Genomic DNA, 60,948 nt, shown 5'->3' with positions numbered 1-60,948 from the left:
CCAACAAAACAAGACTGTTAACCCATGAGATATTCGTTGTCTTCTCTCTCTAACACCACAGGATAGTTATTGTATGATTCCAACCATGTGTTCCATATAAAACACTTAACTTCTTAGAGACAGAAATAGAATGGCAGTTATCAGTGGTGGTAAGAAAGGGAGAGTTGAGAAGTTATTACTTAATGTTTAATTTCAGTTTGGGATGATGAAATGTTGTTGGAGATGGGTTCTGGCAATCTCATAATAACACAAATGTTCTTACTGACTTACACATATAACAATGGTCAAAATAGTATGTTACATACATTTTTACCACAATAAATGAGTATAAAACAATGCATTGTAATCAGTACAAACAAACACAGCCCAAGGTAAGAAAACTGGGTAGAACTAGTTTAGATAAGATCACAGGAAGCTTCTCCTAGACAAGAATCTTAGAATAGAAGAGAAAGAGCAGTAAAGAGAGAAGAGCACTAAAGAGTGAGGATATTCCAGGTAGATGACAATAGTTTGGAGTCTAGAAGTGTTCTTCATGTATTGACAGCAGCAAAAGACCCACTGTCCTTTATAGTGTATGCATGTACATGTGTCTATAGTGGGTGTGCACAGCGTGTATGTATGCTTGGGCGTGTGTATGTTTCTGTATTGGAAGCGAGGAAGTTGGTATGGCTAACCACTTGAACCTACTCATGGTAACTCAGTCATGAGAATTAGCAAAATGGATGTCAGTTGAAGAGGAGATAGTGCTGTATTAAGGTAAATAGCCATGGAGGCCTCCAGGGAAATCCTCCTAAAAAGCATCTAATATAGTCCTAAAGAGAGTTGCTTATTAATCTGGGGTTGCAGGTCAGCTTGGATTATACCCCCTTTTAAAAATCAGGTTTAGCTCCTCTCTTTCTTCGAGGCAACTGTCTGAGTTCCAGGTTGGGTGGAAGCTTCCAAAGCCCTGCAAGTCATTTCTGGTGAGTGCATTTGGGTTCCTATATTCATAGCCTAAGGGTCTGATTCATTTCGGAGGTCTGAGGTAAGAGGCAGGTCAGGCAGAAGTCACATAAGTGGTAGCACATCCTCTGCTTGCTGGGACATGAGTTTTCTCAATTATGTTTGCAAAGAAGACATTACAAAGAGGGTACTATGGCATCTAAGACCTATAGGACTGGGTGTTATGGTTTCCTAGTCTTGAAGGACAGATGTGATGCTGAGAGAGATTCTAGGCAGGTTTATCTAACTGTCAGCAGTTTGGACATGTGCAGTCTAGGAAGTAGAGGGGAAATCTAGTAGAGAGAGATTTACAGAGAAAATGTTTTCTCCAGCAACCCTGTCTTGCTCTATGGAAATGAACTACCAAGAAGTGCACCCAAGTGCATTCTAGGAAGGACTGGTAGACTTACTGTGGGATCAGGGTCTGGCCCTGTCTCTTTTAATTGTAAGCCTATAGTTTATTGTTGGAAACTAGGGAAAGGATAACTAACCGGTCTTGGAGGGACGTTCCAGTGTAAAAATAGGATTTGGGCTGCAGACGGCGTCCAAGGGTAGGTAGGTGTGAGTATGAGAGCCTTCAGAACATGGTGTCTCCATTCGTCCCCATCCGCTAAGGCATCAGGCATTAGTTTGCTGGCAATGTGAAGCTGTTCTGCTTCCACTGCCATGAGAAGCACATTCACAACCTGCCTGAGTGACACCAGAGACCTGGGCCCTGGTGACCTCCCTCAGACGGGCCTTCACATCATCTTACGATGTTATGCCTATTTTTGTTAAAATACTAACTGTGCAACATCGTAAAGGGTGCTTGCTTTTCCAAATACCCAATCTGGACACTAGCAGTGAGTAATCCATCTGTACAGTGTCTGTCCCCAAGTTACAGGGCAGATATCAGATTGGTATATACATGCCAAGGATGAGATAATTTTTCATGATTTTCCCCACACCAAGGTGAGGACCATGCTTCCGTTTCTGTCTTTCCTTCTCCTGGATGTGGTGACAGCATCTTATTACAGAGCCTGTAACTGAAGGTGCTCAAAGTACCTGCAGTTCTCCAGGCCTCAATGGTTTACCAGGTAAAGATGGACATGATGGTATAAAGGGAGAAAAGGGAGATCCAGGTATTCATTGAACTGCTTTCTTTGCTCTTAAAAAAATGAGCTTTAATTATGCATGGTGTGTGTGTGTGTGTGTGTGTGTGTGTGTGTGTGTGTGTGTGTGCGTGTGTGTGTGCATGGCCGTGCACTCATTTGAGGGCAGATTACCTTGGAGACTAAAGACATAGTATCTGCCTGGAGTTGGAGTGACAGGCAATTGTGAGCCATCCAGCATGATGGCTGGGAACTGAGCTCAGGTCCTCTGCAGTAGCAGCACATGCTTGTAACCACTGAGCCATCTCTCCAGCCTCTCTGTGTGACTACATTCCAGAAGAAGCCGACTACAGATACTAGGAGAGTAAAACTTATTATGCATATTGTATTTTCACCAGCAATATTCTATAAGTCAAAATACATCAAGTTCCAGTTCTCTAGCATTCTGGACTTCTACACACAAGTGTGTGATGTTTGTCTTGCCTGTCCTGGAACGTGGACGTCATGTCGGTCTGTCTCATGGATCACAGGGGACTTATCTCACCACAGGGGAGTAAGCATCAAGCCTTTGGAAAAAGAGCAAAAGCACAGATATCGACCCAAGTTTTGTTTATCTTCCAACAGGTCAAGGGCTCAGAGACTTGCAGGGCCCTCCTGGAAACGCAGGATCTGCAGGATCTGGGCCCAAAGGAGCAGAAGGTCCAAAAGGAGCAGAGGGGCCCAGAGGAGCTGTGGGGCCAAAAGGAGACCGTGGAGAGCGTGTAGGTAAGGACATCAGGTCAGAATGTCTGGGCTGATGACATTTGGCCTCTGGAATCTAGAATGCTGGTGGGATGTGCTGTTTCTTGATGCTGCAAGGGTAGATGTCCAGCTCTGCTTCCTGATCAAGTTCCCTTATCACTTAGAGCCCAAGGGGGTTTCCATCAATGACTAGGTATACATTTGCAGATCTTTCGGGAAATCCTATTTTCAGGCGCTCTGCAAGGTATGGCAGCCCAGAATCTTTTTTGACTTAAATAGTCTCCTTCAGCTGCATTTCTGCCCTCAAAGGAAAAATACTATATCTAAATGTGATCTTCTATGCCTGTTTCACTTAAAGTGTATTGGCAGGCATGTGAACCATATTTAACTTGAAAGAAGCCATTCCAAAAACACAGCAGGTTAAAAACACAGCCATTTATTTAAACATAACCTTGTGTGTTACCCACAAAAGGTCTGAATTCACTTGGCTTCACAGTTATGCCTGTGGATTTCTGACGGCCAGTGGTCTCGCTCCCGCTTCTGACTTCTCTTGGGTGTCTGCTCCTGTGATGGGGGCCAGTGAGCTATGGCGTTCTTAACAGGCCATAGGCTATCCAGAGCTTGGTCAGGTAGTAGTGATTATACAGTTCCTAAGGCAGAAGCCTCAAGGCTTTGTGAGGTTTGGAACACATCCATAGCCACTTTTGCCATGTTCCTAAAAGGCACAGCCCTGCTCAGAATCAAGGGGTGTGAGGAAAGATTGCGTTTCTTAATGAGAAAAGCTGGTGCCATATTTCAGCTACTTAGCCCACACAAAGTAGCACATGCCATTCCTATTCAAATAATGAGGAACTCCGAATATTTGTTGATTTCTTTCATGACAAATTTCAACAAAACCAAAACAGAACAGGAATTAGGGTGATGGCTTGGTTGGTGGAGTGCTTGTCACCAAGTGTGAGTACTTTGGTTTGATCTTTATGGTTCATATGAGAAAGATGAGTACAGCAGTGCTTGCCTATTAGCCTAACTCTGTGGAGGGAGAGGTGCCCACACAAACATTTGCCCACAGGTGTGCATGGGTGCACGCGCGCGCACGTGCGCGCGCACACACACACATCCCTAAAACAGCATCCACCCTCCACCAACAAAACAACTGAAGGGCAATAAAAATCTCCCTAGAGACAAAATCTCTAACAGTTTTAATCAATAATAACTTCTTCAGAGATTTGTTTTAGCCCCAGTAAAGCAGTTTGTTTGGAAGAATAATCAATTTCTCATTTGTGGATTGTTATCAAGCTATGTAATCAGTGGGTACATTAATGTGCTAGTGAAACATATGCGTACATGAAATATGTTTACATATAGGACTAGAAATTCATTTGATTAATTGATTAATTTATTTGTTCTTGAGATAGGGTTTCCCTCTGAACCCCTGGCTGGCCTCACTTACATAAACCAGGCAACCTTGAGGAGATTCACTTGCCTCTGCTTCAAAGGCATTTGTCATCACTCCTGATTCCAACTAGAGTTTTTAGGATGAAAATGAAACACATGAGTATTTTAGCGAGTAACAAATAAATGAGCCATTGATTCTCAGTCTGTCTTTATGTTTATATATAAGGGACAAATAGAATGGGGGGACAGCGAGGCTTCACAGTTAAGCAGTCCTGCTCACGGTGTGCTTTCCTTGATGACTGTCCCCAGTTCTGGTTCAGAGAGGCAGACTAAGAGGTCCTTCTTACATCATCACCCGATGCAGTCAGACCAGTCTGATTTCCACAAGGTGATCGTTTCTGCTCAACACTATTGTTTTGCTCCATGGGTAACTGCCTTATCTTGGGAGGTAGTCTGTCCTGTGAGAACTTGATCTTCCTGGAATCCGATGAGGACATCCTTGAGGAGGGTGAGATGGGTTAAAAAGGCAGTGTGTGACCGACCACCTCACCTGCTGAAGTGCAGAGGTGAGGAGATGGTCCAAAGTAAAGGAGAATGCACAATGGAAACAGGAGTGAGGGTGTTCTTTCTTTCTCTATATGTCTTGCAATTCTAAGCAAGGAGTCGTCTTTTTTTTTTTTTTTTTTTTTTTTTTGCAAAGGTAGCTACTAAGTGCTTATTTTAGATAAAGCACCAGGGAAAGATTGATGTTTTAGGTCAGGTAAAAAACAGTTTTTTTTTTCCCCACCTGAGGTATAGCAATGTTAAAAAACAAAACAAAACAAAACCAAAAAAACCTAAACATTGCTTCTTTTGCTTCTTGTCTGAAAAAGATACCATACTTTTTAGCATGCACAGTTTGCATCCTCATCCTATTAGTACTTTTCATTGTTTCATTTTCTAGAATGTGAGTTTAGAAAAATTAATGCAGAAATCGCAGGCCTGCAGTCAGAACTGAGAGGCTTTAAGAAGTGTTAAGTATCCTTCCCCTCTTGTTTGGGCAACTTAAAGTTTGGGAGTGCTAGAAGGCAGAGAACATTCACTGCACACACACGACTTTCTAGGACCTGAAAAGGTTTTTGCTAACCCAAAATGGGATGTGGGCCACTTCGTAATCCTGGATCTAGGTCAGGCAATGGACAATGGAGCAGATCATGTTTTTTTTTTTTTTTTTTTTTTTTTGATTGATTGCAACAGCATGGTAGAATTCAGGATTCCAGATTATGTGTGCTCTGCAATGTAGATCTAACACAAACAAAGGCTTTGTACTTCTTTATTCATATTAAGATTGCAAGGAAAAGAAGCAAGATAACAGTTTCAACTCGAATTTTAGGTAAAAGAAGTATGTTTTTGATTTGTGTAAGCAGTCCACAGGGGTCTCATGAACAGAGACTCATTGTGGAATACACCACTAGAAACAGCAGCCTACACTGCAGTTTACACGGTGAGTGGTCTAGAAGATAAGCTGGTGTCTCCTAACATTTTACATTTTAGGGGTGCTGTTCTCTACGAGTGAACAAGTTGGGAAGAAGTACTTTGTGAATACTGGTAAAACGTTGAGTTTTAATGCAGTCAAGTGCTCCCAATTCCATGCCTCTGTGGCCACTCCCCGGAATCCTGAGGAAAACAGGGCCCTTCAGAAGGTGGCTAAAGACATCGCCTACTTGGGCATAATAGATAACAAAACTCAAAATCGCTTTTTGGATTTGGCAGGAAACAGAGTGCAGTACACTAACTGGAATGCGGGTGAGCCCAACGACACTAACAATGAGGAGGGCTGTGTGGTGCTCTTATTAAATGGCAGGTGGAACGATGATGTTCATTGCCATGATTCCTTTTTGGCAGTCTGAATTCTCTGACTGAGAATGTTTGTGGCCTGAAGTCCACAATTTGTTCTGAAATATAAACTATGTAACAATGCAAACAATTAAACATTAGCTGCCCAATTAAAATCTGACACTCTTTTTGGGATAGTGTTTTCTTGTGAAGGTGTAAAAATAAAATGAATTTGGCCTTTTCATTAATGACAAACAGGGCTGAGTCCTTTTTTCTCTTTGGGTAGAAGGCTTCCAGCATAGGGACACCACCCTATCCAATTCCATATTTCCTCAGCCCTGTCTCAGGTATTAAAGGGTCTACTTAAAGCTTTATTTCAGAGAGTTATTTCCTTCCTAATGGGGCATTAAACTATAGTCTCAAGTGAACAGATAAATGAATTCTCTCTCTCTCTCATGCACACACATATCCATCCATCCATCCATCCATCCATCCATCCATCCATCCATCCATCTATCCCTTCCATCAATATCTATCTATATCTATCTATCTATCTATCTATCTATCTATCTATCTATCTATCTATCTATCTATCATCTACTTACCTAATAACATCCTGTAGGTATAGGCATGGACACTTCTTTGATCCTAGAAACCCCTTAATACTTCTCCTAGATATTGTTCCCAAAAGTAAGTATGATTTTGTTCTGTATCGTAGCAAATTAAATTTATGCTTATACAACTCATATAGACAGAATCATACTGTGTGTACTCTTATGTTTACTTTATTCATAATTAAGCATATGGTATTCCTTTGTGTTGTTACAGACAACAGCAGTTTGTTCCTCTCATTGCTGCAAAGAACTCCCTTGTATTAAAACATCATACTTTACCTTGTATTGTTAATAGACACAATTGAATGGTTTTTAATTTTTGGTCATTAAGAAAAAAGTCTCTTGGGGCTGGGGAGTTGCCTCCACTGTTAAGAGCAGGCATTGCTCTGGCAGAAGACCTAAGTTAAGTTCCCAGCACTGCTCTTAGACAGCTACAGCTATCAGAGCCTCCAGCTACAGAGGGTCTGACATCCTCATCCAAATGCTATGGGCATGTCACTCATGTGTACATACATATCCACACGTATACACATAGTTAAAAATAATAAAGAAAGAAGAAGCCCTCATGAACCTTCTTTTGGTAGATATGTGCACTAACTTGGTGGTTGGTTGTTGGCAGTAAGGGAAGGAGGCATCTAGACTCAATTGAAAGGAACCACACTTCCATCAACAATGTATGTCAGTTGTACACATTCTACATCTTAGGGAAGAGGTTGTATTTCAGTTCTTTTGATTTTGGCCATTTTCGTAGGTGTACGTGGATGTTTGTTGTGTTTTTATTCTATTTCCCCAGTGATGGAAACATTCCTCATGGTAATTGCAAGCGCACACTTTTTTTGGTGATCTGTTCAAAGCTTTTGTATTTGTTATAATCAATCTGCACTTCTCATATTGAATTATAGGTTTTTTTTTTTACAATCAGAATATAAATCTCTTCTGTTTATGTATATCATAGGCACTTTTGCAGGGTTTTACTTTTTCCGTTATTGGCTTTTGATGAATATAAAAGCTTATAATATAATTTTTATGTTTGTGTCTGGGTGTTTTGGCTGCATATATATTTTATGTACACCTCATGACTACCACGTGATAGTTGAGGCCAGAAGAAGTTAAAGGGTCCCCTGGAACTGGAGTTACTGATGCTCCTGAGCTGCCATGGACTCTGGCCCCCTGGAAGAGTACTTGGTATTCTTAACTACTGAGCCATCTCCCCAGCACCAAGAACATAATATTTTCTTTTACCTTTGAGATTATAATTACACAATTTCTGCTCTCCCATATTCTCCTTCTTACCCTAATTTTTTAAAGAAGTCTCATTTATTATTTTTTATTAATTAAATTTATTCATTTAGTTTACATCCCAACCACAGTTTCCCTCCCTTCTCTCTTCCCATTCCCTCCTCCCATCTCCCCTCTGTGCCCCACAATTCACTCCTCTGTTTCTGTTCAGAAAGGGGAAGGCCTCTCATGGATGTCAAGAAAACATGGCATATCAAGCTGAGGTAGGACTAAGCTCCTCCCCTTGTATTAAGGCTTGGTAAGGCAACTCAGTACGAGAAATATGTTCTCAAAAGCCTGCTAAAGCATCAGGGACAGGCCATGCTTCCTCTGTTAGGAGTCCCACAAGTAGGCCACACTATATAATTGTCACATATATGTAGAGGGCCTATGTCAGTTCCATGCGGGCTCCTTAGCTGTCAGTGTGTGTCTATGACCTCCTGAGTCCAGGTTAGTTGTCTCTTTGGGTTCACTGATGATGACATCTTAGAATTCTTCCTCCCTCTCTTCAACAGGATTCCTGGAGTTTGGCCCATTGATTGGCTGTAGATCTCTGCATCTGCTTCCATCAGTTACTGGATAAAGGCTCTGATGACAATTAGGGTAGTCACCAATCTGATCACTGGAGATGCCAGTTCAGGTTATGCATCCACTGTTGTTAGGAGTCTTAGCTGGGGTCATCCTTGTAGATTCATGGGAGTTTCCCTTGCACCAGATTTCTACCTGACCCTGAAATGCCCCCCATCAAGACATCCCTTTCATTGTTCTTCCCCCACTATCCCATGCCCAACACTATCCCTCATGTTCCCATACACACCCACCCCTTTTATCCAGGAAATGTCTTTTATTTCTCCTACCCATGAAAATCCATGTGTCCCTCTTTGGGCCCTCCTTGTTACCTTAACTTTCTGGGACTCTGGATTGTAGCATAGTTACTTTTTATTTTACAGCTAATATCCACTTATGAGTGAATACATACCATGTTTGTCTTTCTGGATCTGGGTTGTTTCTCTCAGGATGATCTTTTCTAGTTTCTTCCACTTGCCAACAAATTTCATGATGTCATTGTTTTTAACAGCTGAGTAATACTTCATTGTGTAAATGTACTGCATTTTTTTATCATTCTTCTATTGAGGGACATCAGGGTTGTATTCAAGTTCTGGCTATTATGAATAATACTGCTATGAATATAGTTGAGCCAAGCATCTTTGTGGTATGATTGAATATCCTTTAGGTGTATGCCCAAGAGTGGTATAGCTATGTCTTGAGGCAGATGGCTTTCCAATTTTCTGAGAAACCACCATTAACATTTTCTTTTAAGGTTAATTCTTTGTGAAAGTTAAGAAACTTTCCGTGTTTATTAAAACCATCCTAAGTGAGGTAACTCAAAACCAGAAAGACAAATATAGTATATACTCACTCATAAGTGGATAACAGAAATAAAGCAAAAGATACCCAGCCTACAATCCACAACCCCAGGGAAGCTTGAACCCTCTTCCAGAAACAGATGCAGAAATCCACAACTCATCAATGGGCCAAGTTCCTGGAGTACAGTTGAAGTGAGGAAGGAGCGATAATATGAACAAAGGAGCTAAGACCATGATGGGAAAACCCACAGAATCAGCTGACCTGAGCTAGTGAGGGATCACAGACTAAGGTCTGACAAATGAGGAACCTGCATAAGACCAAACTAGACTCCCTTAACATAGGCGACAATGGTGTGATCGGGACAATACACAAGGCCACTGGCAGTGGGTCCAAGACCTAACACTAATGCACAAACTGACTTAGTGGAGCCCATTCTATATGGAGGGATACCTTGCTCAGCCTAGACACTGGGGTGTGGGGGTGAAGAGGTGCCTTGATCCTGCCTCAACTAGATGATGGGACAGACTTAGTAGACTTCCTAGGTGAGGCCTTACCCTCCCCCTGGAGCAGATGGGAAGGGGGGGGGAGTGGAGGGAGTGGGAGAAAAGAATGGAGGGGAACCGGGATTGGAATATAAAACACAAATTAATAAAAAAAAAAAAAAGAGAGAAAAGAGAAACTTCCTGTGTTTCTTTCTCAAGAGTTACTGTTAAGCTTTCTGCCTATTCCTAATACACATGAACGTGGTAAAACACTGTTCATTGGAAAAACCGTTTTTCCGCATCAAAATTAAAGTGGCACATTTTCGTAAATGTGGTGAATATGTGCAGACTTGGCTTTGGGTTTTCTATGTTTGCTGTTGCTCTGTCCATGCTCGAGGAAAATAATAGTACCTGCATATATGAGTCTTTCAGTTTTTTAAATCTACATGATATCAAAATGACTTTTAGAGATATCTGTTCAATTTCCATAAAAATCCGAAGTTTTCATTATTATGACATTAACCTTGTCAGTCAACTTAGATGGATTTAACAATTTACTATTAAGTCTCCAATTGATAGTTTATCTCTTCATTTAACCAGGATTCTAAGTTTTAAAATTTTATTGATATATTGTGGATATACCAATAAATATAAAAGCATAATATAACAATATAAAATAATTTTTATTGGTATATTTTGAATGTTTTAGCCTAGGGGATCATAGCATAATTAACAAAGAGGTTTTTAAAAGTAATGCATTATTAGTAATTATTATTTTTCTGTTCTCTATATAAACTTGGTTAATTTTTCTGCACTTACTAAACTCAATATATAAATTTCTAATTACAAAAGTTTGTAGATTTTTCTACATATATATAGCCATGTTATCTGAATGCAGGTGATGAACATAAATGGTTGTTGGCTTCTTTCCTGTTCTATGCCGCATAACCTGATCCTTTTGTTCCAGTGTCCTTAGGAGTCTTGTTCTTATGACATGAAATGTGGAATCATAGAAATGTTCATGCTGGGAAATAGTATGGAAGGCCTTTGGGCCAGCACCCTGCACACACTAGCACATATTAAACACCCAAGGAGACACACAAAACAAACAGGTATGCAGAGAACATATATAAACCCTCGCCTATATATCCACAGACTGACCCTTTTTTGCCCTTGACCACTCTGTTCTCTAGCTCTTTTTGAAAAAAAGAAAGAAAAAAAAAAGAAAGAAGAAAAAAAGAGGAAGGAAGCACACAGGCTTCTGATCACAGCACTCAAGAGATAGGAAGCAGGCAGATCTCTGTGAGTTTGAAACCCTCCTGATCTACACAGTAAGTTCTAGTATAGCCAGAGATACACAGTGAGACCCTGTCTCAACAAACAAACAAACAAACAAATAAATCAATAAAAAGAAAACAGAGGAGGAGGAAGAGAGGAGAAATAAAGACAGTCTGGCACCAGGGATGACTGTGCACTGAGCATTGTCCTGTAGAGGAGGAATGCCCAACTACAGTCCACATGGTAGCGGTTGCTCTCATAAGAATTCTAGTGGTGTAGTAGTAACTATAAATCAATACTAGTTAAAGGTCTCCACCTCTGATAGGAAACAATTGACAGCAGCTTCATACTCAGTTTCCAGACCTCTATAAAGGTCATATGAGTCACAGAATCACCACACTTCTGGAAGTCTAAAACTATGGCTCCTAAACTAGTATTTTTACTCTGTCCCCTGGGTCAGAGGTCATTTTTTTACAGTAGTCAACATCTCTCAGTGACACAGTTGACACTGTACTTTTATCAGGAATTTTTGGCAAATGGAACTAGAAAGTTAATCCTAAATCCAAATTCAGCAGTAGGATAAGAGAATTTTGTAACCTTTGTTTATACAACATCCTTTCAAATTCTGTGTTCTCAATGCTCCAGAAAAAAAAAAAAAAAAAAAAAAAAAAAAAAAAAAAAGAGACCATAAACTTAAAGTAAATGAAAAGTGGCACATGATATAACACAAACCTATTTATAAACATGCTCTAAGGTTGGGGTTCCATCTGACTGTTGGAATCATAATGAAGACAGATACTGGTGGATACTGAGTAGACGTGCGGCATTCTTGATGAGTAGCTAAACGAGTTTGGTTACTACTTGGCAGTGACAGACTGGGTGTGGAATTCACCAGGCTGAATATCTAAAGGACACACAGTGACGGACTTTCTTCCATAGAGAAGGCCGTGCAGTAGTTTTCTTCTGTTGGCACTTAGCTCACTCTGTGTTGGAACCAGACTCTAATAGTTTGAAGACTTCCTAGGGCCATGTAACCCTTGAGTCTGCCATCTTTTCACTGTCCTTCATTGCCTTCATAGCCTCTCTTCACTCCTACCTTCTTTTGTAGCAAGATTAAGCAATATAATCACACGTTTTCAACTTATCGTTCTTTTGAAATTCTCTTCCTTTAAAACATTGGCTGGAAAAAGCCTCGATCATGTTTGAATTCTACTCCCTATCCACGTTTTGCTTGGGCTTGGAGAGCAGTAGGAGACAGTAGAATATGATAATGGGGTAGTTCAAACATTGGAAGTTTTCTTGGTTTTGTGTAAAATACTTACTACTGTCAAAGGAAATATTTCTATACAGAGAGACAAATTGCATGGCAGCAGCTAGATACAACAAAATGCAATGCAAGCATATTTCATTCTGAAATGGAAGGAAGTCCTGTCTCCTACTGCTACCCAGGGTACTTAGCCACACAGTTCTGAATCTTCTTGTGCATTGCCATACAGTATAAATGGTTAGGCAGTGGGCAGGTTTATCCCCAATCTCTCTGGTACCAAGAATGTAGGACACAACTCCTCTTGAAGACTTCACTAAAGATGGTTGCATTCTTGATCCACACGAATAAAGCTTGTCTTGTTGATCCATGTGGCATGTCTTGTCCTGTCTCTGAAAACAAGATTTTTTTTTTTTTTTTGTCAAGATACCGAAGGTTTTACTTTTGTACCCCACAATGGCATTCTATGCTGGCAAATGTTAATGGGGATAAAAAAAAAAAAAAAAAAGGACATGAGCTAGACGTGCAGGCACTGAGTGTCTCAGGCATTGAGGCTCATGCCAGTGTTGGCCTATCCCTGCCAGCCTTCTCCAGGCTATCATCCTCCTATGTATTAGTCGCTTATGTCTGGATTCCAAAATTCAGGCCTCTTAATTACAGACTCTGGGCAGGATTTGTACTCTCAGTGACTGGGGAACTAAACCTGGGGGAAGAATAACAGCTATGAACCTGCTGCTGCTCTCCTCTGTTCACAGCTCTGGATTCTGCAGTCCTAGCCTTGGGTTTTAGTTCCACTTACTGGAACTGACCTTGAACAGTGACCTTGGTTTTCTGAGAAGAGGCAGCATCAAGTTCTGTGAGGTGTGTCTCCAATTAAGGGTCACTGCATTAGCTTGAGGCTTGGTCTTTGGGCTCTGGGCTGCAGTGGCACTTGGCTTTAGTCTCAGGACATTAGCTGGTATGTCTGAGCTATGTCTTGGTGATTTATTTGCAAGTTTGATGGGGCCCTCTAATATCATCTCCTCCTTACTGGTTCATTGTTCCTTTTCTGGCACTGGTGTTGGACCCTCAGGTTCTAGGGCTTGCAATGCAGCTAAGATTTGGGGACTTTTCTGCTGGAAAAACAAAAACAAAAACTGGTTTATAGCCTTGTCCTTTGGGATGAGGAAGGAAGGTATTAAATCTTAGGCTCTAGGTTCAGGATGTGAATTCTTGTGTTTGGCTTTTGAGTCTGTTACTAGACCCAAGGCTTACTGTTCTCCCTCATTCTGAGGGAGCATTAGCACAGGGTGGAGGGGTGGGGATGCTGAATGTGAGACAATGAAGGTGACTGATTCAGTGAGATGAAAGCAGTCAATAGATCAATCAGTACCTACTTGGTAGACCTGAGGTCCAGAGCAGGGTGTCTCTTATCTAGAACTAGATATCTTCTAAAGTTCTGATCTTTACTATGAAGTTGGTCTTTCCACAAAGGCCTCACTTGTCAATAATACAGAATCTTAATAGCACCCATATAAGTAAATCTCGTTCATTTTAGAAGCTATGGCTATCTCAGAACTTGCAGCCCTGTCATGAAGAAGGAAGACTGTGAGAGCTCTGAGTTCTTTCTGTGGGTCTCCTGGAGGAAGAGCCACCTTTTCTCCACCAGATATGAATTGTGGAGCCCTGATGTGGATCAGTCAAGAGCAGAAATGGGCTTCCCTGAGTACATTGCAGGCACCTTGAAACACTCAGTTCACCACAGCCCGACCTTCATGCCAGAGTGAGCAGCCCCACCACCAGGCCTAGGAGCACAGAATTTGCATCTGTGACTTAGGTCTCACAAGTTTAGGGATCTTCCCAGAAAATACCGACTTCTAGTATTGAAACTACTAAAATGTTGAATGATGGTCTTATACACTCTCGGCCACAACAATAAGCTCCTAACAAACACAATAAGCAATTCCTGCTAAATGGATGCTGCTGACCACCTCTGAGCAGTCATTCACTTTTGTAGCTACTGTCAGATCTTCCAGGACCGTCAGCCTTGCTCAGTGCTGCCTGTTGCCTCCCACTCTTACTAGACATCCTCTTTACCACTCTTACTAGACATCCTTTTTACCCAGCTAGCTGCAGAATTAGTCTCTGTGACTATTTAGATTGCCATAGCCTCTGCTGGCTTGTTGTTTCTGCCCCCACCCCTCATCCCCGGCTTTGCCTGGTCTGCCTGACTCTGAGTCAGCTTGCTTAAGGTGCAATCACTTTACTGTTGGCTTTGAGTTGCATCTTCTTTGACTTGTCACTTTTAAAAACATATTATTTAACTTTTATTCTTCTCTCATACCTTGACTACAGTTTTTCCTCCCTCCACTTCTCCCAGTCCCTGCCTCACCCTCTCTCTCCCCCAGATCAACTCCTCCCTTCAAAACAAAGAAACAAAGAAACAAACCTGTGGGCCTCTCAGGGATACCCACTAAACATGGCTTAACAAGTTGTAATAAGACACGGTACAAATCCTCATATCATATCATGGCTGGTGTGGCAACCCAGTAAACAGGAAGGAGGCAAAGGGTCCCAAGCACAGGCAAAAGAGTCAGAGTCACTCTACACTCCCACTCTGGGGAGTCCCACAAGAACACCAAGCTACATAACCATCAAGTATACGCAGAGGACCTCGCTGAGACCCGCACAGGGTCTGTGTGTCTGTGTTTGTTGTTTCAGTTTCTGTGAGCCCCTGCTTATTTGATTCTGTGGCCCATGATCTTCTGGTTTCCCTGACCCCTCTGGCTCCTATGATCCTTCCTTTCCCTCTTATGTGGGGTACCCTGGTTCCATCTAGTATATGACTGTGTGTAGTGAGATAGTCCTTCTGTGGCACTGACCACGCCCATTGGGGGGTGGAGCCATGGGCGGAAGTGACCTGTGGAAGGAGGTCGGAGGGGACCAGGAAAGGCTCTCTCTTTCTGGCGTGACTCGGACAGGAGAGGATCGGGTTGAATTTCCTGGTGTTCATCTGTCTAGGTTGTAAGTTATTTCTCCCTGAATAAACATCTATTCGGCCTATTTGTTTATCCTGATCCTTATTTACCACAATATCTGGTGTCAGAAGTGGGTGGCAGCGCAGACCAAGGCGATGAGCACAGCTTTCCATGCTGGCGGTAAAAGTACCCGCCACCTTCTTTGGTAAACCGCAGCTGACACAGCTATGACTTTCATTTTAGCAATGTTGTTGTTTACCAGATAAAGGACTTGTGGCCAGACGAAGATAAAGATTTACAGTAAAGACAGATTCATATTAAGAAAAACCTCTAAAGGTTTACAGTGTGTTTTAAAATATACGTAGACATGAAAAAAAAATGGTTTTAAAGAGACAAAGAGGAGATGATGGGAGATGCCATTATGTATATATGTTTCTCATACTGGTTAATAATAAAGCACTGTTGGCCAATAGGAAAGGAAGATAGGAGGGACTAGGAGACAAGGAGGAAATAGGAAGTAGTAAGGAGGAGTCAAGATGGAGAGTCTGGAGAGAGCAGTATGCGGCAGCCAGCTCCTGGTAAGAAGAACACGTGGACATACATAGATTAACACAAATGGGTTAATAATTAAGGCAGAGCTAGCCGATAAGAAACAAGTAACCGGGCCAACAGTATAATATCAAATACAGAGTCTCTGTGTTAATTGGGGCTGGCTCGACGGCAGGACAAGACCAGGCGGCGGCGGGCGGATAAACCATACTCCTTACAACTGTGGGTCTCTGAATCTGCTCCCATCAGTTAGTGCTGCTCTGATGACAATTGGGTTAGATACTGATCCAAGAGTGCAGCAGAACATCATTAGGAATCATTTTATCAGCCCCGGTGCCCAGTCGTGTATGGTTCCGTCCCAGATCTCTGGGCTGTCCTGCCTCTGGTGCGGCAGTGTCAGGCATGGGCTGGCTTCACAAGTTGGACCAGTCATAGGATGGCCACTCCCACGAATTCTGTGCCTCCCCCTGCTCACCTCAGCACATCTTGCAGGCAGGACAGTCTGTAGGTGGAAGGTTTTGTGGCTGGGTTGATGCCCCAGGCCCACAGCTAGGATCCGAACCTCTACAGAAGATGGCCATTTCTGGCTCCGTTAGGTGACTTTGCTAGAGAAACTTACATAGATTCCAGGGAATTTTCACAGCACTAGATTTCTATTTCATCCTCCAAATGCTTCCCATTTCCAGTAATCTCTCCCAGCACTCTCTTCCTCTATTTCTCCCATCTACTGCCTAATCCCTACTAATCCTAGACCTAACTCATTCTGAGGCCACCTGCAAAATCTATTTCCCCTTCCCAGGGAGATTCATGTGATGACCCTCCTTGAACACTCCTTATTACTTAGCCTCTCTGAGACATTATTCTTTACTTTACAGACAATATCCACTTATAAGTGAGTGCATATGATGTCTATCTTTCTGGGCCTGGGTTACCTCACTCAGGATGAGGTAACCCATCCGCTCACCTGCAAATTTCATGATACCAGTGTTTTTAACTGCTGAGTAATACCCCATCGTACCACACTTTCTTTATCCATTCTTCGGTTGGGAGACATCTAGGTTGTTTCCAGTTTCTGGCTATTATGAATAGAACAGCAGTGAACATAGCTGAGCAGGTGTCCTTTTTGTGGGATGGAGCACCCTTTGGGTGTGCACCCAAGAGTGGTATAGCTGGGTCTTGAGGTAGATTGACTTACAGTTTTCCATAGCCTGACTTGTCACTTTGAACAGGTGTTGGAGACTTAGAGATTTTGACTTAAGATCATAACTTTGATAGAGTTATGAACTGGTGGACAAACCATATATTCTTACATAAAAGTCTCTAACACCACGGAGGTATTTTCCCAGACATATAGTATGGAAGATAAAGACAGCAGAAACAAGTTTGTTAAAGACGTGTAGCCACAATCCACCTGTAGTGAAGCAAAGTTCATTTTGGGGACACATTTGGTTAAAGGAGGACCTACAGTACTCCTCAGGGAAGGTGAGGCCTCTCATGGGGGTTCATCAAAGTCTGTCACAATATTTGGTGAAGGACCTAAGTCCCCTCCTGTGTATCTAGGCTGAGCGAGTATCCCTCCATGTGGAATGGGCTCCAAAAGCCCATTTGTGCACTAGGGATACATACTAGTTCCACTGCCAGAGACCTCAGACTGCCCAGGCCCTCATTTTCAAGCAGGCCTGGTTCGGTCCTATGCTGCTTCCCCAGCTGTCAAACTGGGGTTGGCTTATCGCACAATTTTAAAAACAGCACTTACCAAATTCTTTCTTCAAATTAAACACATCACCCACCCCCCTGTGTTTTGGAGCATGTCTTACAGCTAGAATAAAGAGTCAAACAAACTATAAAGGAGATAAAAGAGATGTAAGTACCAAGAACATTTATATATTCACTTCTTAATCCCTACAACATTGACAGCTATATGCTCCCATCTTGACTGAAAATTATCATTTGAAGTAACTCGTATTGGAAAAACAAAGAGTAAGTTGATTGTGCTCCACTTGTGGTGGCAATTTTCATCAGGACAGCAGAGGGCGATCTCCTACTGAAGTATTCCACAAGTTACCAGGGAATCCATCTCAAGAGGCAAAGTGGGTAACAAGAAATGTAATTTAGTGAAATCATTTTTGTGATGTACTTCCAATTGCTGCTTCTCAAGGGAAACAAGGCTTGAAACTTAAGTAACTAGTGAAATGTTCCTGTTAATTCAGTCATCATTGGAGACATGAAAGCCACAGTCCTTCCAAAATAATAACAAGTTGTTCTTTTATTCAGAGAAAAAAATTGTTGAAAAACTTAGGGAGACATGAAACAAACTGTAATTGCTGAAAACAAGTCAGGCAATATTTCAGGTCATGTTTTAGTGTGGAAAAATATTTAACAATGTCAAGAAAATTACATGACAAATTCAATAACTCTTAGAGACACTCCATTACCCTCTCTTCTCTGTCCAATCTGAGTGATTTTAAACATAGTATTTTATCAATCTTACCATAAGTTATGTATTTCAGAACAGTAACATCTTTCTATTTTCCTCTCCTTCTCTCTCTCTCTTTTCTTCTTCTTTTGGTCCCTTGAGACTATCTGTCACTCTCTAACTCAGGCTAGCATGGAAGTTACAGTGTAGCCTAGGCTGGTCTTAAACGATCCTCCTTTTTAGCCTTCCTAATGCTGCATTACAGCTGTGAACCACTGTATCTGACAGAACTTTTTCCTTAAACTGAGGAGGTCGGGATGTATCTCTGTTGGCACCCTGGGTCCCATCTCCAACAACACATTGACTAGGCATGAAGTGGCATAGTCCTGTAATTCCATCACTGGGGTGGTAGAGGTGGTGGTGGGGGAAGATGTTCAAAGTCTTCCTTGGCTACATAGCCAGTTCAAGCCAGTTTGGGATAGATTAGGCCTTGCCTTACAAGAAAACAAAACAAAACAAGGCAAAACAGTACCACTGCTTTAAAAAAATTAAAATAATTCCTTAAGATTATCTAATACCAAGTTATTATTTTTCATTTTTATCCATTATCATTATATTTGTTATTCAATGTATCTAGCAAAAGGTGTACATTGTACTTGATTCTCATGACTTTGGAGTTGCACTTAATGTATCAGACCACCTCCTTTATCATAAAGACATAAGTTTTATTTTATTTCAGTGTATCATGTAGTCAAAGTGTGGTCCACAACAAATCCTAAGGCCATATAAATAAAAATTCCTGCTGCGGGTGGCAATGGGCCGGGGAAGAGGGCATTTTCCCCTCACCCATGCCAACACAGTAGGCAAGGGGTGGAATGGGGTCAACTCTCCTGCCTTCATGCCCTCAGGGACGGCTCCCCTGTGGTCCTGACCACAGTGTTAGCTCTAGGGGTTTCCCAGGTGAGATATACACCTAATGGTGAGGGCTGGGGTAATCTTTCCTAAGTGAGGGAGTGAGCTCTCCTCCGGGTAGGGCCAGCTCCTCTGCTGCAATATCCAGGGAGGGGCAGGACCAATGGTCCCAGGGCCAGTGAAGGGCGGGGCTGGCTCAGTACAGCATTGTTCCGGTGATTCCCATGCTAACAATGGCCATGGACACCACCATAGGCCCCAGCTGCAGCAGGATCACAGACCCAGACATGGTCCTCGGCAGCACCATGGCCCTGGTGGCAGCACAGATTCCTCAGAAGGGCATGGTCCCAGCAGCAGCATGGCCTCAGGGTATCAACACAGTCCCAGGTGTCTGGCCAGACCCTGGGCATCTGCAGAGTCCTCAGTGGCTACTGGAGTCATCGACACCACCCCTGTCGGACTCATGCCTTCACAGGGTCATGGATCCAGACATGGCCTTAGGCAGAGGCCTGTGCCAGAAAGTCTCCATGGCTCCAGGTGGTAGAATTGGCCACCCAGATAAGCATGGCCCCAGATGTGGAATGGTTTTGGACACTGACATGGTCCTAGGTGGCCGACCAGAGCCAGGTTCTCTGTGTGGCTCTTGGTGACAATAGGAGCTCTGGACATCGACTCAGACCCTGGCTGCTATAGTGCCATGGACCCAGATATGACCCTCTGCAGCAGCCCTGGCCTGGACAACACCATGGTCCCCAGTGACATTCAGATCACGATGTCCCTGGTGGCAGTATGGCCCTCACACACCTTCATGGCCACAGATTGCGACCCAGACTTCAGGCATCTATGTGACCTTTGGTGGCAACATGGGCCACAGACATGAATACAGACCCTGGTTATGGTAGGACCACAGACCCAGTCATGGTCCTAGGCAGCATTCTGGGCCTGGATGTCACCACGGTCCTAGGTGGCAGTGCAGGCCATCTGGACCAGCATGGCTTCTGGAGTAGCATAGTCCTCAGATACCAACCTGGGCCCAGGTGGCAGCCTAGGCCGCTGGCATCAGCACAGTCTCCAGTGGTCTCAGGAGTCACAGACATCAACACAGACCCTGTATGTGGCAGGGCCAAGGACCCAGACATGGCCCACGGCTGTAGCCCTGGTCTGGATGATACTATGACTCCAGTTGAAAGCAGTAGCCACTCAAATTGGCCTGGCACTAGCAGGATACCAACAAGGTCACAGGTTGCAGCCGAGACCCTGAATATCCATGTGGACCCTGGCTGCAGCAGGAACATGGGCTCAGGCATGGTTCTTGGTAGCAGCCCAAGTTGTCACCATGGCCCATGCAGGCCATATAGGCCACCCAGATTGGTATGGCCCCCATGACAGCACAGCCCTAGGGCACCTACATGGCCCTATTACACACCTCTGTACAGATGTAGAGATGACAGGAGCCACAGACATTAACACAGCCCTCCTGGGCTGTTCAAGGGCCCAGGACCAAGACTTGGCATCTCCCTGGTTTTGGGAGGCCAGCTGGCCATTTATGTCAGCCTGTCCCTCACAACCCTCATCTCTCCAGATCTGTCTCTCTGTCCAGCTCACAAACCATTCTGTCTCTCCCTCTCCTCCACCTCCCAACCTTGTATTCTCTCACCACAATGGTAACCAACTTTTCAGCACCAGGGCTCTTGGCTGGGTCACAGGTGGCATTTGGTTGAGGAACGGCATGGAGTTGTTGCCTTTCCTCTTTCCCATGCCTGGGCCTACCTGGTATAGCGGTTCCTGGTTGATTGTGTCCCCCACAGACCCAGAAGCCTGCGGAAGGGGGCACCACACTGATAAATTTTCAATCCCATGTTCTAAAATGGTTGGTTAGAGGAGTATTTTCAGGCCGTTTTACATGTGCCATCTCACCATGAAACTATTTTGCTGAGTCAGATCAAGTTTGTCTGAAGAAAGAAATGACCAAACTCCAGAAAGAGTGTTGAGATGCTTGACCGTGGACCACCTATAGCCAGGGATGTCAATGCTGCAGAATTGTGCTCCATTGTTAAGGCAAGAGATATCTGCAGGTAGTGACAGCAGTTTTAGAAATTAAATATATCCCAATTTGTTAGTGAAAAAGCTGAAAGTGGATGGAAAACAGGACTTCTCAAAGCTACAAGACCAGTAGTAACCCACAAAGTCAGCACTGAACCTGTGTCCTGAAGCCTGAGTTCAGAAATAATGTAACATGACAAATAAAAGAGACTTATATACACCACACGTAGACAGAAATTTCTGTCCCACCTAGTCCCACAGCCATTTAGTCCTAAATAAACATACAGAGGCTTATATTAATTACAAACGGTTTGGCCTATTGCTCAGGCTTCTTATTGGCTAGCTGTCTCTTAGTTATTAACCCATTTATATTAATCTGTGTATCTCTATGTGGTCTTGGTTTACTGGTGATGCCCTGGTCTGTTGCTTCCTTGGCAGCTACGTGGTGTTTCCCTCTCTGTGTTCCTTTTCACAGTCTTCTAGTCTGGGAGCCCCATCTGTGCTTCCTGCCTGACTACATCCTGCCTGTCCATTGGCTGAAACAGTTTTGTTCATCAACCAATAAGAGAAACATGTATTCACAGCACATAGAAGGACATCCCCCATCAAAATAATAATTACAAACATTCTGATCTTGTCTCCTGGGTTGCTACCTAATATGTCAATATTGAACTCATTAATAATATTCATCGTCAAAATCGATCTATTATTGTGTTAAGATAAGCAAGAGTGGCTTAATATGTATGTCTTGGGTATTTTTTTTATCACTTGAAAACTGTGCAATTAAAAATCAGTCCTTGTCATTCTTATCTGCTCAATGATATTTGCCTTTATTTATATGTCACAGAAAACTCATCTTGTGGGGCTGGAGAGATGGCTCATTCGTTAAGAGTACAGGCTGCTCTTCCCAAGGACTTGGGTTCAGTTCCCAGCATCCACATGGGGGCTCACAGCTCTCTGTAACTTCAGTCCTAGGTAATCCTTTGCTTTCTTCTGGTCTCCTCTGGCACCACATGTGCGTGGTGCACAAACACACATTCAGCCAAAACACTCATACACAAAATAACAAATCAGAATTTAAAAAGTCATCTTAGATTTGATGACTCTATTTTAACATTTTGATAAATTTACATTAATAGTTTTCTTCTAACTTAATTAAAGTAGGAGGTTATAGTAGTATCTTAATTGTTATAGTAAAACAGATAATACCCTAACAATGTAAACTTCCACTATTATAGCAATATAAAATTCCCCTCTCAATGTTTTGTGACTGAAAAACAAACAAATAATGAACAAACAACCTACCAAAAAAAAACTTGCCTGTTTTAGACAGATAGGCACGGTGGCCTCCTAGCACTCTGGAGGCAGAGTCAGGCAGATCTCTGTGAGTTCAAGGTCAGCCTTGTCTACAGAGAGAGTTCAAGACCAGTTGAGACTACATCACCTTGCCTCAAAAGCAAAATAAGATAAACATATTTGTCATCCCTTTTCAATTAAGCATACCGTAAGAGTCACTATTCAAAGGAAAACTGTTGGTTGTACTTTACCATTATCACATGCTGTTTTTCTTCTTCTTCTTCTTCTTTTTTTTTTTTTTGAGACAGTTTCACTATGTAGCCTTGGCTGTCCTGGAGTTCACCATGTGGGGCATGTAGGGCTTCAAACTCATAGAGATCTGCCTGCCTCCCCTCCTGAGTTCTTGGATTAAAGGCATAAGCCATCATCACCAGGACCAAGAGAATAAAAAGGTCAAAGGTGGATGGAAGGTAAGCTTGATGGCACCATGCCCCAGGTTTGGAACTTTCCCATGTCACCGGACAGCACACATTTCCTGCATCTCAGAATCGGGAGCAGTTCCAATTTTCCTTTCTGCCAATTGATTTCTTTCATAGGCTTTTTGTCTTTGGGGCAGGGGGCTATTGAGATGGGGTCTCACTGTGCAACCCTGATTAGCCTGGAACTCTCTGTGTATACCAGGCTGGCCTTGAACTCACAGAGATCAATTAACATGTCTCTGCTTTCAGAGTACTGGCATTAAAGGTGTGTGCCACCATACCGGGAACCTTCATATACCAGTTTTGGCCTCCTTCTCCACTCTACTCTCTTGCTATAATAGTGATATGGGAAAAATAGAAATAGGTAGTGGTAATAAAGGAATTAAGAGAATGGAGAAACAGACAAGAGAAGCTGAGAAGCAGACTGCAATATTACATAAAATGCTCACAATAATATCCTCAGAGGTGTCAAAATCTTAATAAAAACTTAAGTACTGCATATAAGCCATTGGTTTATGAGTAAGGGATGTTCTTGTCCTAAGGCACAGCAAGAATGGGTTAAGTTCCTGTACCACATACAGTCTTTGTTGCTCTCAAGTAAGGTTTAGGTTTAAATAGAAGGCAAGAGCAATGCATCTCTAAGCTGTCCTAGTCAAGGTTTGTGTCTCGCTCATCACTGCGCCAGCGTTATCTTCCATCTCATTTCTCCCAAAAGGTAGTCTGGGTAGCATAAATGTGAATCATAACAAATGTTCAGTAAAATTATTTTTTATTGAGATAAAAATATTTGAATGTAATAGAAGCTCACCTATTGCTGTTAAATAAGAATCAGGATAAACAAATAGGCCAAATAGATGTTTATTCAGGGAGAAATAACTTACAACCTAGACAGATGAACACCAGCAAATTCCACCGGATGCGTGGTCAGTGCCACAGAAGGACTATCTCACTACACTCACCAAGATGTGTCCATGGACATCCAGAGATAGAAACACTGCTTTCCTAAACGTTTTTATGATGCTAGCATGAGGCAATAGAGGCTAAAGGAAGCAATAGATTCATGAAAAGCCTAGTATTTAGACCCCAGTAAAGCGAGTTCAAATTTCAGTTGTGTCTTCCTTTGAGTGTCCTTGCCAACTTTCTGACATTCTCTGTTAAGGTTTTCTTTCATATAAATGGAGCTTAACATGTGAGGATTTACCACACAATGTGGTTAGTATGATTATTAGCATTATGCATGCAAACAAAACTTGAATCCAGGTCCCAAAATTCCAACCAGAGTGTTTTTTCCTTCAAATCTCAAGGTAGCCCATGTGCTTTTCAGTTTCCTCTTTTACGTAACTTCAGTAGCATTGAGGAGTCTTACTATAAATCTTTGAAGAAAGAGATGGAATAAAATTCTTGATCCCTAGTTGCTATTTCAATAAGCAGATCCTTAAAAACAAACAAATAAAAAAATTCCAAAAAAATCAAACCCTTAGTTTTTACCCTTTTCAACTTAAAGACGGAGGTCATTAATTGTTATCTGCATCCATGTTCAAATGTGAAGAGTGTCCTATTGCCACAGCCCTGAGAGGGAGGGCCCTTAGGTTATTGTAAAGCTAGAAGATGATGATGTATAGTTGAAGCTAATGAAGGGAGCCTTTCGTCAGGATGTGGAGTCACTCCCTGTGGTGAGGTTGTTAAATGGCCAGGAATGAGACATGTAATTAGAGACGCACTAGGAGCTAGTGATCTCAGAGATCAGGGAGCCCTGTCCAGTGCACTAGTCATGCTGGCTCTTCCATCATTCAAAGTCAGAAGCAACGTAACGAGGGGCAGACTAGTAAATTCCACCATCTGAAACTATCTATTAAAAAATAACTAAACTTTCTGAGGAATGGCTTTGGAAATGACACATGCTAAGAGCAAAACACAAAAGATAACAGCAGAACAACAGACTGAAAGGTAGGACAAGGAAGAAAAAGATTTCCCAGAGTCATGGGGCAACAAATGAAGGAACACATGAGTGCCTGTTTTCTTTCTTAACTTTTCTCTCTTTGGGAGAAAAACAAAACAGTGCAAAAAGCTTGTGACACTTTCAAGGAAAATACATTTATTAAAAGCATAGCAAATTGTTGTCCAGAAAACCAGTGTCAGCAGCAAGGCCAGCCGAATGGTGTTCTTCTTAAGGCCAATCTTTTTTTGTTTTTTCTAATTACAGAGGAGAGCATCAAAGTAGAGGATTATAAGGATAATTAATATCACCAAAACATCATTAATAAAGATACATTATATACATTAAAACATTTCTATTTTGCCTCATTTGGCTCTCACTCCTAAGGGAAGTAGTGAAATACTGTATTTGAGTAAATTAAGCACTACAAAGGAGTGTCTATTGTTGAATCAGTTGCCTCCAGGCCCTGTGCTTCTAATAGATGCATATAATCTAACTTTTTAAGGTCTCATCTCTATACCATATCAATGCAGGCAGCTTCTACAGTATTGTGACAGACGCTTAGAAGCTGCTTTTACTAAATTGTTTAAGGGGCCAGAGATGGCTCAGTGTTTAGAGCATCTGCTGAGGTTCTAGAGGACCTAAGTTCAGCTCCAGAGCCCACATCATGTGGGTCACAGCCTTCTTTAACTCCAGTTCCAGGGCACTGACACTGTCTTCTGGCCCTGCCAGGCATTCAAGCAGTACAAAACATTCTTAAAAAGATGCTTTATCATTGGAGTTGGAGCCGTCTACACATGCTAAATTAATTGGAGAACTGTTTGCCTCCTGAACTTGGCATCTGTAGCAGGGAAGCCAGGTAACTCAGGTTAATTATTTGTAACTATTCTTGCTGAATCCATGTACATTAACTTTGCATTTTATCAAGAGGAATGCACTCATTTTTGATTTATTTTCATATTTGTGGTTATTGTTTATGACTATGTTATTATGTTCCAGCAACAACAATAATAATAATTATTATTACTTCTGATTCCTTAGATTACCAAAAGAATAAAAAAAATACCCATCCTTTGAATATTTTGACTAAAGAATCCTGTGTTTTGGTAGTGGAATTGCCAGTTCTACGGGATTTTGTTTAAGGAAAAGAGATCCACAGTAAAGCCACAGAAAGTGTCTCCTGGATTCTCCTTAAGTGGGTGTGGTTTTCTTTGGGTCAATCTTAATGGTCTTGTCAGCCAGTTGTCTGAATCACTAATGCTACTGTTATAGGTCACCTAAACTCAATTTATTTCATTGTTCCATCAGAAAGAAAGAATTTCAGTTTTATACTGATTGGGCTAGCCATGTTTCCCCAGACACAGGCAATACTGTGAGTGATGATATAACAAAATAATCAGATTTTTTTTTTTGTGACAAGTCAGTACAATTTAATAAAAAAAAATCACACTCTCTATATAAGTTAAGTATCTCATATCAGTCAGGACATTTCAAAAAATTGGAGCTACTTTTTTAGATTATAAAGATTGATTAGAAATTATTTCAGAGTGCTAAATCAACCTGAGAAGGTTTGTGTGTGTTCATATACACACATATGCATCATATGCATATATATGACACAACAAACACACACCAATATATGATGTGGGTTTATGACTCTTTATCAGACAAATTGTCAACAAACAATATAGAATTGCTATCATTCCTGAGAGAGTGTATTTGCTTGTTTGGCTGGGAGTTGAGCCAGAGATTACGAGAAGGCTACAAATGTGGATTCATCTTGAAAAAAGAATAAACAGACATTTGTGTGTTCCCTTGACATAAGCATTTTAGTTAGAACCATGAAAAGAACAACTCAACAACCTTACGAATGTATAAAAGGCAAAAACTCTGTGGTTAAAAATGCTCTCAGCCGTAGTATTTTTACCACGCCAGAGCCCCAAGGTTATGGATGCTTCTGTTTTTAGACATCCTCAGTTTCAGTACCACCAATTTTATCAAATGATTTGGTTACATTGTAGGTGGGAACATTATGTTCAAATTGTTTTACTCGGAAAACAACAACGAGTTTGTCTAAAGTTCATCTTCACAAATGCATATTAGAGGAGAGGTAGACAGACAGTTGCAGAAATCTATACATTAGGATTACGGGACGAAGGGAAATATCTCACTTGCCTTGCGAGAGGCAAGAGCAAAATGAAATGTGCTCTTTTGGGCACACCAAGAAATTCCCAAGTAAGTCAGACAAACTTGAAAGTGGTCCATCCAGGAAACCAGCCACGACACACAGGAGACTGTGACAAACTTGGAGTTTTCTAAAGTGTGCTTGGCTTTCTGAAGAGTGAGGAAATCAGGGCCTTCAAAATAATCTGTCCTTTAAGACTTAATCGTCAAGCCATGCACCTCTAATTTGTGATGTGTTGGTTTGCAAAATCTTGACCGTTTGAAATCTTCATGTTTGTGTGGGTATAACATGTCTTTGCCTAAGAAAATTAGCCAAAACTATGACACCAGGTAGAAAATGAATACTACAAATAGTTGAAAAGTTGGCAGAAATTTAATAAAAATAAGTGTAAGATTGTTTGATTTGCTATTTTTTTTCTTTTGGTTTAAGAAAAAATTTCAAGACAGGGTTTCTCTGTGTAGCCCTGGTTGTCTTGGCATTCTCTCCATACATCAGGCTGACCTCAAACTCAGGGATGCATCTGCCTCTGCTTCTCAGGTGTTATGATGAAAGGTGTGAAGTGTACGCCACCATGCCTGGCTATTTTTTTTTCTTTTTTAGTATTATACTATACCACGATTTATAATACGTAATAGTAAAGCTGTATATTTGTGTGCTTTTTAATTACTGAAAGATTGGAAAACAGCTTTTTCTAATATAAGGAACAACTTTTTGTTTGTTTGTTTGTTTGTTTTTCAAGACAGTTTTTCTCTATATAGCCCTGCCTGTCCTGGAACTCGCTCTGTAGGCCAGTCTGGCTTGAACTCATAGAGATCTATTTGTCTCTGCCTCCTGAATTGGGATTAAAGATGTGGCCACCACCAGCTGTCATGATTTCACTTTTTAATGGCTGAAATATTCTGTTGTGTGTTTGTACCACATCTTCTCTATTTATTCATTTGTTGTTGAGCATGTAGACTTGTTTTGTTTCCTACCTATTTTACATGGTGCAACAATAAGTGCAAATTCTCTAATGTGAAGATTCAACATCCTTATTGTTTGAGAATTTCATACCTGCGTGCAATGTGCTTTTTAAATTTAAATTTTTGGAAGAATCTCGCCCATGAGCACTGTGCTTTCAATCATTTTCACACTCCCTCTTCACCTTCCACCCCCTCCTATGTCCTCCTGACACTCTCTTAAAATGAGCACCTCTTCTTTTAAGATTATTATTGTTACACCCACACACACACACACACACACACACACACACACACACGCGCGCGCGCACACACACACACACATGCTTGCGCGCACAGATTCACCCCACATACCCCTAGAGAAAACAGATTACCCTCCTCTCAGGGGCCATTGATTTTCTGTATCTTGTCATCTAGGGGTGGGACCTAACAAGGTTTTCCTATCCACATTGGCATGTTGATTAGTGGTGTCATTATCCAGGTCTTGTTTAGGCAACAGTATTGTTGCAATTTTGTGGGTGAACCCTCCATGCCATGTCTGGAAGACATTATCAAGAAGCAGGTACCCTGGTCCTCTGGCTCTTCCAATCTTCCCTCCCTTCCTGTGATCTTCCCTGAGGCTTTGGGTGTAGGGGCTGCACTGTGGATGTGCCAACTGGTGTTGGGTATCCCACAGTCACTCATCCTCTGCATTTCGTCTAGTTGTGGATCTGTAATAGTTTCCATCTGTTGCCAAAAGGATTTTATTTATGAGGGGAATGAGCTACTCTCACCTGGCTCAGCTGATGCAAAGGCTTTGCATACACTATGCTTTGATCAAGTTCACCTCCATACAATGTGCTTTAATCAAGTTCACCTCTGCATCGATGATTCCTTCTCAACTTCACTTCTTTCTTCCCCCCCGCTGATTCCACTAAACACTGCTGTTATATATTATGCCACTGGGACTGTTCTCCTCTTTTTCCCTCTAAGTCCTCACAGTGTTGCCAGTATGTGTATAGGTGTAGGGGCAGCTACTAGAGCAGTGGTCCTCAGCCTGGCTGTAGCGACCTTGCCAACAAATGTCTGTCTCCAAAAATATTTACATTATGATATGCAGCAGTAGCAGAGTAAAAATAAAAACAACTCTGTGGTTTGGGGGGGGGGTGTCACCACAGCTTGAGGAACTGTATTAAAGCATCTGAAGGTTGAGAACCACTGTGCTAGAGCATGAGTAGTTTCTCAGTGGTTACATCATTGAAAAAAACCCGATTCGTCTCCCAGTAGCCATAATTGCCAATGGCTCCTCAGCTAGGGGTGGAGTCTTCCATCAACTGGGGTTTTGTTTGGCTTGATCTTAAGCAAGCCTTGTGCACACTGTGAGTGCATATGTTCAACTACCCTGTTGTGTACTAAAAACAGTTTTATTATAATTAATTTCCAGCCTGATCAGTTTTCCTTCCCTCCTCTCCTCTCAGTCCCTCCCTCCTAACCTTCACCTTTCACTCCCCCATCTACTACTCCCTTTTCCTCAGGAAAGGGCAGGCCTCCCATGTATATCAGCCAGCTATGGCATGTCAAGTTGCAGAAGGCACCTCCTCACCTATTAAGACTAGAGGAGGTAACCCAGTAGGTTGCCAAAAGCAGGTAACCAAGTTGGAGGCAGCCCCTGGAGTCCTATAGGAAGACCAAGCCACACAACTGTAACATATGTGCAGAGGGCCTAGGTCAGTCCCATGTAAGCTCTCTGATTGGTAGTTCTGTCTGTGAGTCCCTATGTGCCCAGATAAGTTGATTTTGTGGGTTTTCTTGTGGTGTCCTTAGCACCTATGGCTCCCATAATCCTCCCTCCCTCTCTTCCACAGGATTCCCTGAGGTCTGCATAATGTTTGGCTGTGGGTTTCTTCATATGTTTCCATGAGGTGTTAGGTGAAGCCATTCTGATAGCATTTGAGCTACACAATAATCTATGAGCATAGCAGAATATCATATCATTAGGAATCATTTCATTGACATTTTTTGCCAGTCATGTTTGGTTCTATACTAGATCTCTGGGCTGTCCAGCCTCTGGGTTCTAGTCCTCCAGGCAGCATCAGGGATGGGCTCCCTCTCATGATATGGATTCCAAGCTGGACCAATCATTGGTTGCCCACTCCCCAAATTTCTGGGCCACCTTTACCTCAGCATATCTTGTAGAAAGGACACATTACAGGTCAAAGGTTATATGGGTGGGTTTGGGTACCATTCCCTGCACTGGAAATATTGCCTTTGACCTATAGTTTGCTTTTGGTAGGATGGCCATTTTTATTATGTTAATCCTACCAATCCATGAGCATGGGAGACCTTTCTATCTTCTGATATCTTCTTCAGTTTCTTTCTTTAAAGACTTAAAGTTCTTGCCAAACAGGTCTTTCACTTGTTTGGTTAGAGTTACACCAAACTATTTCATATTATTTGTGTCTATTATGAAGGGTGTTGTTTCCATAATTTCTTTTTCAGCTCATTTATTGTTTGTATATAGGAGGGTTACTGATTTTTGAAAAGTTTATTTTGTGAGCCACATTGTGGTTGCCTGGAATTGAACTCAGGACCTTTGGAAGAGTAGCCAGTGTTCATAACCGCTGAGTATCTAGCCACTTTGCTGAAAGCATTTAAGAGTTTACTGATAGAATCTTTGTGGTTGCTTATGTATACTATCATGTCATCTACAAATAGTGATGCTTTAACTTCTTCCTTTCCAGTTTGTATCCCCTTGGTCTTCTCTAGTTGTCTTGTTGCTCTAGCTCAAATTTCAGGTATTATATTGAATAGATATGGGGACAGTGAACACCATATCTCTTATTTTAGTGGAAATGCTTTAAGTTTCTCCCCATTTAATCTAAAAACACTGCTTTATTGTAGTCATCTACTGCTTATGGCTCTTACACATTCTTGCCCCCCTTTTTTTCTTCAGTGAGTCCTGAACTTTGAGAGGGGAGGGCATGACACAGATGTCTCACTTAAGGATGAGTATGTTGCAGTCTCTTATTTTTTTTAACACTGACTATAATTGTAGGTTTCTGTGATAATTACTGCCTATTGCAAAAGGAAGCATCTCCAATTCAGGTTGCAAGTTGTATTAGTCCGTGAGTGTAATGGTAAGTCCTTAGGATTCATTTTAATAATATGACCATTTAGAAGAATAATACTGGTAGATTATACCCTAGTGCCTATGATTTATATAGTTACAGGTTCTTGGTCTCAGAATTAATCCCAGCTTCTAGAGTGGGCCCTAAATCCATTCAGAAAGTGGTTGGTTACTTCCATAATGTTCATGCCACCATTGAACCAATGTGCATAGTCTGCCAGGACAGTCATTATTGTAGCTTTCAGTATTCATAGCCAGGTAACAATGATGAATACTTTTTTCCTATGGAAGGCATGAATGAATACTGCCTTGCAGAACTATGAAAGATAACAAGTAGGGACAAAATTACCAAGTTAATGCTAGTTTTATCCCTGTGTTCCATGACTCAAATGTGTGTTATTTTTAGCAATAGGATATTGCTGTCAAGGTAGCCAAGGGTAGCCAAGAGCAATGACAACAGCCCATAGTTTTGGGGGGATAGATGTGATTGCACTGACTAATAACTCTAAAAATGGTAACACATTGGTATCTTGGAGAGGCAATGCCTCTCCTTATAGGGTAGCTGCATTTATAATCTTTATATTATGTGTGTTTTAAAAAGCTTCTACCACACTAGATTTCCACATGAGTTTCTCCATTGTTTTTAGCATTAGTTATCTCTCCATATACTTCATCTTGTGTTTCAACATATATGAATTAATAAATATAATATGTCACATAAATAAAGTCAAGGACAGAAACTACATGGTCATCTCATTAGATATGGAAAAGGTCATTGACAAATATGACATTATTTCATGATAAAAATCTTGGAGAATCTAGGGCTACAGACTATATATCTCAATGCAATGAAGGCAATCTACAGCAGGTCCATAACCAATGTCAGCTAAATGGGAAAAAACTTAAAAGAATTTCCACTGTAATCAGAAACAAGAGAAATATACGCACTTACTTCAACCCTGTTCTTTACAGTTCATGATCAATAAGATAGATAAGGGAATATAAGTAGTAAAGGATAAAGTCAAATTATCCTTATTTTCACATGATATGATTTTATACATAAGGCCCTAACAAGTCCACCAGACAACTTTTACAGCTGATGAATGCACTCAGTAAAGTAGCAGGATACAGAATTAACACACAAAGTTTGTCATCTTCATATATACCAATGATAAACATACTGAAAAAGAGGGCAGAGCAATAATCTTATTTATAATAGCCTCAAAAAGATGAAGTATTTTGGAATAAGTCTAATTAAGGAAATGAAAGATTTGTAGAGTGAACAATGTAAGACACTGAAGAAAGAAAATAAGAGGCTAGAAAACCCTTCCATATTCATAGATTTGTAGATTTAATGGGAATAGCTGTCCTATTGAAAGAAATTTGCACATTCAATACATTCCCCTTCAGAATCCCAATGTGATTCTTCACAGAAAGTGCAAAGACAATCTTAAGGCAAAACACAAAAGTCCAAGAAATTTTTTTTCCTTTTTTTTTTTTTTTTTTTTTTTTTGGTTTTTCAAGACAAGGTTTCTCTGTATTGCTTTGGAGACTGGGATTAAAGTCATGTCGTGTGCCATGACTTTTTGACAAAGAGGTTAACAGCACACATTGTAGAAGATTCAATATTTTCAACAAATGATGCTGGTCAAACTAGATAGCTTACATGTCTATCAAATGATAAATGGGTAATGAACATGTGGTACATTTATACAATGTAATATTATTTGGCTGTTTAAGAAAAATAAAATTATGGAATCTGCAGGTAAATGAATGGGGTTGAAAAGAATCATTCTTACTGAGGTAATACAGAGTCAAGAAGACAAATGTCATGTGTTCCGTTACATGTGGATGCCAGCTTTGGATCTTTGCATACCTGTATATAAAAGGAACTGGTGAACTTTCAAGGGAGGAAAGATGGAGAGTAGTGGAGCGAGGGGAGGATGGGGAGTGATGAAGAGTTAACTTTCTGAAAGCTCCCATTTTTAAACTGTGTATGAACATCACGTGCTTTTCCAGTATTTTAATACAAGTTTAGTTTTGGCATACTGTCTGCTCCATAATAGCATAAATTTGGTACTCAAGGATGACATGCCACAGTGTCTTTCTTAAATGCATGCACACATCCCAGTTGTAAAGCAACTTGTTAAAGAGAGTGGTGTTAAGGTGGTGTTAACCACAACCAGAATATTGTGTGCGAAAAAGCTGTTTTGATAAAAAGGGAATGACTTTAGATTGATGCCACTTTTTCATAAATAACACATTCTATAAAATTGAGATGATATTCACAGTACTTACTAGAGAAAACCAAAAGTACTTCAAGTTGGTGTTAAGGTAACCCCAAACTAGACACTGGAGAACTCTAAGTTGTAACCAAACCCACACTTGTTTCATGGCTTTGACCAAGCCAGGCAGTCTGTGGCCATGATTATGTATACAAACCGCCTACATCAGGTGTCATCTCAAGGTCAGTGTGTTTATGCTAGCTGTTTTTGTTATGCATGTAGAATACCATGCAGCTGTTCTGGGCATGGTGGTCAGAGTGGGTGCCAGTACAACTGTAATAAGCAGATTGCCAGAAACAGGCTGATTATATAGGCAAAATAAGCAGATGATATAATTCTGAGAGTGAATGGAACATCTTGGTTACAAAGATTATAGAAGCTTGTGTTAACTATGTAACTCATGGTACAATTGAAGTGATTCTTGAAATTTCCAGTATGGATCATTTTATAGATAGGGCATGCCTGTAAACTAACAAGTAGCTATTAAGATAATATATGGTGGTGAAAGCTAGGCAATATTAAAACATTGCACTGATAAACTCGAGTACTTGCTAAGTAAGCATGCAAAAGCAACTGAAATTTTACAAAAGTTTGGCAGCCTTTAAGCTTACTTCAAAGAGAGGACCATCGATGTAGCTCCATGGGTAAAGGTGCTAATGTGAAGCTGATGACCTGAGTTCAATCCCCAGAATCCACATGGTCAAAGGAGAGGGCCAGCTACTGCAAGTTGCCCTCTGACCTCTATGCATGTGCCATGGTGTGCATCCTCGCCACAAATACCTATACAAATGTAATAAAAAATACCTTAAAGGAATAAGAAGAAAAGTCTGACTTAGAATAACACTATAAATTTTATGTAAGATCTGAATTATTAAAGAAAAGCTCTTATATTTAGTATATTTATTAATAAATGACATATCTGAAACCTATGTTTTAATATATTTAAATCTGGCTTAGAAACATGATATAAGGAAAATCTCCTACAATCTATAGAGTTAGACACAGATACTGTAATTATACCTAGTAATAATTACAGCACCTGTTTGTCAGAATTTTTTAAAGTAATGAAGTTGTAATCTTATAATAACAAAGAAAAAGATGGAGGAGGTGGGCTTAGTAAAGGAAAACATCAGGCCTGTAAATTCACTTAGTTCATCTACACGATGACATGGTATTCTGCTAATCTACTCAGAAACATAATGAGAGTTGCAAATGGAGTTCAACATTAAAAATGGAAGACACTTTAGTGGACTCTATTTTAAGCAGAACAATAACGTCAATAAGTAAAACTTCTTAGTAGGATATCTAAGGCGATAACACGACTCCTCTATGCAGATGTATTACAATTTTTCCTTCCCACTATAGTTCTGGAAATTGTGATGCCTAGTGTTTTAAATGGCTTTCCCAAAGCCAGTGTTTCCAATAAGCATTAGAGATAACTGAAACCTTGGTTATATTAATATTTGTTTATTTATTTTGGCATGCTGCTTGGAATAAAAAAATAATAGGTGAGTACCCTAGCAGTAAAATGTCAACTGTGGTTGTCCTGAAAAACTCAGTTTTAGCTGTTCTTTAATTTTTCATTGTGTATGTTTCCTATTGTGTTGTAAGAATGTGTTAACTTGTATCTAATATATTTAATATTGCATCATGATGGTTTGGTGTCATGAGCAAGGTGAAGCAACATCTATAGGGAGGGAATTAGAAATACCTTTCCAAATAATGTGAGTTTTATCCTGGAGCTGGAAAATGGTATTTGATAAGGGCTGTGATACAGTGAATGTAAGATGATTCAACATTATAATCAGAGAAAGAGCAGATAAAGTCCTATAATGATCCAAGTGTGAGCAAGATAAGTCTCCCGATATCAGCTCAAATGGACATGAAAACCCAGTCTCGAGAAGCATAAAGGAAAACGTACTTGCAAAATTTGTCTTGCTTTTAGATCACTCTGTGGGTTTTTACTTTGATTCTAAACTCTCAGTTGGGTGGTGATGATACAGATAAGTTAGTATCAATACAGTGGCTCAAGGAGAGCCCTCAGAAAATCAGATGCATTATGGTTTTCAGTATTTACAGTTTTACCCTGAGGGGTTGTAGACCAAGGCAGTTTTCTCTGTGGTTTTACCTTGTAAACCCAGACGACTAAAACTGACCAGTTCATAGCAAGGAGCAATGTGAAACACATTGCCCACCATGATGTCATTGCTTCTATTTAAGCACAAATTGACTCCAGGGAATAGGAAACTTTTGCTCTGATTTCACACATAAAATGTTTATAAAATAAAACCATAAATATTTAATACTGTTTTAAAAAAGCCTTTGGTAAGAGGAGACTAAACATCCATTTGTTTTCCTACTACTTCTTTCCAGTAGATATTGACTAAGTAGAATAAATTGTTGTGCAAAATTTCTCTTTCTCTGTTCCTATGTATATATTATACAATGACCTACTGTATTTACAATGTTAGATTTTGGCCATTGAGTGAGATTTATAAGTGAAATAGAAGGACAGAATAAAAAATGGTTATGTTTTACTTCTCTTTTTTCGTGTGCGTGTGTGTGTGTGTGTGTGTGTGTGTGTGTGTGTGTGTGTGTGGTTTACACATGAGTGTGGGTTTACACCACTGTGGATCCATGAAGTCCAGAAGAGGACATCGAATCCTTGGATCCATTGGAGCTTTTGCCATTTGTCAGGTGACCAGCTTGCTTTGTGAGTCCTGGGACCCCAGCTTCTGTTCTCATGATTGGGCAGCTAGCACTCTTAACCACTGAATTAACTCTCCTACTGACTTCCCCCTTACAAAGTAATAATTTAAAATGATTATGTGTGGCTAATTGATGCATGTGCATGAGCGAATGTGCCATGTTGTACATGTGGAGGTCAGAGGACAATTTATTGAGGTAAGTTCTCTTCTTCCATCAGGTTCTTGAGACTGAGCTCAGGCTGCCAAGCTTGCACAGCAGGAGCCTCTTCCTGTTGAGCCATCTTTCTGGCCCCTCATCACATTTTACCAAATTGCTCTTCTGTTTCATTAATAGATAACTCATTTTAGCTGAATTTTAATGCTGCCAGATTGCTTTTACTGTATTTAATAGATTTGATGCACACAGTAGGTAAAATGAAATTATGTTTTCTTGTTCATTAACTCTAATTCTTTCACTGATGAATTTTCTGTTTAATACTTTGACCCATTAACAGTAGAGTTGAATACAACCTGGCTATTTTGTACATTTTACACAGTCTTCTCGATCAATTCTATTGTGCAAGTATTTTTATTAGATTATTAGTAACTTGAGTAAATGTTCTTAACATGCTCTGATGGCTTGAATGAGATGTTCTTAACTTTGGGCATTTGAATGCTTACTCCCCAATTGGTAAAGCTGTATGGGGAGGCTTAAGAGTGATGGTCTTGGAGGAAAGCATGCCACTTCTGGCAGGCTTTGAGGTTTCACAGTCTCTTGCCATTTCCCAGTGTTCTCTCTGTTTCTGATTTGTGGTTCCAGATGTGAGCTTTCCATTTTTCTTGTGACCATGCTTAACACTTGCTGGCAAGCTTCCCTGTCACTAGGGAGGTAGACTCTTATCCCTCTGGAACCATAAGCTCCAAACAAACCCTTCCTGCTCTAAGTTCCCTTCATCATGGTATTTTATCATAGCCACAGCAAAGTAACCAGGACCTATGCTGATTTTACATCCTTAAATGCTAAAGGGTATTTTACTTGACTCTCCTTATCACATGCCATCACCTATTAGCTGGTTTTCTTTTTTTTCTTTTTTTTTTTTTCCTTCAAATTCCTGGTTTAATAAGGAATTGTTTATTTTGAGAAAAAGATCCCAAACATCAGGCTGTTCACAAAAATAACCCATGGTATTAACTTTAGAAAACAAATATTAAGACTATTACACTATTTTCCTGTAAGATGCATTTGACATGCCAACTCTCATTCACAAAAATACATGGTTACATTCGTGTTGAACAGCCCCACTCATGTGAGGGAAAACACACACCTCTAATGCAAAGCTGCTCTCAGGGTTACAAGTAAATGAGATGCTTCTGCAGTTAGGGAAGCAACTACTGAAATCATATGAAGAACTGTACTCCCTGCATAACAAGAGATTATTTTGGAGACAGTTGATAAAAACCATACATCTTTTTATTGTTAAGTCAAAGAGGTATCAAAATTAAAAGCAAACTTACAGGGTAAGACTTAACAAAACTACTAAGGAGCATCAAAGGAAGTGAAAATGAACTAGGCGCAAGCCAATTATGAATCAATGAACACAGGAAGGATAAGGAGAGGGCGAACAGTGAGGATGTGCTGAAGATACTAGGAAGAGGATCTGGTGTTACTTTGATCTCTCACAAGCGCCTAGGTAAATGAATAACGGGGTAAGTTTCTAAACTCCTCAATGTGCTTTAAGAGTCATCCTCCCCATTGGCGCTATCTCTGTCATCTTCTCCTTCCTCTGCTTCTTTTTCATCATCCTTGATCAATTCCAGCTGGTCATCCCCCCTGTCTTCATTGTCATCGTCGTCCAGCAGGTCACCCTCCTCAGCAGAGTCATCTGCATCTGCCTCAGACTCCATCTTCACATTGGTCTCATCTTTCTTCACAGAGGCACTGCTCTGTTCTTCCTCAGACTTTTCATTCTTCATCTCTACTGGGGATGAGTAGGACAAGTCTGCTTGCTTGCTTTGTTCCTTTTCAATTTTTTCCAGGCTTTCCAGCAGAGAATCCACTTTTTGTTTTATCTGAGTCAGCTCCTTCTTAATGGCCTGAAGGTCATCTCCTTTCAACTTTCCAGACTTGGATGAAGATCCCCGTTGTCCACTCTTGGAATTAAATCCACTTTTGCCCCTTCGAGAGGTGTTTCCGGAAACACGCTGGCGTTTAGAAGGCACCACAGCTCGAGCAATAGGAGGAGGAGGAGGGACACGTGCTGGGTAACTGTACATCCTGTCATAATAATCCCGTTGAAAGTCATAGTCCAAATCAAATGAGGAACCGTACATCTCCGCTGCAGATCGTTTGACACCTGCTTTTCCTCGGTTCACTTTTGGCTCTGCAGCCAGATTAATATCTAAAACCTGGCCAGCAATCATTCTGCCATCTTCTCCAGCAACAGCAGCCCGGGCATTTCTTTCATTAACATATTGGACGAAGGCAAAGCCCTTATGCACAGAGCAGCCCACTATTTTGCCATACTTTGAAAAAATTGCCTCCACATCAGACTTCTTGACAACAAGAGTATTGAGATTCCCAATGAATACACGGGAATTCATAGATCGAGGATCTGTCTTGTTGGTAACATTGCTAGCCATTTCCTTCGATGATAAGGTTTCTGATAATGTAGCTGAAGATCAAAAAAATCTCACAAGAGGAAGGAGAGTGACAAGAGACAGCCTCTCCTCCTGCGGTTCCGGGCCGAGACTCCGAAGCGACAGCAGCAGGCAGCAGTACACGACCGTTCGCTCTCCGGCGCTCCACAAAATCTTAGCTGGTTTTCATAGAATTCAGTGGACTATTGCTGGGTTCTGGTCCACACACGGTCTTTGTATATGTTGAACTTTCTTAGTTTTCTCCTTTTGTTTCTTCTCATATTCACCAACAGCTGCCTCTTATATTACCTCCATCTTTTCACTTATTAGTCCACTCTGCAAACTGCAACCAGTTGCATAATTGCCAAAGCTTATTTCCTTATCTTTTAAGGGGGCATTATAAAACTGTCAGTATTATTGGATAATGGGAGACATACGCTATTATATGTAAAATATTTAACAAGCAACTGAGCTTCAAAAGCACTATAAGGATTTAATAAATAACGATGATGATGATTTTTCCCATAATTTTTTTCCTAAGACAATAATTGGAATGCTGATGGAAATGATATATTAAATAATTATGTTATGAGATTTTGCTATAAATGATGAATGAAAATGAAAGAAAAATTATGGAAGAACTAGTATAATAGCTAAGAATACAGGAAAGGTATTTATAAAGGAGTCATATCTTGTCCCTATAATTATTACTATTTTCCTTTATCAGTTAGTAGGGAGACATTTTTTAAACATTTATAAATTTTTATTTTATGTGTATAAGTGTTTTTACCTTCATGTATGTGTGTGCACCATGTGTGGTCAGTGGCTGCAAAGGCCACAAGAGGGTGTTGGATCCTCTGGAGCTGGTGTTATGGATGGTTGTAAGCCATCACATGGATGCTGGGTTGTCTACAGACAGCAAATGTCCACGACCACTGAGCCATTTATCCAAGTCCAATAGAGGAAATTTTAGTCAGTTGAGTTCTTTGGTTTTACCAATAATTTAAATAATTTATTTTTAATATCCAGTTAACATTTCTATTCCTGTTCATTTAGTCTTTCAAAAATACATAAACTGATGGCTATTTTAAGTCTATTGAAGAATCTAGCAGAGGCATGAGTTTGGTTCACAGCACTCACGTGATGGCTCACAAACCACCTTAACTTCAGTTCCAGGGGATTTGACACATTCTTCTGACCTCTGCAGGCACCAGGCACACATGTGGTCCCCATATATATGTGCAGGCCACACACCCCTATACATAAAATAAAATTAACATTTTTAGAAAACAAATTAAGTGCATCTTGAAAATGAATTAAGAGCATTGAAGAAACCGGTTATTGACATGGTATTGACTATGAGTCATTCATTAATAATTTGGATAATATTTGGTGACAGTTTCTAAACCTAGGTAATAATTTACATCTACATTCAATAGTAAGGATATAGGACATATGAAAACAAAGCTATTAGGATAAAGGAGAATAGAATAATATAGAATGAGAGAGCACTTAGTCCTTTTAAATGTATGTACACACACATGTTTGTGCACATATTTTAATTTTTTCCTAAAAAGGCCTCCATTTGAGAGCAACTTATGATACTATATGAAATAATGCCTACAATGGAGAACTGCAAATAATTTTGGGAACATGCAAAAGTGAAATAGAATATGCTTATTAGATGGGGGAATTCTCATGAATGGAGAATATAATAATTACATTCGTTTTTCCCTATGTACAGGGCACATGTTCCAAGAGTCCCCGCTGGGTGCTTGAACTTACAACTGAATCAGAAGAAACAGCATATATAAGAGAAACATATGAGAGAACAAGTGAATTCAGGGTCATAAGAGGATAGCGATCACTTATGGGATGTGTACCGTGCACAGAACATTTCAAGCACATTATCACTTAGTCATATAACAGTCTGGAAAGAAGTTTCTATTATCTTATTTTAGGTATAAGGAAACTAAAACCTGCAGGAGTTGAGTAATATGCCCAAGTTCCCAAGTGATAATTTGCATTGCCATTTCCGATTCAATTCTGTCTGACCACAAACTGCATGCCCCCAGCCATTATACCTATGTCAACAGCTACTCTCTTGTGAGAGAAGCACAATGGGGGGAGGGGGTATGTAGGACTGACTAATGGTGACTCTGACTATGGAATCTCTGAAGACACGGTAACCCTTGTAAGTAGACCTTTAATTCTTGGGAAGTAATATGAGTAATGAAAGTAAAATTTAAGATATGAGCATGCAGGGAACTGGAGTGGGACTTGTCTGAGACAGCTGATATTCTCAGAGCACAGATCAAAAGACACACTCACGCCCAGCAGCTCAGTGGTCCTAACACTGAGCAATATACACATAAGATGCTGAAAATGCACGTCTTAATGATGAGGACAGTGCCATAGGTAGTGAGTATTCCCACATCCTGGAGCAAGATGCTATGAGGGTAAAGTAAGACATAATGAAAGCTGTTCTGAAGCCAGTAACCACCTTCCTCAATAGGGCTAAAGAGACTTATGGGAGAGTGGTTTGGAGCCTGTGCCAACATTCCTTCATTACTCTGTTCTCCCCCAGAAGAAGATGTGTGAGACTGTTTGAGGTTTAAAGACTTTGCTGTAATATGGACCCTATATGCTTAAGGAAAAGAAACCTGGAACTTCGGTGTGAGGGAACTTCACTTCCAGGGATTATAGTACAATGAATAGACTAAAAACAAAACAAAAACAACCTTACAGCCTCTAAGAAGAACCTGGAATGAATGCAGAACGTGACTAGACATTGTCTTCATGTTACATGCTGGAGTTAGTTATCCTGAAAGGGTGGTTGTCCTGAAGGTTAGGAGTCTATGGAATTCCATGTTTACTTGTACATTCTTGTCATGTGGAGATATCAATGGTTTCTGTATACCGGTATGAACAAATCCCAAAGATATAGTTTATAAATAATGTATCTTATTATATAGTTATGTAATCTAAGAAATTGGATTTATATAGCTAACCATCTGCTAGATGTTTTCTTTTAATATTTTTCTTTGGTACTTATGTATATTTTCTCAAATACTCTGAATTGCCTTCACTATGTCACTTGTTCTCTTCTTAATGGGTTAAAGAAATACTTGACAGATGCTTGTTGTATGTTTGGATTTTATATATACAATATATACACATACTATATTATATATATGCAAAATATATGCAATAATATATTAATTATATATACATTTATATTAAAATAAAGCCACCATAAATTTATGAGGGAGTAAGGTAGGGACATGGGAGTGGTTAGAAAGAGGAACAGGAAGGGGAAATGATATAAGTACAATTATATTAAAATTAAGAAAATGAAGACTAATTGGAGGGGTCAAGTGATTCATCAAATGGATGACTAGGAGATTTGAGCAGCATGAGTGGACTTGAAAATGACTAGCCAGGGAAGGCATTCCCAAGTGAATGGAAGTGATCTGAGAATCTCTTACAGTGAGCTGAGAAATGTGCAATGGAATCTATGGGGAAGTCAGTTTTGGCATCTTGTAAGCTTTAAATTTGACTAAATTTTTCTGAACTATAGGATCAGTCATACTGCAGGAATGCCTGCCTCTGTACTCCTCACGCCTAGTTTTCTTTCTACTTGAGATAAAATTTGAGTGTTGTACATCATGGCTACAAGTGGTGAACTCTATTATTCTGTACACAAATTTATCCCTTATATAAAAAACAGAAATGGACTATACCTACATAGTGGATGAGAAGGATAAATCATCCATGACTTTTAGAGATTAATAGGTAAGATTTTCTTATGGCTTAAATGGACCAGAGGAAGTGTACAACTTATCTATATTTGAGGTGCAAAGAAAATAGATAAAATAACCCTTAAGATGTTTTAAGGACAATGGAATTTTCCCAAGTATAGTTGTTTTATGATTGAGTTCTCTTGTTCCTTTGTCTCTCTCTCTCTCTCTCACACACACATACACACACACACACACACATGCACACACGCACACACACACACACACACAGGCACATGTACTCACGCACACTTGTGCTGCCTGTATTTTTATAAATAGCCAATTCTCTCATAAACTGTATAGAGTGGACAGTGACCATTGTCTGGGTTTGGGTGGTAAGCCTCTGTAACTGACAACATAGTCCTGGCCACAAGAAGGGGTATAATTTAGACATAATGTCTCAGACCTTTGGCCACAGTGGTTCACTTGAGGATGGGCAGATGGCCTAAGTGAGGTCAAAATGTACATCCATGCCTAAGTCTTTTCAGACTAACTCAGAAACATGAGTTTCTGTTGAAGTTGATGGGGTGCTGTTAGTCAGGGATGTTAATGTTGGGTTCCTTTTCTCATAGAGAAAGACCAATTGAAGTAAAAAAAATGAAACCATCGTTTTGGATTCTATCCTTTCTTTTATAGGTTCAGATTCAACATCCCAAAAATTTCTGAGCAAGATAGTTTGAACTGGATTTCTTTCAATTGCATCAATTATTTTGCTAGTGAAATTACACACACACACACACACACACACACACACACATGCACTCACATGCACACACACACACATACCCCTAATAATGCAGTTGAAAGATTATTTCCCCCAGTGACATAGATGTAGTAAGTGAAACTGGAGAAACTAGAGTCTAGATCTTTCTGACTGCATATCCATGATCTTAACAGATTTCTCCATACTGTGAAGGCTCAAAGACACTATAGAGGGCTTATGACTGGGAGAAATATTTTAATGGCAAGAAAGCTTTAAGGAAGTAATTGAAGTGTTTCTTTCTTTTCTTTTTCAATTGTCTTTTCCCTTCTACTTCCTCTCTTTTCCTTAATTTTCCCCTTACCTCCCCTTTCTGAAGAAATTCATCCTAATGCCTGTGTCAGGGTAGACAGTAAGTTAGGGAGCTGGCCCAAAGCCCCTGGGACTCTGAGGAAACAAGAGTACAGGCTCATAGAAAGGCACTCCCTCCACACAGAGTGAGAGTTGACAAGGTGTTCAGGGCATAGTACAGCTGCAACAGACCCCAGTTTCTCTGAGCTTGATGTTTTCCTTTGCCCTTCTGCCCTTCCTTCTCAGAGCTGCTGCCTCACCAATCTTGCAGAGTTTTCAAATATCTCCTGGAAAAACTGTTTTGACAGTTGCCAGGAGGGACCTGAACCTATAATGTCAAGCAAGAGGGCATGAAAACCAGGACCACTTTCAACCTTTTCACTTAGAGCTTTACAATTAGAGCTGAAGATGACTCCCAAGCACCTTCACACCCCTCTTATCTCCATCCCATAGAATTCCTGTTCTATTTGTTGAGGGGAGTTACTTCATCTTCAAGTCCCTCCTCATATGCACCAGCTGAATGAATCCATTAAAAAAATCCCATAGGAGCACTGAACACTGAGCACTGAGCCCCACGATTGAGTGTGAAATGTCCAAGTCAGAGAAAGATTATAATACAGTATGGGTTTCTGTGTTTGGGCTGGGTAAGGAAAGCATTCACATGGAATTTATTTACAAGTCTTATTTGTGGCTTAGAAATCCTGGAAGCTGCAAAGGTATTAGATGGGTACCAGGTGCATGGTGGACAGAGACATGGTTAGGTATTGTATGATAGGTAAACTAACAAAACAAAGTTAGTGGACTTACAAGACTTGTTCATTCTAGAATAGCTGAAATTGTCTGGTTTCCAAAAATAGAAATATTTTTGTTTTGTTAAAAGGTAAAGTTATTTGTATTTTACCAGATGGACTTTTATGTTTCATGAATGTTAATCTTAAGCATATAAATCCTCCTCTAAAGAAGTACGTAACACACAAACTGTAAGACACAAGTCCATTTAAAAGAAACATCCAGAGGCCTATAGAGGGTAAATGGTAGCCTGGAAATAATTATCTTATTGTTATAGAATAAATAACATATGGAAAATGTAAGCAGTGGGGGTAAACCCCATACATTTTATCAATATTTTATTCTTCAATTTTTAAATTGACAGAGCAATATTTAATTGAAATACTCTATAAATTAAAACTGTGATCTAGTAATTCTTTGCTATTTATTATCATTTAAGTAATATTACTTTTACAATCCACTTTTACCATTTAAAATTGTTCACTAGAACGCTAAATGATGATACTTAGTGTTAATCTTCAACTTTTATAATTTAAAATTGTTCATATTATAAATCAAATTAAGTATGTAAAACAGAAATTAACATATATACTTATGTGGGTGATAGGTTATATATATGTGTGTGTGTGTATGTGTGCACATAATAATATACACATGACTGTGCATATGTAATTCATAGGTAGATATAACAGCTCAATCAAGGGAAGTGTTGGATCTATTTTATAGGCTCATTTTGTTCTCTTTCTTACCTCGTCTTCCTCTCTGCCTCCGTCTGTCTGTCTCCTTTTTATTATTTTCTAAGCGTTCTGAAGAGGGTGTCTAGACTGCCACCACTTCCTCTCTTAGCAATCCTCCCACCTCGGTCTGGGTTTTGTCTCTACCACCCCACTGGAACTGCTTTCACCCAGTGACTTGGCCATTAAATCAGCCAGGGAACTTTTGGTTCTTAACTTGACAGCCAGTAGCATTTAACACCACTCTGCACTTCCCCGGACTCTCTTTTCTCTGCTCGTACTCCTAATGTAGGCTCTACACTTCCTTTTCACATTTCTTTCCAATTATTTGGCCCTAGTTTAGGCTGTGTTCCTCCCCCCCCCCACTTTCAGAATTTTTAAAAAGATTTTTCTCACCCTGTTGCTCAAATGGAGGCAGCCATCATCTTTGACCCCTCCTCTTTCTTTCTGTCCTCTTACCCAACCAACTAAATATATCTTCACTCTGTCCTCACAACCTTCCCACTGCTGCTATCTTAGTAAACACTCTCATTATCTTTCGCCAAGTGATTGCGAGAGCGTCCTAATTAGTCTCTCTCTTTCCCGCCAGATTCCTGACCTGTCATGCATCATAACTGCCACCACTGTGATGATATTAAAATCCACTCAATGCTTTTCCCACTAACCACAAGATAAAGCCCACGCTCTTTGGGGTAGATGATATACCCGACTTTTCTTTTTAATGTACCTCCTTCTTCAGTCTTACACATTACACTTAGGTAGCGGACTCCGTCTCATTTCCCATGTTTGTCCTGGCATGCTGTGCCTACACAACTGGCCAATCAGCTCTTCTGCCATGGCCTCTTTACTCTGGAAGCTGAAAGCACACACTTGTACTTTGTTAACTTGGTTTTCTATACACCTTTTAATTTACTTTAGAAACTTCATTGTCTATTTGTCTTTTAATTGAGCATGAGTGTATGTTTTGCCTGTCTAAAGTTCACTTACTATATTTCTTTCCAGACTTACTCCATTGCTAAATTCAATTTTTTTTGTAAAATCTATACTTTTTAATTTATCATTTTCCTCATTTCTTTATATCCAATTCTTGTTTACTACTATAATTTCTACCTGTAGGAAAAAAAAATTGAAGTCACTCACAGGTATCTATTACAACTACTATTTTTCACTAGTTCAAGGTCCCACTTCTTTAGTCTGCATCTTTTATAACTTATCTTAAATCATCCATATCTTGCAGACAGAATCGTATTTCTAACCTAAAAAACTGGATACATTATATTCTTATTAAAATCCTGTAATGGCTCTTCATAGTCAAGAAATTGTCTTACCTTAGCAAAGAGTCTCTTTACCCTACTAGTTGGCTATCCGATACCAAGTGGTCAGCCTTGAAATCATATACATGCAAGTGACATTATATAGACTCAACAGATTGTATTTATATTTAGCCGTATATATGTTAAATATAACAATAACTATCACATATAAATACAACTGTGTATAATATATATTATATAACATTAGTTAAAGAGAGGCTATGAATTTGAGAAAGTCAGAAAAGATATATGTGAAGAGTTAGAGGGAGAAAAAGCAAAGGGGCAAAGATGTGATTATATTTTAATTTCAAAAATATTAATTAAACAAACTGTAAATCCATTTGCATGGCTTTCATGAGCTTCTTGCTTCTGGGTTCTACTTAAAAGAGAGTTATGCTTGTAGTCTTTCTCTTCTGATTGGGCATTGGAAGCAGATCTTTTCAAAACTTTTATTAACTGTCATTTTTATTTCTGTAAGATGAAATTTGATAACAAGAAATTAAAAACTATGACTTCAAAAAAAGGAGCTTAAAATTGATATGTGGGTGGAGCAAAACTAGTGCATGTCCACTCATATTTTTTATGTAGCTATTTAAAGAAAAAACCTAAGACCACACAAAAATGGCTTGATGGCCAAAAATATACTGTTGGGTCTTATGAAAAAATTAATAACCTCCTTTCTATGACTTATGCTTAAAAGGAATTATTATCAGCTATTTGATGTCATTTTCTTCAATATGTTGTTAATTATTCCCTTAGTATGAAGTTATTTAAAATGATAGATATATTAATTTTTGTTTTTAAATGAACTATGAAGCCCGTGAGTTTTCTCAGTTAAAGTATTTTTTCTTCTGTGCTATCCTGTCTTCACAGAGCATCATTTGAAGCAAATTTATGTTTTGAGTCTTGGCGATGATCCAGAGACAACATTACTAGCAATGACTTTTCTTCCAAAAATCCAGAGAATGCAGGGTGAGTTTAATCCGGTTGCAGCTAATTGTATGTTTGTAAAGCCTGTTGCTGTTGTTTCTTTCCTTGTGTATTTATTTTTAACACAAACGTATACACTCTACCCATTGCGGTGCAACCACAGCCACAACCTCTAAACTTCATGAGAAGTTACTTCTTGCATTTATTTATCCAACACCCAACAAATATTGATTGAGAACTTGCATTGCAGGACACCTGATTCCTACCTTCACGAAGCTTACATTCAAGTATTTCATCATGTGTTGTGTTAAGTGTTTCTCCATGCATCTTCTCGTCCCCATTTTAAAATTCACCATTATGGAACAACTAATTACCACTTTACTTTGTTATTTGTTCATACACAAGAAAACAGGAGATTAGGGAGACCATAATTACGAAGGGAATCAGCGTGTCTAACTTGAAACTCAAAAGCATTCTTCCTCAGAAAAAGCATTGTTCATATATACAACATAGATCACTGAGATATAAATTTCAGGTGATATTTCTGTATAAGATCTTTAAAAGCAAAAGGAGTCAGCTGACAGAGATCTTTTTGATTCCTTGGGCTTTCTTCCTTCTTCCTAGATTTTCCTAACGCCAGCTACCTAGGGGCTGATATTGACCAAAGGGGGAAAAAATACCAAGGAACTGCAACATATGCATGGTGGCTAAGTTACTCCTGGATGTTGTGTTACCAGACAAACATCAAACAATCTATCCTACTTGTGTGGTAAATTGGTTCTCAGCTGACACCCCAAATATTGTCTTCACTTTCCAGCTAAGTGATTTTTAAAAATGTGGATCATTTTAAAATTAGCCCCTGCTGCAACATGGCTTCCTATCATACTGGGGGTTCTCTTAATTTCATGAATCTGGTGTGAGCTAGATTGTACCTGCCTCTCTGAGCTCATTTCTTACTTGCTTCTTTGCCTTCTTCAATTTTCTTTCTGTTTTAGAACATGGACTTTTCAGGATCTTAACATGACCTTTTGACATGATGCTCTGAGTTCATTGCCTTTGTCCTTGGCTGGGTCTTTCTTGTTACTTAACTCTTAAAATGTCACCAATTTATGGAGATCTCCTCTTATCACCCACTCTAGGGATGCCATCATAACTTTTTATCCCAACACCTTGCTTGATTGCTGCTACAGCACTCATTACTCTTTGTGGGAGTTGTTGATGTTTACTTTTCCATTGAGCCATGTGTTAGTATTATTTGTTCATATACAAGAAAACAGGAGATTATGGAGACCACAATTATGAAAGTGATCAGTATGTTTAATTCAAAACTCAAAAGCAGTCTACTGCTTCTACTAACACACAAAGTCCATCAGAGCAGCCACTGTTTTCCTTTAGACAGGACCTAAATAATGTCTGGCACATAGGAGAAGTTTAGTCATTATATGTCACATGAACAAATGATTTAGTAAGCATTCCCCTCAAAAATATTAAAATAAAAATTTTGTTTATTTCATGTAGGCTACATAATTGAAGCTACTAAAATATTCCAATTTCTTTGTATATGAAACATTTGTAGGTTTTTTGCCTCATTCTGGTAACAGCTGTAAGAATAAAGAATAAAGAAGTAATGATACACCTGAGATATCTAGAAATGAAGTATTTTGAAATAAAAACTAATGCATGACTATTGTTTCTTTGCTCTTGTGGACTCACAGTATAATTTTGTTATTAAGCAAATATAGCCAAATAGAGAATGCTTTTTCTTTTTGTTTCTTAACTTGTTGGAGATGTTTTCACTTTGCAGTCTGGAACTGCTGACTGCTGGTGTCTCTCTGGCCGCCAACTTGATGCTTGTAAAACGACAGAAAAGCTGCAATAAAATGACTATTTGTGATTACCGGAACTAGTTAGCATTTTATGTGCCTAAGTGGATAATGTTCCTTTGAGGTTTCTTATTTTGTAATACAGCATTTATGTATGCTGAACTAGGATATATGACAGTGGAAGATCTTTCAGAGATGTAAAGGGAGCAACTTAATTCAAAGTGATCAAGGAGAAATGGCTTTGAGTGATGTCTCTCTTTAAGGCTGCACAAAGGTGGAACCTTATTTTGGTGGTATTGGTGTAACATTTTTAAATTAAAAAGATATTTAATTTTATGTGCATTGGTGTTTTGTCTGCATTCATGACTGCATGAGGGAGTTGGAATCACTGGAACTAGAGTTGTAGACAGTTCTAAGCTGCCACGTGGGTGCTGAAAATTGAACCCAGGTCCTCTGGAAAAGCAGCAAGTGCTCTTAACCACTGAACCATCTCTCTCGCCCACATTTTGAGTTTTAAAAAAATAATTTCATTTTGTGTTGGTTTTGTTTTGTCAGCCAGTCTCTTATTCTAAGCATCCCATTTTTACATCCCATTAAATGGGATATTTGTGAACTTCCTTCCAGCTACCAGTGGGGAGGTTCTTACCCTACTGTACTGGGTAGCCACATTCTCTGAGACTTTGAATATTCAGCTGGTAATGAAAGGTTATGATCCAGTAAACATATTTTCTACAACCTAAGCACAAGGATGTCTCTATCTCCTAAGAATTTTCCAGTCTTTCCAAGTTAGATCTACTCTAAACTCACTACGTGGCAACAAGTGACTTCTCCTACTTCATCTCTTAGGACCTTTAAGGATTCTCATACATTAATCATTTTGGACTACTGTTATGGGCTTATATGTGGCCTGACCAAAAAATGTGCTGAAGTTGTGACACATGCTTTGAATTCTGTTTTGGGTAATAAAATTTTTATAGGGGCAATAAAATTTAAGGCAAGTTTGTGAGGGTGGGTTTTAATCCAGTATGATCTGGGATCCTTGTGAAGAGAGGAAATTAGAAAAAGAGAGGCAGGTAAAAAGGCATCATCATACTGGAATGATGGACCTTTACAGCAGGGAATCCCTGAGGCTTCTAAAAGGCAGGTAAGACATACATACCTGAGTGCTACTTCCATAGGAACTCAGAAGGAGAATGGCCTTGCTGACACTTGGTCTCAATACCTGTGAGGCAGTTACCTTCTGTTTAACATCTGGTGTTTTGGCACTTTGTTAAGAACATCATAAGAAAACAACATGAGTATCTATAGTTTTCTAAGAGTCATGTTTGTCTTCATCTGTTCAAAAACCACAAAATACAATGTGTTAGACATTTCCAATGTTTGGAAGGAGTAAACGCCCTGCATGGGTGCTGGACCAGACCAGTCAGGCAGCCTGCATGGAACTGACTCAGGTTCTCTGCATGTGTGTGACAATTGTGTAACTTGGTGATGGGGAATGTCCTTCTGTATGCCGTGAGTATGTGGTTTCTCTTATTGGTTGATGAATAAAGCTTCTTTGGCCAATGGAAAGGCAGTATGTAGCCAGGTAGGATATCCAAACAGGGAGAAAGTTATTAGGCAGAGTCAGGGAGATGCTATGTAGCTACTGAGAAGGTAGGATGCCCAGGTAGTCTCTAGTAAGCCAAGACTATGTGGAGATACATAGATTAATATAAATTGATTAGTAATTAAGAGAGAGCTAGCCAAAAAGAAGCCTGATCCAGCTGCCAAACAATTTATAATTAATATAAGTCTCTGTGTGTTTATTTGGGACTAAAGGTTGTGGGACTGGGCTGAACAGAAATTTTGTCTACAGCTTGGTCTCTTAGTAAGGCTTCTAACAGCGAAAGAAGGACCTCTCCTTAGTGCTTAGCTTGTTTTTGGTAATCTTTTCCCCATGCTGAATTACTTAGCTTGGTCCTGCCTCAACTTGATGCTCCATGCTTTGTGCAAACCCATTGGAGGCCTGTCTCTTTCTGATTGGAGATGGAGGAGGAGTGTATGGGGAGGTAGGTAGGTGGGGAAGGGGAGGATGGTAGGGGAGGAGGGAGGAGAAACTGATTGGTATGTAAAATAAATAAAAATGTTATTTAAATAAAAAAGACTTTATATAAAAAAAGAAAGTGAATGCATTTGAGTTAGGCACTGTAGACAAAATTTAGTCAAACTGAAGCACAGATAGAAAGCTGAGACGTGTAGATCTTTTTTCTTTCTTTTTTTTCTTTTTCTTTTTGTTGGATTTTCCAGACAGTGTTTCTCAGTGTAGCCCTGGCTGTCCTGGAACTAGCTCTGTACACCAGGCTGGCCTTGAACTCACAGATATCTGCCTGCTTCTGCCTCCCAAGTGCTGGGACTAAAGGCATGTGTCACCATTGCCTGGTGATACAGATTATTTTAAAAGCAAAGGATATGTATCCTATTTGTGTAGACCTAATTGCAAGAACATAATTATCAATAGCTCTATTTAATTAGGCTCTTTTTGGAAGGAAGCAAGAATGTATGGAGTGAATTCTAGCAGCTTACTTCAGTATTCTGCATTTATCCTTCCTTCAGGAAAGCACAGATTAGGGATACTTGGTTATTCTCTGGAACAATAGTCCCCAGACTGTTGGACCTTACTGAGCTTCAGAAACTGTAAAGAGCCCAGAAATACAATGCAGGGAAATCATGAGTTTAATGTTAACCTGGGCTACACAGTGGTCTGAGGGCAGACTGGAACTATGTAGCAAGAACTTGTGAGATAAACAAAATAAAAATATTGGTCATTTAGCCCTTTATTAAGCCAATTAGAGTAGCAAATATTCACAGTGTCCAGCAGGTCCTCAGTATACACTCTTAACCACTGAACCATTTCTCCAGCCCAGGACCATGATATTTGCTATCATTAAGTCATTAAAGTAATATTTCAACAATACAAAGAAAGAGAAACTTAAGATAAATTATCTTAAATTTTAAAATGTATTGTGAAAAAAAGTGTGTTTTCTTTCTAATCTTCTCCAAGACAAGGAAAAACAGTTTGTTTTATTCAGGGAGAAAGCAGAGCCTTTTGTCTGCTGAGATGGAGGCCAAGGCTGCTGGAGATGATGGGTTTTAACATATTTACTCACATACATGCTTGAGAAATAAGAAATCTCAGTCATTCTAAAGATTTTCTTGAGCTTTTTAGAGGGACAATTGTTCTTTTTAGGAAAATAGTTAAAACTAACTTGTTTCACTTGTTTTGGGGACAATGTTTTTGCTTAGAGGAACCACATGAACCTGGAAAGGTGATTATTGTTCTGAACTAGAAGAAAGTGACATACAACCTCTGTAGGCTGGAACTGCCGCCAAGATTTCTCTGTTTACTCTGAGTACAATCCTTAAAGATTATAAATATACTTTTAAAGTATGGGACAAAAAGAACCAACCAATAAAATGAAAAACAATTGAATGGCTGCATTGAGTTAACGAGGTTAAATACTTAAAAAGATCTGTCATAGTTTAAAATAAAAAAGATTATAAAGACAAGAAGAAGCACTTATTGTAACACTAGTTAAAAATGCATTGTGTGGGGCTGCTCCATGGAAAGAACTTCACTGTGGTAGGCTCACAGATTAAGACCCCATCTATGAACTGTCTGACTTTCCATGACAGCCTGAGCCTCAGGCCCAGAGATGTGAACCATGTGCTCCAACTCCCTGGCACTCCTGCAACTCTTTAAACATCCTGCATTTTAAATTTCCGAACCTTGCAAATGCTATGCATCTCTGCTGTTCCGTCTCTGCTCCAGGCAAACATCTACTTCTTCTGACTAGAAAGAGCCTTTGGCTTGCCTTACTCTACTCCAAACATCATTTTAAACATGCCACAGACATTGTCTTACCCGACTCTCTCAACAATGCTTAAAAGTAGTTGCTATTATTTTCAAAACCCCATTCTACAGTTGGAGAAATAAAAGAACAGAGAGATTCATAGCTTACACAGGGAGCTAAGACAGTGTGGAAAGCTCTGGAATTTGAAGTCTGTTCAGTGGACACCTGTTTTAGCCATTCTTCTATGTTCTCCCTTTGAGAAGCCTTTCTGATCTGATAAATTAATCAATGAAGCTACACATTATGACATATATCCATGATTCTCACATTCCACTCAGGAAAATGTGACAGGATCATGAATTCCAGATCAGCCTGAATTACATAGTAAGTTTGAGACCAGCCAGTGATGCATAGCAAAACCCTGTCTCAAAAGAAAAACAGCAGCAAAGAATTGATAATCTTATAAAATATATTAGTGTATTCTTAGAACGTAATGAACAGGTTCCAACCTATATTAAAACTATTTTTTTTTTACTTTTTAAAATTATTTTTTCTTAGTTTTCTTATTTTACATGTCAATCCCAGTTCCCTCTTTCTCCCATCCTCCCATGCATCCCTGAATCCCCTTCCACCCCATTCCACACCCACTCTACAGGGAGGGCGAGGCCTTTCAGGAGGGATTATCAAAATCTGTCAAGTTATTTGGAGTAGGTCCTATGCCCTCTTTCATGTCTCTAGGTTAAGGGAGTATCCCTCCATGGGAAATTTGTGCACAGGGATACATACTGGTTTCACAATCAGAGGTCCCTTAGACTGCTCAGGCCTTCTAACTGAGGCCCACGTTCAGGGTGGTTGGGTAGGTCCAATGCTGGTTTCCCAGCTATCAGTCTGGGGGTCCATGAGCTTCCCCTTGTTCAGGTCAGATGTCTCTGTGGGTTTCTCCAGCCTGGTCTTGAGCCATTTGCTCATCACTCCTTTCTCTCTGCAACTGGTAAATCTTGTTTCTTAAGGAAATGAGTAAATAAATAAAAACATACTTATACTTCAAAACTTTCCCACTCCTAAATAATTTATAAAAAGTCAATCAGGAAAAAAATACTGTATGATGGAGTAGATAGGTAGGTGGAGTATTCTGTTAAACTTGAAAATCAATTGCCCTTGGTCATGATTGAAATAGCATGCTTTTTATTAAAACATAAGCTTCCAAATGTTTTAAAGGCAGTTATCAATTTTATATTAAAAAGTTTGGCATTGAAGTGTAGTTTTCTCTCATTCTTGATGTAAGAACATCAAGATCTCTCTGAATGTTAGTGCACCATTACCCTAGTGTAACTATTTGCTCAAGGAGCCCGCTAGTCTAGGCATAACCACACATTCCAATAGTCCACTTCAAGAGACTAGTTATAGTGAACAGCAGAGTGCAGAGGTTAGTTAACATGGCTACACTGGATAAAGAGACAAGTAAAAGGGTCACGGATCCTGAATCAATTGTCAGGGTACTGGCCTGGCTTAAGGTTTGAGTAGAGGAAACTACTGGACCATGGGAATGGAGAAGCTGGCAAAATCAATTACAGCACTAGTCAAAGAGAGGTCTGGTTGATCACTGCCTGGGTTCTGACTCTGTGAGGTGGTACCAACTGCTACACCTGCCATCTCTTTTTATGAGGCAATCTCTTATGCCTTCCCATCACAGACAACTGATCCTGTGTGGGTGCAATCTGCAGGCTCACAAGCTGCTTGGGTGAGTTTTTGAGTCTCATGTCACAGAGATGTTTATCTATCAGTTCTGTTGTTCCTGGGACTCAAAGATAGTCAAAAATAAAAGGTAGCGGGGCAAATTCAGAACCAGGAGGGGACAAAATAGAATCAGGCCAGTGGCGGACATCCTCTTTCAGATCCCCCGTTTAGCCTTCATTTAATTTCAATGAAGGGTTAAGGGCCAAATGTTATTTTCTTTAATGACTGCTTCTGGATGGCCAGTGACACTGCAAGAATATTTTTATGTCAGACCAATACAATGTTGGAAACTTCTGTTTTCTGTGACCTTTCCTGGAGATGCAGCATTTCTGTGGTGATAATGGGTTGTGTGGGCACCAGTCTACTTTTATATTAGTTGGTCTTCCAGGCCCCAGTTTCTCCATGTCTTTAATAAGACTTGACCTCCTAGTTGACAGGGATGTGTGATATCTGCAGGATAGGACCTTACATTAAGAAAAACAAGCTCATGTACAGAGGCTAGAACTAAGTTATGTCGTCATACACAATACTTATTTTCATAGTTTCATTGTGGGGACCACAGTTCTTTTATGGAGGTCTGGAATGGTTGCTTATAGGTAATTGTAGATGAGCTCAAGTGTAGCCTGTGTTTAGGAGCCACCCTAATGCAAAGAGGAGTAGTGAGAAATACTTTTTTATGTTAGACAAGTCTATTAACATATTTCAGTTAAGTTTTTTTCAGAGTCTGACTTATCTTTTTCATCTTACTCTTTCCATCTTAATGAGACCTCCAGGCATCATTCACTAATAGTTTCCAGTCAGTTCCTGGGGCTTGGCTTCACTGTTGTGTTACTCTAGAGACAAAGGCAGGAATTTTTTTCCTATTAACTGAGCTGGGTATACCATAGCTGGGAATGATGTTTGTAAGAAGAACCCATGCTACTTCTGAGACATTTTCTGTCCTAGTGAGATTCCTTTCTAAAACTCAAGTGGGAAAGATATCCACACTGACTAGTAAATACTAGAAGTTTCCACAGCCTGGTCATCTGGATGAAGTATACTGGTCAGTCTAGCTGGATATGGTCTACCACACCCGGTCCCCTAAATTCTTGTCTACTGTTTTATTTTGGAGGGGAGGCGTGTCTGAATTACCTCATTTATTGCTAATCATCTGAGCTGTGACCTAAAAATTCAGTGACTGTGTCTTTCCCACAAGGAGAGCTTGCAGCAAACACAAACTTTTCATGAAGCAAGACAATTCCATGAGAGTTCATCTTCCAGTGAGAAGAGGCAGTCCTTTGAAACTCTATCCTCTGGTCTTCATGTCTGCCTTTGAAGACTCAGGAAAGGCTGAAGTCAAGTTTATTTAAGTATTAGGGACACCACTAGCACAGTCCTGGTCAATAGTTGGCAATAGCTTTTGCTGTGCCGGTTTCCCTTTTGATGACAGAGACGGAGTATGAGAACCACTTCTTTTGGTATGAGGACAGACTCTAGAGGGGTTTTATGTATGCTTTTTATGTCGTTATTATTAGAGATCAGAGCCCTCCCCTCTCTTCATATAGACCTTGGGCACAAGCAAAATGGGTATTTGGAGTCATTACATATGTGAAACCCTTTCTGTGATGAAAGCTTTATTGGCTGCAGTAAGAACTTACTGATAATCAAGTGTATTGTAGCAATTATTTCTTCCTTAGCAATTGAGTAATTTAAAGACAACAACATAGCATATAGTATCCAGACTCTTTGTGTGCTTCCCATCTTCATGTGGCTTTTTTTATTACTCTATTTCTTTTATTTTTATTTATTTTTTGTTTTTTTGAGACAGGGTTTCTCTGTGTAACTTTGGCTGCCCTGGAATTTATTCCTTACACCAGGTTTACTTTGAAATCACAGAGATCCGCTTGCCTCTGCCTCTCGAGTGCTGGAATTAAAGGCATGTGCCACCAATGTCCCAGGTACTCTCTTACTACTTTTTTTTTTTTTAACCAGCAACTCATACACACCATTGAATTGTTAGCAGAGCTTCTTAAAATCTGTGACTTTTTTTTTCCCTCTATGCTGAGTCAGGAAACCTCCCTTAAAGGAGCCATGCAAAATTCCACTTGTCTCTAGCAAAACAGAGTTTCACCAAGAAAAATGCTGTTACTAAGAAGCCTTGCTTGTCTCTGTTCTTTTTTTATAAAACCCTTCTTTAAGCTTTTGTTAAGTTTTAAGTGGAAGTTCTTGGTATCCACGTTGCTGGCACCATTTTGTTATGTGCATGTTTTTCTGCCGGCCCCCAATAACACACAGAGACGATATATTAAATATAAAGCTGTTGGCCTGTTACTAGTGCTTCTTATTGGCTATCTCTGCCTTAAATATTAACCCATTTCTATTAATCTAAGTAATTCCACATGGTCTTATCTTACCGGAGAGAGGATTGAGACCTCTGTTCTCTTGGTCCTACATTTTGAATCTTCTCCCTACTTTTTCCTCTCTCCTCATTCAACAAGGTGATTAATGACTGGGATGATGCTTTCTGGGAAAAACTCATAACTGAGACTGATCTAACTGTAACATTCTCAGATCTTTAGTCAACATCCCACAAAAGTGATGGTGAGATTTTGAGTGCAGGGAGTACTGTCCAAAAGTACTGATGAATGTGCCTTTTTGCTAGAGTCTGTTCATTCAAAGACAAACCTGGATGTGACTTGTTCTCAATCAGAAAGCAAACAGAAGCATCCTTCAGGTTGGGGACAGTGAGCCTTTTAGACTCCTCTAATTCAGAGACTGTAGTACCAGGCTCTGAGAAGTGAATGGCCTGCCCGATTTCATTAATAGGTAACAGGTCCAGCTCCCCTTTTCCACCATGGATTTTGTGTGGCTTGAGCTTGTGCAGGTCTTGTGCATACTGTCACATGCCCTCACTCTCTGTGCATTTAAACGTGCAGCTGCCCTGTTTCCTTGAAGTTATTCACCATTTGTGGTTCTACAATCTTTCCACCCTATCTTCCAATGTAAATCACTGAGGCATGAGGGAAGAGGTGTGATATCCTCTTTAGAGCAAAGACCCTTGTTCTCTGTGCCATTTGTGGGTTTCTGTGTTAACCATTATCTACTGCAGAAGCTTCTTTGGTGATGGTTGAGCTACGTACTGACTCTTGTACAGGTATAGCAATGTCATCGGGAGTTGTTTATTGCTGTCTTTTTAGTAGAATAATAGGTTTTCCCACTGTAGGGCCTATCTAGCTACATGTTGTTGGCCTTATCAACGGTGTCAATATTAGGTTCCATCTCATGGAATGAACCTTAAATATAACTTAAAAAGGAGTCGGTTCCTGCTATCCATGGCTTTGTAGCTGTAGTTGGGTCAGCCCTCTAGAATTCTTTCTAAGGGGCTCCCTGATAGCACAGAATTGATTTTTCTCATGGCACACAAATTAGAATGGAGTTCTCTCCCAAACCATATACGTCTTTCATTGCATCTTACTGTTTGGTCCTATAGAATCTTAACATTTCCTACCTAAAACCAGACAACTTAAGTTCAAATAGCCTTCAAGCTCAGATAATAAAGATATATTTAAAAAAGAAGACCACAGCTACATTTCCAGTTTACTTGGTTTTTTGTTTGTTTATGTGTGTTTTAAAAGCTATTTAAGCCCAGATAGTTTAAAAAAATCTCAAACAACAAAGTAGCAAAAATCCAGTTACAAAGTTCCAGAATTTCTGTCAATGGCACATGGCACAAACTCAGAGTTGTCTAAGAGCTCAAACAACAAGAAGTAAGAAGAAAGCCAACATGCACCACTGGAAAGACAATCAGAGAGTTTCCCTTGAAGGGAATTTTTCCTGGGAACTTAACACTTTTCTCTGCTTCACCAAGCAGTGATAGAATACAGCAGATGATGGTCAAAGTGGAAAGATCTAAAAAATGTCCCTGGAAGAAAACTGTTTCTAGCATCCACATGAGAACACTCCTTCTTTTCGACAGAAAAGGCTGTTGGTGACTGATGCTGTGAGGACTTTTTCTCTTGCTCAGCTTACTAAAGTTTTTACTAGTGTTTTTAGAGCCAATGTCCCTGCTCTGGCAATCACAACAAGCTAGGCTAGGCAATCCCAGTACACGAAGTAAAGAGATGACTAATGGTGAAAGGCAACGAGAAGAGGTTTATTTAAGGAGGACACATTGGATGAGAGAATAAATGGAGAAATCCTGTGACCCCAGATACTGACACAGATTTTGAAATTTAAGTAGAGAAAAATGGAGGCAAGAGGAGTAGGCATAACTAAGTAGTTCTCATCAAGGTGTGGTGTGGTTGATCACTGTCTCAGTGTCTCAGTTTTGGTTCCCTAAGGTGATCCCAAAGAAGTTAACATTGTCACCACCAGAGGGGAGCATTTGGTTTTCCTAAAATGGATGTATCTGCTTGTTGTGTATGTGGCTTCACCCTCATTGATAACTGCCTCTGTGTGTGTGTATATAGTCTTCAGGCTCACCAGTTCTTTGGGCTTAGAGTCCCCTGTCATAAAGATGTTTATCTATCAGTCCTGTTGTTCTTAGGTTCCAAGGTGACTAAAAAAAGAAAGGGTCAAGGAGACAAGCACAGAGCCCAAGGGACAAGTAGGCTAATAACCATTGCCTCTATTCACTATTATTGTTGCCAGTTTTTAAAATTTATTTTGATGCTTCTGTAAGTAAGACAATGGAACCATTCTGACAGCAATGAAGAAAGAGTCCGTCATGACAAGGAGACAAGCAGAGGCATGATGTTGAGCAAAAGGCTCAACCATGAAGCAGAAAGGGAAAACTGGAAGTGGGGGGAGACCACATACTCTCAAAGCCCATTCCCAGCAAGACACTTCCTCCAACAAGAGCACATCTTTTAAACTTCCCTAAAAAAAGCTCCAATGGGGGGTGTAGGGGAGGGAAGGGTTCCAGTGCCTGAGTCTACAGGGGGCATTTCATTCATACCTCCACACTATTCCGAATCCCATCAGACTGACAAGATTAATCATCACTTGCCTTAGCTGATACTTTAGGATTCTTTACTGAATAAACCTGTGTAGTAACTAGTTTTAACATAAATTCACAAAAGCCAAAAGAGTTACTGTTGTGAGCCCCAGTTAGTGGATTTCCCTCTGCATGGCTCAGTAACAACTATAACATTGGGGGTATTCATCTAAAAGTTAGTAGACAGCATTAGAGCCATGTCTTGTTTCTCCAGTTAGATTCTGTGCCTTGGATTTCTAAGATGCCTATAAACCACAGAGGCTACGTCAATACTCGGAGGTAAAACAAAGTCATCAACTTTTTTTTTTTAACCTAGTGTGGGGGATGGGGACATTCTTAAAAGAGGATTAAAAATTAAGATTTTATCTGTATTTCTTTGTTAAGGATATAAACATTGTGGTGGTTTGAGTAAGAATGACCCCATAGACTCATGTTTGAATGCTTGGTCTCCAGTTAGTAGAACTGTTTGGGAAGGATTGGGATGTGTGATTTTACTGAAGGAAGTGTACCAGTTGGGGTAGACTTTGAGGTTTCAAAAGCCCTGGCCAGGCCTCTAGCCTCCCTCTCCCTTTCCTTCTCCTCCCTCCTCACCCCATGCTCCCCACCATGATCTTCATGGGCTAACCTGAAATTGAAAGCATAACTGAATGGCTATCTGGTGATTTGGTCTCAACAATCCTTCGTTGCTGAGATGACACCTGAGCCCACTTCAGAGCTGTATGTGACAGATGTCAATGAGTTAGTACAAATAGAACACTTTGTGGCCAATTTTAGGAAACTAAAAGATAACAAAGGAGTGACTTTTCAATCAGACCTACCACAGACAGTTTTCAAATTTGATACTGTTTGTACTCAAGGTGGTGTCCTAGTGGCTCAAGAAAGATGGTGTTTGGGTTCTTTAAAGTTAAGCTTCTGCAAATGTCAACAGATAACATTTACAGATCTGGGTTTTATGCTAGTTGCCTTTCTACTGATGGGATAACATTCCCAACACAAACTTTCTAGGGAATGAGGAGTTTATTTTGGTTTATTGTTCTAGAAGAAGAGTCCATAATGATGGGACATATGGCAATCAGTGAGAGCAGGAAGATGAGTGTAATGGATTGCTTTGCACACAGGGAGCAGAATGAAGATAAATACACAGAAAGCAAAGTGTGCAAACTGGAAGTGGGGGTGAGGCTGTAAACTCTTATATCTTGCCCTGAGCAACAT

General features: G+C 40.0%; 2 protein-coding genes across 2 annotated transcripts; one reads left to right on the top strand and one right to left on the bottom strand.

Moving 5' to 3' along the window:
- The first annotated feature begins 1,941 nt into the window (after positions 1–1,941).
- Positions 1,942–6,097, top strand: Mbl2 (mannose binding lectin 2). The gene is given in 5 exon segments (XM_051199777.1): positions 1,942–1,992; positions 1,994–2,102; positions 2,697–2,837; positions 5,152–5,220; positions 5,742–6,097. Coding segments are annotated over 5 exon segments (726 nt in total).
- A 31,473-nt stretch (positions 6,098–37,570) lies between these two features.
- On the bottom strand, positions 37,571–38,874 carry LOC127233570 (heterogeneous nuclear ribonucleoprotein C). Its single transcript, XM_051200106.1, has one exon. It carries the CDS (start codon positions 38,755–38,757, stop codon positions 37,852–37,854), a length of 906 nt encoding a protein of 301 aa, XP_051056063.1. The 5' UTR covers positions 38,758–38,874; the 3' UTR covers positions 37,571–37,851.
- Positions 38,875–60,948: the final 22,074 nt, after the last annotated feature.

This window comes from Phodopus roborovskii, unplaced genomic scaffold (assembly GCF_943737965.1).
Source record: "Phodopus roborovskii unplaced genomic scaffold, PHOROB, whole genome shotgun sequence".
Lineage (NCBI taxonomy): Eukaryota > Metazoa > Chordata > Mammalia > Rodentia > Cricetidae > Phodopus > Phodopus roborovskii.
The sequence above is the reverse complement of the archived record's forward strand: the minus strand, read 5'-3'. Positions and strand labels throughout refer to the sequence as shown.

What these genes read in the sequence shown, in the direction of transcription:
- LOC127233570 (XM_051200106.1), bottom strand. Translation starts at nt 38,757, where the DNA reads ATGGCTAGCAATGTTACCAACAAGACAGATCCTCGATCTATGAATTCC.